Genomic DNA, 72,089 nt, shown 5'->3' with positions numbered 1-72,089 from the left:
CATTGACAGTGATGGATCAGCGTTATAGTTTCAAGTCAGGATGATGCATGACTTGGAGGGGAACTGAAGATAGTGTTGTTCCCACACTTCTGCTGCCCTTGTTCTTCTAGATGGAAGTGTTTGTGGGTTTGGAAGGTACTGTCTGAGGATCCTCGGTGAATTTATGCAGTGAATCTTGTAGATAATAGCAGCAGCAGTGTGTACTGAGCATGTGTTGTGGAGGGAGTTGACTCTTGTGGATGTGGTGCCAATCAAGTGGGCTGCTTTTCCTGGATGGTGCCAAACGTCTTGAGTGTTGATGGGACTGCACCCATCCAGGCAAGTTGGGAGAATTCCATCACACTTTCCACTTGTACATTGTAGATGGTGGACAGGCTGCAGTATTCCTTGCTGCAGTATTCCTAGCTTCTGACTTGCTGTTGTAGCTACTATGTTTGTGGTAAGTGCAGTTGAGTTTCTGGTCAATAATAATGCCCAGGTTGTTGAGCAGCTTTTTGCTGAGCAAGTGCAGCTTTATACCACTGTTAATGACACTTTCCATCACTTTACTGATGATCACGAATAGACTGATGGGGCGTTATTTGGTTGGAATTTGTCCTTTCTTTTATGCACTGGACATCCTGGGCAATTTTCCACATTGTTGGTTTGGTACCAGTATTGTAATTGTACTGCAACATTAATAAGAGACAAAGATGAATTCATTTTAAAAACCTGAGTCTTAATCTATTATTACAAGACAATACATACACCTTTCTTCAACTGTAACCATGCAAGTATTCACTGCAGCATTCTGTTTCTGTCCATTTACTCCTGCCACCAAATCCCTCCATCTTACATAATCCAAGTTGTGACAACACATCAACATATACATTTTCTCATCCTACCACGTGTATCATTTTCACATTGAATGGCTGCAGTAATAAGCTCCATGTAAACCATCTGGAAGTACAGCCTTTACATTTCTCCAAAAGCTTTAATGGGTTATGATCAGTACAGACAATCGACCAAGACCCATTACTGACAATATAAATGTTGAAATGTTGGAACACCAAGCTCAAGGTTCTCCTTCTCAATTGTGGAATATTTCTGATGAATATTCAATTTCCTGAAGAAATACCCAATGGGGCTTTCTATCTTCTCATTGTCATCTTGTAAGAATACAACACCAACACTCATATCACTCACATCAGAAGCCATCTTGGGTAGCTTTATTCAATTCGGCGTCGCTAACACTGGGGCAGTGGCTAACATAGCTTTCAGGTTGGCAAATGCCTTCTGACATTCGACTGTCCACTGAAATTTCCTGGACTTCTTCAATTAGTCAATCAGTGGAGCAACCACACTACTACAGTTTGGTACAAACTTCTGGTAAAACTTTTCACTCCCTGGAATCATAGTCCTGCTGTCAGTGTCAATGGCATGGTCGGGGCCATCTGCCCATGCCTGACAACATCGCCGAGGGACATGACTCGGACTTAGGCGAATTCACACTTAGCCAGGTTTATCACCAGCCTGCCTCCCAAAGTCAATTGAATACTTCCAATAAATGCTGCAAATGTTCCTTCCGTGTGTGACTAAAAGATCACAAGGTTGTCGATGTACACCGTACAATTGGATAACCCAGAAATTACTTTATTAGCTAGCCTTTCAAATGTGGCTGGCGCATTTTCCAAACCAAATTGCATCACTTAAATGATTTGGATGCGAGCATAAGAGGTACAGTTAGTAAGTTTGCAGATGACACCAAAATTTGAGGTGTCGTGGAAAGCGAAGAGGGTTACCTCAGATTACAACAGGATATGGGCCAATGGGCTGAGAAGTGGCAGATGCAGTTTAATTCAGATAAATGTGAGGTCCTGCATTTTGGGAAAGCAAATCTTAGCAGGACTTGTACACTGAATGGCAAGGTCCGAGGAAGTGTTACTGAACAAAGAGACCTTGGAGTGCAGGATCATAGCTCCTTGAAAATGGAGTCGCAGATAGGTAGGATAGTGAAGGTGGTGTTTGGTATGCTTTGCTTTATTGGTCAGAGTATTGAGTACAGAGTTGGGAGATCATGTTGCAGATGTACAGGACAACGCTTAGGCCACAGTTGGAATATTGCGTGCAATTCTGGTCTCCTTCCTATCGGAAAGATACTGTGAACCTTGAAAATGTTCAGAAAAGATTTACAAGGAGGTTGCCAGGGTTGGAGGATTTGAGCTACAGGGAAAGGTTGAATAGGCTGGGGCTGTTTTCCCTGGAACATCGGAGGCTGAGGGGTGACCTTATAGAATTTTACAAAATTGTGAGGGGCATTGATAGGATAAATAGACAAAGTATTTTCCCTGGGGTTGGGGAGTCAAGAACTAGAGGGCACAGGTATAGAGTGAGAGAGGAAATATATTAAAGAAACCTAAGCGGCAACGTTTTCACACAGAGGGTGGTACGTGTATGGAATGAGCTGCCAGAGGAATTGATAGAGGCTGGTACAATTGCAACATTTAAAAGGCATCTGGATTGATATATGATATTCAAGGAGAGAATCAGCTGGTTAAGCCGCCTCACTGTAAACCAAACAGGATTTATTTAAGAGATTACCGAGGGAATATGGGCCGGCGCTGGCAGCTGGGACGAGTTTGGGTAAGGATATCTTGTCGGCATGGACGGATTGGACCGAAGGGTCAGTTTCCATGCTGTACATCTCTATGACTCTATGACATTAAGTTGGTAACGTCCATTCATTGTTACAAAAGTCGAAATTGCCTTCACTCCTTCGGATAAAGGTACCTGCTGATATCCTCTGAGCAAGTCCAAATTACAAATATAGGTTGCTTGTTCTACCTTTTCAATAGAGTTTTCTCAATATCGAATTGGATATGAATCAATTCTGCAAGTGCATTAACTGTACAATAGGCTGCACGCAATCATCTGGCTTTGGCACCATTACTGTGACTGAGCTCCAATTGCTGCAACTCACTTTGATGCTGTTGTTTTGGCACATGCGTTCAAGTTGTCTTTGAACCTATACCAACTTTCTTTGGTGTAAATCTATAAGGATATTGCTTAATTTTCCTATATCTATATCATGCATAATTAAATTAGTACTTCATAGCTTATTCGCACATATCTCACCCATGCAATAGAAATAACTCTTTCAGGTCACTTTGATTTCCGGTGGAAGGTACCTCAATAATTTCTACCAAATTTTGAGAACGTCCTCATTTTCCATTATAATTTGAGCAAAGACCAATTCAGAATCCTGTGAACTCACTTCGTCACGCGTGTTGTATCTAGTAGCACATTATCCTTTTACTTTCCTTCTCGATTTTTATGGACCAGACCAAACCCCTTAAAACATTTCAAGAAGGTAGCCCAGACCCTAACTTTGCGAGTTGTTTTGAGAAGGTGTGCAGTGGATATTCAAGGAGAGAATCAGCTGGTTAAAGCACCTCATTGTAAACCAAACAGGATTTATTTAAAAGATTACCAAATGAAACACAAAGAACAGAAACAGAATACCGAATAACTTATCCTATCCTAAAACCAACAATGTATCTGTTCCAAGGTACTTGCAACATCCCCACAAGCACCCCTTGGCACAAAAGTTCATATCAAACACAAGTTATCACAGGATAGACACCTGAGAGAGATTGCCAGCCTGGACCTGCTTCTTTGGGTCCAGCAGTCTTTCTTCACACGACTGCTAAAAAAAAAACTAAACCAGAGTTAAGCTGAGCTGGGAGAACTGGCCGCTCCCTTCCAATATACAAGTGTTTGTTTTTTAAACTTGAAAGCATTCTGCCTGCAGCAGTATCTGTTAGCTATTGTTAAATTGGCCCTAGAACCCTTCCAAACTCAGACCTTTCCGAACCTGTGTTTTTATGACCTCCAGAAGAAAAAAGAACGAATGACAACCTAACCTTGTTAAAGTAACAGCTTTGTCACAGGATCAAATTATCATTTGAGCAGATTCACATGACACTCTGAGATTGCTTTCTATCTGCAGTCTTTATCAAATAATTCATCTCACTCAATTTTCTTTCACTTTGATAAGTTCCACTAAATCTTGCTTTTATTTTGTTCAAGTGGAAGTAACACTAACACTTTATTCATGTTCAAAAAATTGCAAATTTTCGATATCTTGTCTGCTTCCTGCTTCATCACGTGCTGTGCTACTTTTAAATGCCATCTAGCCAACTCCCCGCTCAATTTAGTCATTCCCTAAAATTTGATATACAGTTCAAATATGTAGCTGAACTCTGACTCACTAATTTCTCCTTATTTAATTTCAGTGGTCCTCTCAGCTCATGCCCCAACACTCATTCAAATGGACTGAATGAGGCAGATTCATTTAGTACATCCCTATTGGCAAGATGTGCAAATGGAATTTCTTTATCCAGTTGATTGGATTATCTTGAATATAAGCCCACAATATGGTCTTCCCTAAATTTGCTAATGGTCTTTGAAGTTTGATGCCACCTTTCTAATACTCCCTGCCATACATTTGATGTAAAATTTGATCGTTGATCTGGTTGTATCTCTGTGGGTAGTCTTTATTGAGTTAAACACTGGGGCAACTCTTCTACAATCCTTCTCGCAGTGGTATTGCACAGATGGAATAGCCTCTGAAAATCGAATGGACTCATCTATTATTGTTAACAAATACTGATTCCCACTTTTTGTTTTATGTAGGGGTCCTACTGAATCAGTTAAGACCCTTGTAAGACCAGAAGATCATAAGCCGTAGGAGCGGAAGTAAAGCCATTCGGCCCATCGAGTCCACTCCGACATTCAATCATCGCTGATGGGCATTTCAACTCCACTTAACCGCATTCTCCCCGTAGCCCTTAATTTCTTGTGACATCAAGAATTTGTCAATTTCTGCCTTGAAGACATTTCGCGTCCCAGCCTCCACTGCACTCTGCAGCAATGAATTCCACAGGCCCACCATTGTCTGGCTGAAGAAATGTCTCCGCATTTCTGTTCTGAATTTATCCCCTCTAATTCTAAGGCTGTGTCCACGGGTTCCAATCTCCTCGCCAAACGGAAACAATTTCTAGCGTCCACCCTCTTCAAGCCATGTATTATCTTGTAAGTTTCTATCAGATCTCCCCTTAATCTTCTAAACTCCAATGAATACAATCCCAGGATCCTCATCCGTTCCTCATATGTTAGACCTACCATTCCAGGTATCATCCGTTTGAATCTCCGCTGGACATGCTCCAGTGCCAGTATGTCCTTCCTGAGGTGTGGGGACCAAAACTGGACACAGTACTCCAAATGGCGTTTAACCAGAGCTTTTTAAAGTCTCAGCAGCACAACAGTGCTTTTATATTCCAACCCTCTTGAGATAATTGACAACATTGCATTTGCTTTCTTAATCACGGACTCAACCTGCATGTTTACCTTTAGAGAATCCTCAACTAGCACTCCCAGATCCCTCTGTACTTTGGCTTTACGAATTTTCTCACCGTTTAGAAAGTAGTCCATGCTTGTATTCTTTTTTCCAAAGTGCAACAATTTGCATTTGTTCACGTTGACTTCTATCAGCCAATTCCTGGACCACTCTTCCAAACTGTCTAGATCCTTCTGCAGCCTCCCCACTTCCTCAGTACTACCTGCCTGTCCACCTAACTTTGTATCATTGACAAACTTCGATGGAATGTCCCCAGTCCCTTCATCCAGATCATTAATATATAATGTGAACAGCTGCGGCCCCAACAATGAACCCTGCGGGACACCGCTTGTCACCGGCTGCCATTCCGAAAAAGAACCTTTAATCCCAACTCTCTGCCTTCTGTCAGACAGCCAATCCTCAATCCATACCAGTAACTCACCTCGAACACCATGGGCCCTCACCTTGCTCTGCAGCCTCTCATGTGGCACCTTACCAAAGGCCTTTTGAAGTTTAGGTCGACAACATTCACTGGGTTTCCCTGGTCTAACCTACAAAGTCTTTTAAAAGGTTCCTCAAATGCAGGGATGGGTATTAAGGTGTTGGGTTTATTCCCGCCTGATGTTTTCCAGTTGCATGACATGTATGACATTTCTATCAACTTTAAACTCCACTTACTTCAGTCTCGGCCAGTAAAGATGTTCTTGTATTTTGGTGAGTTTTATCACTCCCACAATGACCTACAGGTAGCTCAGGTGCTACATGCCACACCTCCTTTCTATCAGCCCCTGGTAATGAATTTCTGCCACTTTCCCATCTGCCTAAATATGTGATCGCCTCCATTTCCTCATCAAGACATCATTTTTAGGTTAGTAACTTTTGGGAATGCTTTCAGATTCTATTTTTGTGTATGCCTTTCAATATATTGCTTCAGTGTTTCATCTTTCCATTGTAGCTCAGTTAATTTCTCTGAACTGAAAATATCCATTTGTTCGTTACCTGTTCTTGTTTTGTCTCAGCCATTCAATCAAATATGGCCCTTGATAATTCTGCTTGAACTTGCTTATCTGTACTCTTTGTTTTCTTCTCCTGTGTCAACTGGTGGCTTTGTGACTTTGTTATCAGTCTGTTAATGTTCTCCAATTTTTTCATGATTCACATAACAATGATGTTCATTGTATTTTATTTAGAGCATGAGATAATCCATCCACAAGAATGTTGTATTATGGAATTCTATGAGAGTGACAACTAACTATTCACTGCCTAATTCTAACAGTAAACCTTGTCCCAACAATAGTATTCACTTATGACCGAAAAGTCAATGTTTCGGACAGGACACTCCATGAAAAGCTTATGCCCCAAACGTTGACTCTTTTCCTTTGATATACTACCTGACCCGCTGTGCTTTTTCAGCGCCACGCTTTTTGACTCTGAGCGGAAGTCCTTTCTTACTCCTTTTCCCTTCGTTGTCTGGTCTGGAACGGATGCCCTTGCAAGGAGTTTTGTGGTCCTGGAACATACAAAGGGAGGAGTGAAAAGGCTGTTGTATGGAGACATGCAGAGTTTGTTCGGTTGAATTGAGATGTGGGTGAGCGTATCCAAGTTAGAATGTTGAGATTTGGAGGTGACATGACAAATTCTTGATTTCTGTGTCCTCTCAAATGGAGAGTCCCTAAATCATCCAACAAGTGTGTCTTGGTCATGTTGACAGAATAGAAACATATGACTTGTGAATTTACTTCCTGCATGGTGAGATTCCTACAACCAAGCAGCTAGTGATGGACCAAATGATGAAGAATGGTATGACAACCCTGAGCATTGACTGCACATGGAGAGAGTCCCTATTGGCTGAGAGAAATGAATGGGAAGATTTCCATTGGTTTGATATGAGCTGTCAGGGTGACCTTAGACGCTAAAACTAAAGTCAATTCGTCATAATGACACTCTGTGATTGTTAGTGAGAAATTGGTGATAGAAGCTGTCTCTTATGAATCGGTCTTTTCATCAAGCAGTAAAATTTCATTGCATGGAGGCACGCAATCTGAAATACATCAGAGCTCCTTCCAGCAACTGGAGCATGCTGGTGGCCTCTGACAAAGAAAGTAGTTTCGAGGAAATATGATGTGCTTCACTTGGCTACAGATACAGAAATGTACATGCACACATACACACGCGCACACCCAGATACAGACACACACAGACATACACCTACATAGAGACACCAACAGACACAGATACGCACACATTCCCACAAAGAGACACTCACAGACACTCACACACACACACATACAACCACACAGAGACAGACACATACATACACAGACACAGGCATACAGACACATGCGCACACAGGCACACACCACCACACAGACACACTCACACAGAATTGCAGACACACACACAATCACAGAACAAAATGACTTCTTGTGTTAAGAATGAGCAAAGCTGCACTTCAAACATCACATCTTGACACTTTGGAGGCGTTGTGTCATTGACATTTGAGAGGTTATGTCTCTATATTAGTTTTCAGGTGGGATGATGAGTGATATTTTGAGTTAAATGGGGAAGCACTAATACTGTCCATGGTTTTCTCAGGGAAATATCGTCTTAAAAATAGAAGATAGGAGCAGGAGGAGGCCATTCAGCCCTTTGAGCCTGCTCTGTCATTATCACGATTATGGCTCATCGTCCAACTCAACAACCTCATCCTGTTTACTCCCGTTTGAACCCATTTGACTTAAATGCTATATTGAGCCGCATCTTCAATACATTCAATGTTTTGGCATCAACTAATTCCTGTGATAATGAATTCCACAGGCTCATCACTCTTTGGGTGTAGAAATGTCTCCCTCATCTCTGTCGTAAATGATCCAGCCCAAATCTTCAGTCTGTGTCCCTGATTCTAGACACACCCACCGTCAGGAGCATCCTCCCTGTATCTACCCTGTGTTGTCCTGTTGGAACGAGATCCCCTCCCATTCGTTGAAATTCCAGTGAATACAATCCTAAGCTGGACAATCTATCCTCGTATGTTATTTCCAAGCAAGAACACGCTTCCTCAGAAAATGAGACCAAAAATACACACAGTGTTTGAGGTTTGGCCTCCCCAAGGCTCTGTATAACTGTAACAACACATCCCTGCTCATGTACTTGAAGCATCTCACAATGAAGGTCAATATAGCACTTGCCTTCTTTACTGCCTGCTGCACTCGCATTCTTATCTTCAGCGACTGGTGCACAAGGACATGTAGGCCCTCCAGCACACTCTCCTCTCGCAATTTACAGCCAGTCAGGTAGTAATCCACCACTTTACTTTTGTCTCCAAAGTGAATAACCTGACATTTATCCAGAATAACTGCATCTGCCATTGATTGGTCCTTTCACCCAATCTGTTCAGACCATGCCATAGGGTCTCTGCATCCTCGTCACAGTTCACTCTCCTACCCAACTTGACATCATCTGCAAGCCTTGAGATATTACATTTTATTCCTTCATCCAAATCATTAAGTTAATTGTTAATAGTTGGGGTCCCTGTGGCACCCTACTAGCTACTGGCTGCCAATTTGAAATGGACCCCTTAAGCCCTACTCGGTTTCCTCTCTACCGATCTGTTTTCTATCTAACTCAGGACACCTATCCCAATACCATGCACTTTAATACTGTACAGTGATGTCGTAAGTGGGACATTGTCAAAAACTTTCTTAAAGCCCAAATATACCATATTGACCAGTGCCCCTTTGTCGACTCTGATAGTGACATCTTCACAGAATTCCAATAGATTTGACAAGCATGATTTCCCCTCCATAAATCCATGCTGAACTCTCTTTGATCTTGCAACAGCTTTCTCAATGCTCTACCATAAAGTACTTGATAAAGGATTTGATATTGTTCCCCACTACTGATCTGATGCTCACTGGTCTATAATTCTCTGGTTTCTCTGTACCTCTCTTTCTGAGTGTTGGAGTGGCAGTAGCTGCCCTCCAATCTGCAGGCACTGTACCAAAATCTAAAGAATCCTGACAACCAAAGCATCCACTATTTCGAGAACCATTTCCTTAAGTACTCTGGGATGTAGATTTATCAGGTCCTGAGGTTTTATCGGGTTCAATCCCCTTAATTTCCCAGCAGCATTTCTCTGTTAATGTTGACCTCCCTCAGTTCTTCCCTCTCACTAAATCTTGCATTCTCCAGGATTTCTAGTACTTGATTTGTATCTTCGAGTCAGAGAGTCCTACAGCACACAGACAGGTCGTTTAGCCCAAACTGGTCCATACTGACCAAAATGTCCACCCATGCTAACCCCATTTCACTGCATTTAGTCCACACCCTTCTAAACCTTTCCTATCTATGTATTTGTCAAAATGCCGTTAAATGTTGTTAACGTACCAACCTCAACCACTTCCGCTGGCAGCTCATTGTATACGTGTGACAGCCTCTGTATAATCAAATTGCCCCTCAGGTTCCCTTTTGTACTTTTCCCCTCTAACCTTAAACTAATGCCATCTAATCCTCGATTCCTCAACCCTGGCAAAAAAGACTGAGTGTATGCCTCTCATAATTTTGTACAGTTCTATAAGATCCCCTGTCAGTCTCCTGGACTGCCAAGAAAAGAAGTTGTAGCTTGTTCAGCCTCTCCTTATAACTCAGACCACTGAGTGTGAGCAACATCCGTATAAATGTCTTCTGCACTCTTTCCAGTTTAATAAATTCCTTCCTTGAGCAAGGTGACCAAGCAGAACATATGCTCCAATTGCAGCCTCACCAACCTCCTGTACATCTGACATTTTTTGTGAAGACAGAACTAAAGTATGTATACAATTGCTCAGCTGTTTTGTTGTCCTTTGTTTTACATTTCCCCAATTTCCATCTGTAGAGACCGACATTTGTCTTCACCAATCTCTTTCTCTTCACATACTGTAGAACCTTGTAGTGTCAGTCTCCATGTTCCCTGTAAGCTTACTTCCTTTTGTACTGTGTTTTCCCCATCTTAATCAGTCCCTTGGTCCTTCTTTTCTGAATTCGATACTGCTCTCAAACATCAGACCTATTATTTTTCTTGGCCAATCTCTATGCTTCTTCCTTCAAACTGATAATATGAAATTTCCTTTATAGGCCATGGATTGGCCCTGTTACCCATTTTGCTTTTGTACCAGACATGAATAAATAGTTGTTGCAGCTCCCCCATGATTTCCTTTAATATTTGCCAATGCATATCTACAGTCACACCTTTAAGCAATTTCCACTAATCTATCAACGCCAACTCATGCCTTATATATCTTCATAGCTTCCTTTATGAAGATTCAGCACCCTAGTCTCCAAATCAGCTGGCTCACTTTCCATCTTGATAAAAAAGTTGTATCATGCCATGGTCACTCATTCCCAAGGAGTCTCACGCAGCTGGATTGGCAATGATTCCCTTCTCATTAAACAGTATAGTCTAAGTTGGCTTGCTCTCTAGTTGGTTCATCCAAATGTTGGTTAAGAGAACCATCCCATATGTAATCCAGGAATTCCCCTTCTTAGACATTGTGGCTAATTTGATTTGTCCAATCTAGATGCAGGTTAAAATCACCCATGATCACTGATGTCGCCATATCACATGCTTAGCTAATTTCCTGTTTAATACAATTCCAGCATGACCACTGCAGTCTGGGTGTCTCTGTATGACACCCACTAATGTTTTTTGTCCCTTGGTATTTCACAGCTCCACCCACACAGATTCCACATTGTCGAAGCTAATGTCCTAAAAAGAGATGAACAAAAATAAGTGACCAGGAATTGAGATATTTTTGCTCAAATATTGATCTTGGTTTGATGCTAATTAGCCTTGTCGACTTTCAATGAGTTGCTTCGTAAAATTTGGGACTACCAGCAGAAGGTGATGAGCTAGAACATTTGTGGAATTGCTTTCTCAGTAAATGAACATAGATACATTTTGTTGAGATTTTCACAGTAGATGCAATGACAGTGCTTCTCCAGCAGTTGGAAGTGAGGGCTGATAGTAGATCCTTCACCCAATACCTTCACTCACAAAAAGTTAAGGCACACAAATATTGACTGAGGCTACTTATTTTAACATCATCTATTGAAAAAAAAAATGATGGAGTCTTTAAAAAAGGATGTTACAGCAGATAACTGACAATGGCTTTACAAAATGGAAATTTTGCCTGATAAAGGTATCAAAATTCTTGGAGAAAATGGAGGAAACCGTGATTGTAACATGTTTTGATTTTTTGGAAGATTTTTGATAGCACCCATGCATAAGATTACTGAATAAGAAAGGAGCCTTGGCTTTGGAAGTACTGTATTAACATGGAGAGAGGATCTTTAAAATCCCAATCAGAAAAGTTTGATTAAGTGTTTTATTTTACAGGATGTCAATCTGTGGAGTACCACATAAACCTGTTCTGGGGACAAAAAAATATTACTAAGTGTTTTGATGACTTAGATGAGGAAAGTGAATATATTGCAGGCAAGTTTGTGAATGACTCAAAAATTCGAGCGGAGACAAATGGTGAATATGACCCAAAAAGAAGTTTGCGGAGGCATACAGATAGGACAAGAGAGTGAACAAGGAGCTATGCATAATAATGTAATGTGGATGAAATAAGTGAGAACAGACATAAACAGGGAAGTTAAGCATTTTAACAGGCAAGATAGAGATTGAATTCAGAAATCTAAAGGGAGTCCACATCTCCGAACCATAAAAAGTTAGCTTTTAATTTCAACTGTCAATAACAATGGTAATTGTCATGTTGGGGTTTGTTTAAAAACTAATGGAATATTGAGATTGGGAACAGTCAGAGAGGGCAGCTAATGTGTAGCTAAGGAGCTGCTGCAGGTGTTAGGACTCCCAAAATTCAATCATTGGGATCTCTTCAGGGATCGAAATGACCTCGATAAGAGGGACCTGAATTGGAAGGGGACCGATATTCTTGTGGGGAAATTTGCTAACAGTATGCTGAAGGTTTTAAACTAGTAAGGGGGATGGTGGGAACCAACAAGATAGTGAGAAAAGAGAAATGTTTCAGGTGTGATGTGGTGAGCAATTCTAGGGGTCAAGGCAGACAACAGTTTGGCAAGAGCGAGGTAAGACTGTTAAACTGCATTTACTTTGATGCAAGAGGCCTGACATGTGAGACAGATGAACATAGGGCATAGATGGGAATGTGGGACAAGGATATCATTCCCATTACAGAAACGTGGCTCAGGGATGAACAGGACTGGCAGCTTAATGTTCCAGGATATAGATGCTATAGAATGTATAGACAGAGAAGCAAGAGAGGAGATGGAGTGGTGTTTTTGGTTGGAAAGAACATTACACTGGATGTAGAGAGGATATTTCTTGGAAACTGCCCAGTGAAGTTATATGGATTAAACCTAAAAATAAGAAAGAGCTGATGACCCTGCTGGGATTGTAAAATGGTCCTCCTAATAGTCAGTGGGAAATTTTACAAGCGATTATGCTATCTGCAAGTAAAAAAGGATAATGGTAGGGAATTTTATCTTTCCAAACAGAGTTTGGGAGAGTATTAAGATCTTGGAATGTGGAGAAATTGGTTAAGTGTGGACAAGAAAACGTTGTTATTCAATAGGTGGATGCACCTATTCTACAGTTCGCAATTCTTGATCTTCTGTTGGGAACCAAAGAAGGGCAAGTGATTGAGGTGTCCATAGGGGCACGCTTCAGGGAAAGCGATCATAATTCTATTGGTTTAATAATAACGATGAGAAAGGATAGAATTGATTTAAAAATGAACGTTTCAAATTAGAGTGTGGCCAGTTTCGATGGTATTAGACTTTGAGAAGTTGGTTGGGGGAGGTTAATCACTGGTAAAGGGATGGCTGACAAGTGGGAGGCCTTTAAGAATGAGACAATAAGAGTTCAGTGATGGTATGTTTCTGTTTGTGTGAAGGGCAAGGCATGGGAAAAGCTCAATGATGAGGGAAGTTGCAACTCCTGTCCAGAAAAAGAAGGGGGCTTTCATCAGATATAGACAGCTGGGATTGAGTGAATCCTGAGTAGGGTATAAGGGCAGACGGAGTATACTTAAACAGGAAATCATGAGGGAAAAAAAGGGGACATAAAATTGCTTTAGCAAATAGAATTAAGGAGAATCCGAAAAGATTCTCAAATTATTTTAAGGTTAAAAGAATAACTAAGGAGAGAATACAGCCCTTAAAGATCAACATGGCTTTCCATGCATGGAACCACAGGAGATGGCAGAGACACTAAGCAAATATTTTACATCAATATTTACAGTAGACAGCAGCATAGAAGCTAAGAAACTTGGGAAATAAATAATGTGATCTTAAAATGAGTTCATTTTGCAAAAAAAGGAGGTGTTGGAGGTCTTAAAGTAGAAGAATGGAAATAAATCCTAGAGACCTGATTAGGTGTTTCCCAGAACATTGTGGGAAGCTAGGGAAGAGATTCCTGGACTCCTTGCTGAGATATTTGTATTGTTGATAATCATAGATGAGATGCCAGAAGACTGGAGAGTGACTAATGTGGCAGCATTATTGAAGAAAGTTGTAAGGTAAAGCCAGGGAACCATAAACTGGTGAGCTTTTCACCCCAGAGATGCTGCCAGACCTTCTGAGCATTTCCAGCAGTTTCTGCTTTTGGTTGTGATACACAGCATCCACAGTTCTTTCAGTTTTTATTTAGTAGTAAGAGAGCATTACTTTTTTGAATTGGAGGCCTTTCGGAACATAACAACATCCGAACATAAGAAATACGACCAGGAGTAGGCCATCTGACTCCATGAGTCACCCCTGCATTTCAATACTATCGTGGATCATCTTTCAATGGACTGCGACTCCACTTACCCACCCCTCACTATAAACCTTCGTTCCTTTACTGTTCACAAATCTACATTCACCTTTAAAACATTCAAACATGTTAGCCTCAGCTGCTTCACTCGGCAGGGGATTCTAGAGATTCACAACCCTTTGGGTGATGACTTTGGCTTGACCAGCTATCCTTAGTAGCCACACACGTAGATGACAAGCAACATGAGTTCGACTGGGACAACACTACTATTATAGGACAAGCCAAACAGAGAACAGCCAGGGAATTCCTAGAGGCATGGCACTCATCCACTGATTCAATCAATAAGCACATTGACCTGGACCCAATATACCAGCCACTGCAGCGGACAGCTCGAACTGACAACCAAAAGCGGCAGATACAAATCACTATAAATGCCGGAGAAAACATGACAGAAGCGCTTCACAGGAGGCCGCCAAGCACTGAGGATGTCAGGTAGACAGGGGACGAAACGTTTACAACACAAATTCCCAGCTTGGCGAACAGAATCACAACAATGAGCACCCAAGCTACAAATCTTCTCACAAACTTTGAGCCTCCCTGCTTCTGTCTTATCTATCCCATTTATAATTTTACATTCCCCTCCCCCATTCTTTTGAATGCCAATGAGTATAATCCTAGTCGGCTCAATCTCTCCTGATAAACCAACCCCCTCATTTCCAGAATCAACGTAGTCAAACTCCTCAGCAAACCCCACCCCAGTGCCATCTCATGTAAGGCGATGAAAAGCGTACAGAGTACTCCAGGCGTGGCCATACCAGTGCCCTATACAGCTGCAGCAGAAAGTCCTAATTTTAAACTCTATCCACTGGCAATGAAGGACATTATTCCATTTGTCTTCCTAATTAGCTCCTGGACTTGCAAACCATACTTTTGTGTTTCATGCACAAGAACACCCAGGTCCCCCGCACAGCTGTATTCTGTAATTTTTCATCATTTTAAAGTAGACCACTTTGTTATTAATCCTACCAAAATGGATGACCTCACATTTACTAACATTGTACTCCATCTGCCAGACCCTTCCCCACTCACTTAGCCTGTCTATATCCTTCTGCACACTTTGCTCTATCACTCATTTAAGTGGCTTCTGTGAACTACAACGCACTACACTTGGTCTCTAACTCGAAGCAATCTATCTGAATTTTAAACAATTGCAGTACCAACAATTGTAACCAATTGCAGTCTTAATACTGATCCCTGAGACACATCACTAGCCACTGATTGTCAACCAGAAAAACACCCATTTATCCCCATTTTTTGCGTTCTCTTAGTTAACTATTCTTTTGTCCATGCTAATGCATTGCCCGTAACACTGTGCATCTTTATCTTATGCAGCAGCCTTTTGTGCAGCACCTTGCTGAATGCCTTTTGGAAATCCAGATACACCACGTTCACCAGATCCCCATTGTCTACCACGCTCGTTATCACCTCAAAGAATTCCAATAAATCAGTTCAAGACGACTTGCCTTTCATGAACCTATTCTTCATTAAATAAATGTAGGTGTTGCATTTTTGTAAGGCAAACCAGGGCAGGACTTACACAATTAATGGCTGGGCCTTGGGGAGTTTTGCTGAGCAAAGAAACCAAAGGGTGCAGATTCATCATTCCTTGAAAGTGGAGTTGCAGGGAGACAGGGTGGGGAAGATGGTGTTTGGCATGCTTTCGTTCATTTGTCATAACATTCAGTGTAGAAGTCGAGATGTCATGTCTCAGCTATACAGAACATTTGTGAGGCCACATTTAGAATTATTACAGACAAATCTGGCTGACCATTTCTATGAAGGATTTTGTGAAATCTGAGAGGGTGTAGAAAAGATTTCCAAGAATGATGCTGGAACTGGAGTGTTTAAAGTATAAGATGAAGCTGAATAGGCTGGGGCTTTTCTTTTCCCTGCAGTGAGAGAAAAGGAGGCTGAGGAGTGGCCTGAACAAGACTTATAAAATCATGCGGGGCATTGATATGGTGAATAGCCAAGGCCTTTTTCCTCGAGTGGGAGAGTCCAAAACTAGAGGACAGCGGTTTAACGTGAGAGGAGAAACATTTGAAAAGAACCTGAGGGGTAACCTTTTCACGTGTATGTATGGAAAAAGTTGCCAGCGGTAGTGGTGGAGGCGGGTTCAATTACTGCAGTTAAAAGTTACCTGGATGGGTGTATGAACAGGTAACATTTAGAGGAAGATTGGCCAAATGTTTGGCAAATGTTACTCAGTCAGATTGGGATATCTGGTCAGTGCAGTTGAACCAAAGGGTCTGTTTCTGTGCTGGTTATCTGTATGACTATAATGTTTGTTGAAATTGAAAAGAAGCTTTATTCTTACCACAGCTGGAATACTGTGACCTGTTCTTGGGACTCATATCACAAAGAAAAGGTACACTGGAATGTGAGACAATCTACACGAGGTTTAGTCGACTGATCCTGAAGATGGAGGGACTGTCTTGAGAGTAGAGATTGAGTCGTTTGGGCCTAAACTCATTGCAACACAGAAGATTCAGTACTGACATTCTTAAACATCTATTATTTTCAGGAAACTTGATGGTGTAAATACAGAAATGTTGTTTCCCCTTGTGGGAGAGTTTCGGACCAGGGAAAATAATCTCTGAATGAGAGGTCACAAATTTCGGGCAGAGGAGAATTTTGTCTCCCAGAATGTTGTGAATCTGTGGAATTCTTCACCACAGAAGACTGTCGAGGTTGGGTCATTCAGTATGTCGAAGGCTGAAATGGACAGATTTTAATTTGGTAATTGAATCAATGCTTACAGTTAAAACACTGGAAAGTGGAGGTGAGGATTATCAGTTCAGCCATGATGTCAGTGTTTGGAAGACCAAATTCCATTGGCTGAACAGGCTGCTTCTGGTTCCCTATCATTGACCTTTGCTCTAAGTTAGTCTTTTCAGAATTATATAGGCCTCATTTAAATTAACCTCCATTTCATTTTTGAAGCCCAGCTGCTTCAATCCCTCCTCATCATGAAAAAAGACAGGGATCGCCTTTCTCCCTGTTTGATGGCATTGCATTCTGCCTCGATTGCAGTGACTGCATTTATAGTCCTCCAGGTCTGTTGAATATTTGTCAAACACAACCACGGCTGTCACAGAAAAGATTAATGACAGAAAAAACCTACATTTAAACTACCATATCAAACTCACTGTCGGCATGTGTTGCATGGAATACACACATCGCACATTAAAGCTCTCTCAGCACTCATCCATTAAACACTGCAAGGGTTGTTCATAAATGATTTACTTATGTATGCCTGTGCCTGGAGATGATAATCTGCTTGTATAACAAAGTTTCGATGCATAGTGTTGTTCACTTTTTATTCTGGTATCAAGCATTTCAAAATCAGAAAGACAGTTGGAAGGAGTCCAAGCCCCTTTACACGGCTACATCAAATGTTTTCTGTGATTGTACAGTTCAGATAATGTGCTGGGTAAATCTCCCTCTGTATTGTTCTGTCCAATGCAATCATATCAAATACATTTTGGTTTAGAAACAGAGTAGAGCTGCATCCAGGGTTCCCTAAAAAAAAACCCTCCCAGAGCAGGTACAACACAGAGTCAACACAGAATAAATCACCCTCTACAATATTAAACATTTCATGAGATATGCAGTAAAAGTTAATTATAGACTAAATTTGCGTTGCTCTGAACCATTCAACATTCCTCAACCAAGAATAATACTGCTGAGTTACAATGAAAACACTATCACAGTAAAGTCTTCCAGCCTCATTCCGATCAAGCATTTCCAGATCACTCAATACTCAGACAGATTTTTGAGAAAATCTTGACTCAAATCTCTCGAATGAAATGGATGAATGTGGCTGAGAGGATATGTTGGTGAGGTGTTGGATCAGGTTATTAAGGAAAACATTGTCCGATTGTGGAGAGGCAAAACACGGCATCAGATATAAAGAAAAATGGCGGGAAGGCAGGAGGGGAAGAGAGAAAAAGAGAGTGAGAAATATTAGCTGTGCCAATGTATCTCTTAATTATAGTTTTTTTTTGACTAAACATGACGATTGATACCTCTGTCATTCAACAATCATACAACGTATGTATTAAAAAAGTCCTAACATCAATTAGTATTGGAATCCATTGAGTTATTTGCATTTTTTTCCACAATTCGTGTGCTGTGCTTGTGGGGAAATATAAATTAGGGTTTTGTTGTTCTGTAATCTATTTTGAGAATTCTATTTCTGTGTTTATTTACATAAATGCTTAATTGGTTTCAAGGAAGTGATGGTGACAACAAAGCCAGATGAAAGAAGTGATTTGTTGATATGATTCAAATCGAAACAAGTTTATTTTAAGAACGTTGACCATTTTCAGAAGTGAATATAAATTTATGAAGACGAATTGCAACTGATTTTATTTATTTATGGATGATCAACACAATTTAAAACTTTTATTTAGGTTAAAAATTCTGTACTGAAAATTCTGCATTTAAACTTCAACGTTGAACTGGATCTACTCTGAATGCCCCACTAATTTATATTGTAGTCTGTTTAGACGGTGCAGCATCACTCAAAGTGCATTTTAGAATATTCACGTGAAATACTTATAATGACACCAGGAACTGCCACAACAATTACATTTAATTGATATAGTTGTTGTGAGGTTATGTAACACGTATTACTTTCTGGTTAGGGTCAGCAATGAGTCCGTAACCCCAATTGCCCATTGAATAACTTGCTAAAGCCACTTCAGAACACAGTCAATTACTTCCCAGTGGGTCTGGAATCTCATGTCGGTCAGACCATGGAAAGGTGACAGATGCCTTGTCATTCGTGAACCAGCTGTTTTTGTATTTTTTCCACTGACTCGGGTTACATGGTCACCATTTGGCTTTCTTTCTGATTCCAGGCTTTCTTTGAAGTCAAATTTCATCCTGGGCAAACGATAGTATTCCAAACCCCGTCCATTCAGCATCAAAGTGGAGTTTGGGAATACTGGTATCATGATATCACCACTGTGATCCTAATATTGGAAATGCACAGAAAGCGGTTATAAACAGAAATGCAATCAATCTGGCACTTTACATCATGAACAAGTATTAGGGTGCAATACTAGCAAGAACTCTCTTGCTGTTCACAGCAACATCACAGGAGACTTTGCATCCAATCATCAATCTTAAGTGTGTACCGGACTCTGTCTGAAGAGCCTGACTCATTTGCATTTTTTGAATTCTTCACTGACTTATGAAAAAGTTAGTCGCATATCCCAAGAAGGTGGTCATCAGCTACCTTTTTGAAGGCCTGCCATCTTGCTTGGCTAATTATGGTTGATCTTTCTTAAGAAGCTTTATTACAACCAAATGGCTTCTCAGTCGAGACTGTAGTGCTGGAAAAATACAACAAGTCAGGCAACGTCCGAGGAGCAGGAGAATCGATGTTTCGGACATGAGGACTTCATTAGGATATCTGATGAAGGGGTTATGCCTGGACCGTTGATTTTCCTGCTCCTCGGATGCTGCTTGACCTGCTGTGCTGTTCCAGCACTACACTCTCAACTCTGATCTCCAGCACCTGCTGTCCTCACTTTCTCCTGATGGGTTTCTTAATCAGGTTCGGCACAGGAAAGGACGATCAACTTATTGTTGAACGGATTGGGCAGGCCAGGTAGGAAGGTCAGACGTCCTTCTCTGAAGGACAATACAGAACCATGTAACATGTTTCAAACATTTGGTAGGTCTGCCATTATTGTTCATTATTCCAGCATTTTCATTTCATACTCTTTTATTAACTGAAGCTACCATGGTAGGGACTGATTCTGTAACTTTACTCCAAACCTTTTGATTGCTTATTACATACTCATAATGTCTCCTCAGCCACTTTATCAAACTGTCATGTTAGCTTCAACGATTTTTTGCAGAGACTCATGGAACATGGTGATTGCTTTTATTTGTCTGTAGGTATCCTTCAGAAGATGGCAGAAAGCTGCCTTACTGAAATAGCATGTTCCGAAATGGCCTTTGGAAGGGAATTCCAGATTTTGACCCAATTACAGTAAAGGATTGTTGAATATTTCCACGTCAGGATGCCAAGTGTTTCAGAGAGGAGCTTACAGTGGTGCTGTTCCCATGTATCTGCTGCTCCTGTCCTTCGAGACGCAAGTGGTAGTGGGAAGTACTGTCTAAGGAAGTGGCTAAGTTACTGCAGTGTCGTATTTTAGATAGTGCATATCGCAGGTTCTAAGAATCAGATTTTGAGGCAATGGACGCTTGTGGATGTGCTACTGATCAAGTGGGATGCTTTGTCCTGGACAATGTCAAGCTTCTTGAGTGCAGTTGAAGCTGCTCCTCTCCAGTCAAGGGGCGAGCTGTGCTATTAGCCTCCTGACCTCTGTCTCTTAGACAGTCAATTGGCTTTGCGGGTCAGGAGGGTGAGTTACTCACTGTCGTATTCCTAGCCTCTGGCCTGCTCGTACAACAATTGTGTTGATGTGGAGTGTCCAGCTCAATTTCTAATGAACAAACCTGGGGTGTTGAAGGTGAGGGATTCAGTGATGGTAACACGATTGAATGTCAAAGGGTTTTGGTTAGATTGTCTCTTATTGTCGATGGTCATTGTCTCGCAGTTTTGTGGTGTGAATGCTATGTGCCACTTGTCAGCTCAAGTCTGGATATTGTCCAGATTTTGTTGCGTTTGAATGTGGACTGAGGAATCATAAAAAAGTGCTAGATTACTGCAGATTTCACTTCTGACATTCTGATGGAGGGAAGGTCATTGCTGAAACAGCTGAACATGATTGGGCCAAGAACACTTTCTTTCGGAAATCCAACAGCGATTTGCTTTGGCTTAGACGACTGACCTCTAACAAGCAGAGCCATCTTACAATGTGTGAGGTATGACTGCAGGCAGCAGGGAGGTTGTCACCTAACACCCATTGAATCCAGTTTTGCTACGTCTCCATAAGATCACACTATGTGGAATGTGACCTTAATGTCAAGGGCTGTCATTCTCCCCTCATTTCTGGAATTCAGTTCTTTGTCCATGTTTAAATCAAATCTGTAATTCAGACATGAGCTGAGTAGGCCTTGCGTAACCCACATTTACGCAGGTTATTGCTGAGCTAGTGCTGCTTGATAGCACCTTTATGCATCTAACTCATGATTGAGCATGGACTGATGGGGCAATTATTCGCCAGGATGGTTTGACCTATTTTCTGTGCACAGGACATGCCTGGCCTATTTTCCGCATAGTCCATGCCAATGTGTTAGTTGTACCTGGAGTGTTTGGCTAGCACAAGTCATCAGTATTATTGCCAGAATTTTGTCAGGCTCCATAGCATTTGCAGTAATCCCTGCCCGCACCCCGCCCAACAGTGTCTTGATTTCACGTGGAGAGAAGCGAATTCCCTGATGACAGGTATCTGTGATATCGGTGATCTATGGAAGATGCCGAGATGGATCAGGCAATTGGCACTTCTGGCTGAAGATTGATGTGAATGCTTCAGCCTTAACTTTTGCGCTGATGTTTTGTGCTCTCCAAAGCAGAACAAGGGAATATCTGTGGAGCTTATTCCTTCAATGAATTGTTTAATTATCAACTTTAATTCACGACTTGATGGTGGAAATACAGGTAAGAACTTTGAACTTTCTTAGTGACTTTTTAAAAATCTTTCTATTCATGTGACTAATTTCTGAATTAAATGAAACTCAGATTCTGTGCTGAGTTTGGTTTGTTTCAGATTGATTTTTGTTCACACTGATTATAGACTTCAGTTAAGGCTCAGCAAATAGTTAAAATGATGATGATGGAGTCAGTTGCGCAGTTTATCTCTTTATTTTGATCAGATGGGCATTCTGTGTGGTTGGGTTACTTGAAACACCTCATGTCTCTTAATCAGTCATCCATAAATAATGTTTAATGTCAGTGATATCCTGACTGTGAGTTTTATTATCAACAACAAACGCAAGAATTCAAAGATGTTCGAGATATTACCAAACATGATTAAAATCTGCTAAAATATCATTATTCATTTCTTAAATATATGTTCTTACCCTGATTATATTTTCTCATTTATTTTGTTAATTAGTTGATGACAAGCAGGTTAGAAACTGTCATAGAATTTTCTTGCGGTGCTATATTGCGTTCTTTTGATTAGATTCTGTGTTTATAGAACATTACAGCACAATAAAGGCCCTTCGGACCTCGATGTTGCGCCGATCAAAGCACACCTACCCTACACTAACCCACTATCCTCCATATACCTATCCAATGCCCGCTTAAATACCCATAAAGAGGGAGAGTCCACTACTGCTACTGACAGGGCATTCCATGAACTTACGACTCGCTGAGTGAAGAACCTACCCCTAACATCAGTCCTATATCTACCCCCCCTTAATTTAAAGCTATGCCCCCTTGTAATAGCTGACTCCATACATGGAAAAAGGTTCTCACTGTCAACCCTATCTAACCCCCTAATCATCTTGTACACCTCTATCAAGTCACCCCTAAACTAACTGAATTTTTTTTTACTTGATTCTGTTGAATTGACTTGATTGGATTTTGATGAGAAAGTGAGGACTGCAGATGCTGGAGATCAGAGCAGAAAATGTGTTGCTGGAAAAGCGCAGCAGGTTTTTGGATTTTGGCTTTGTTTTAGTTGAGTCGGTTGAACTGTGTTGATTAGATTCTGACTTTGTTTTTACTTGGTTTTGTTGAATTGTGTTGATTGGTTTTTGAATTTTTTTTATTTGATTCTGTTGAATTCAATTGGTTGGATTCTGATTATGTTTCATTCAAATCTGTTGTTTTGAGTTGATTGGATTCTTATTTTATTTTCCTTGATTCTGTTGAATTGAGTTGATTGAATTCTTATTCAGTTTGTGAAATTGATCTGCGTTTTCATGCTTTCTGTAATTGGTGTTTTCTTTCTGGTGAGGACATTGTCTCTCTGGATTACTGTTCATTACCAATATTTGTGAAGTTCTTTTGTTTTTCATTAATCATTTCTGCATTTGTTAAACTTATATGACACATTTTTCTCTGCTTGATTGAAAACATTACATCCATTTGTAACGGTCTGAAAACCAACTTCAGGCAGAAACCCAGAAGTGTGAGAAATGAAAAAAATAAGTTTTTAATGTATTGACTTTTTTTTAAAAAAAGATCTCAGTTCGAATTGTAAACTAACTGAATTTTGTTTTGAGTAGCCTCATTCAAAATAAAATTTGGCACTAAAATCTGAAACTGCAGAATTGATAAGATTATGAAATTGTAACTAACTTAAAATTATAATGTGGTAATATTTGTCCATTCAGTAATTTTGTTTTGACCATGAAGTGATTAATCAATATATGCCTTCAACCGCTCTACTGGGTGCTGCACAGGATTGTCATGATCAAGAAGGGTGTGCAGGTTGGAAATAAGTTAAACTGTCGCCAGAAACGTTACAGCTTTAAGTGCTATGTCCCCTCACATACAAGGTTGCTGTTATGACTTGTTATTTCTATTCAATTTAATCAATAGTTTGCTTGATTCTGAGCAGCTTTGTTAGACTTCAATTTGTTTTTTTTGTGAGGTTGCAGCATGTTCTTGGTTCTGTTGAAAATGTTTGCAGACCTAGTTCCGCTGCAAACACACCGTGTTGTGATCTGGTGATGTTGATCTGTTGAGGAGGGACTTTGCTTGGGTAACATTAAATGTGTTCTATTTGGGAAACCGTTTCTGGTTTCTACATAGTTTTTGCAATCTTAACATGGTTGGTGACAGTGAACCGCTCCAGGTTCCTCATTCAATGCAATCAGCATGCGAGTTGAAATTTCATAAAGCCTACTATTAAGTGAAAGGCAAATCGCAAAGGTTTTAGAAATGAAGGGAAAACAGATACCTTCGGGGACCATTTTTACTTAAAATAAATAATTAAGGATTAATCTAATCCATGCTTTACAATCCAAATTCAGAATTTCACTATCTAGTTCTAATCACAACGTCTGTCTTTAAACAGTTTACAAGTCATAGAGAAATATAAATAGAATTTCAAAAGTCTAATGTTCTAATAGTTCTTGCTTTTGAGCAAAAATGCGATGATTGTGTTATAATTGATCAAGAAACACCTCTCAATTCCGCTGTACACTTCATACATATTTTTCTGATTGGAAAAGATCATTGGCAAAGACCATTTGGTAATTCTGCACAATTCTATGAAGAACAGATCAGTTTCACTGATTTGATCAGTTTCACATGTAACTTGAGTTAATTAATTGCTATTTCCCTGATTAAACTGGATTTGCAGGATAAAAATAAAACATTAATTCAATTATTTCATCTGCACAGTGCTTTAGGTGTTCCCAATCTGTGCATTTTTAAAAAATAGATACATTTTACAAAAAAAATATGAACTGAAGAGTCATTCTTTCGGAAACAATTGTTATGCGACTAAGTGAATTATGCGACCAAGGCCAAATTTCGAATTAATTAAAATAATCCACCCATGAACTCGCAGGGCAGCATGGTGGCTCAGTGGTTGGCACGGCTGCCTCACAGCTCCAGGGTCCCAAATTCGATTCCACCCTCGGGTGACTGCCTGTGTAGAGTTTGCACATTCTCCCTGTGTCTGCGTGGGTTTCCTTCGGGCGCTCTGGTTTCCTACCACAATCCAAAAGATGTGCAGGTCAGGTGATTGTGCAATTTAGCACAGCCATAGTGTTCAGGGATGTCTAGGTTAGGGTGCATTAGTCAGGGGTAAATATAAATTAGGGGGAATGGGTCTGGGTGGGCTCCTTACTGTTCAGAGGGTCAGTGTGGAATTGTTAGGCCAAATGTCCTGTTTCCATACTGTAGGAACTCTACTCTTAAAACCATGGGAGTACTTGCTGCAAACGCAGAGAATTCATTTTACGTCTGATGTGTTCAGACACTGTTATTTGTTCAGACACTGAAAATAGAGTAATATTTATTTTAATTAACATACTTGACCGATTTATTGCAATGTAGCGATCGGAAGGAATCTGCTCAGATTAGTGAAGTATGACAATCATATAGATTAGATTTCCCGCAGTATGTATCGGGCCATTTGGCCCAATAAGTCCACACCGACCGTCTGAAGAGTAACCCACCCAGACCCATTCCCCTACCATATATTTACCCCTGACTAATGCACCTAACACTATGGACAATATAGCATGACCAGTTCACCTGACATGCACATCTTTGGATTGTGGGAGGAAACCCACACAGACACAGGGGAGATTGTGTAAACTCCCCATAGGCAGTCACCCGAGGCTGGAACCGAGACATTTACTTAGACATCCGTTAAACCGGGCAACTCCAGACAGAAGCAAGTTTTTAGTTCATACCTTTTTAAGCACTGTCGTTCATTAAAAGCAGTTACCAAGAAAATGAGCTTGCCTTAATGCCTTCAACAGAAATGCTTTCCACACTGGACTGCAGTATTGACTTTATGCAGTGCATGCAAAATCTCCATAGTTCAAAGAAGGTTTTAAGAATATGTAAAAATAATTTACAGAATAATCCATTTCCTCCGGATCTGTGCTTTAATTGGTGATATTTCCCACCTCAATAATTTTGTTAAATACAATGACTTATTAAGTTTATTAACTCAGTGGTTATTTATGTTCATTGTGAACACATTCTTGTTCACATTAATCCACTGGTTAGTTCCTCTGATGAATGGTCAATTACAGTGACGTGAGGAGTTGAGCATGTATCCTCTAGGATTAAGTCTGTTGTACAGTTTGTTTCAGTGCTATCTCTGACTAACTTGTGAACGGTCCTGACCATTTGTAAATTTCCAGTTCGGATACCTGAATCTCAGTCAGTTCAATTTCATCTCGCGCTTCAAAACCGCTTTTATCGGCCAGAAATACAATATTCGATTAGGTGCCTCAGAATTGAGAGCCCTGACCACGTTGTTCCAATCAGAACGAACGTTTCAGGAACAAAAGGCAGATAGCAAGACTTTTAAAATTGGTTGTTGGCAACACGAGATATTTGATTGAGTGAGGCAGTGGGAAGTATGTTGTATATTTTCTTTGTGCCTCAGTTATGCAGGACATGTTTCATGGCACAATGTAGAATCAGAATTTGTTTGCATCTTATTATTTGAAAACCTATTATCAGCTTTTAATGTCACTGACAACGGTCATATTACACTTCAAAACATTTTAATCTTTTTCAAACTGAGTCGACGGTCTGGTGCAGCAACATTCACAAGGGAAAGAGGAAGGGAGTTCGAGGTTGGAATCCAGTGACAGTGAATAGATGGCAATGCAATTCCTCGTTTTATTCCTCTGTAGTTCCCATAGAATTTGAACAATTTGGAGCTGCTATCAAAGTATTCTTGGATAAATATTGAAATGTTACTTTCATTGTACAAACCTTCTGGAACAATCCCTGGTTATTGGAAGGTGTTAATAACTAACATGTTTATGTACTGTCAAATAGATGGGCTGTGTTCTCCGTGATAGTGTCGAAATCATTGTGTTCAGGTCTGTTGTGAAGTTGTAGTAGGGTCCCTGATTCTGTGCCAGGTGGCCTGTGTTCACTTACAACCTGTTAGAGAGGTATGTAACACCATCTCTTATCAGGTTACTTCAGTGCAAGAAAGCAGAATGAAATGTTTGGATGTTTGTTGGAATTCCACTCACAGAGACCAGTGAAATCTATTCAATCGCTGTCCTGACTTGTGTCTCTCTGATATTAAACAGAATTTTGGTTGTTCGAAGCTTTTTCCAGTTCAATATTTATTCACAAGCTTTTGGGCATCACTAGATGGGGTTAATGGAGCAAATGCTCAAAGAAATCCCAGCTTTTGACTTGCTGTTCAAAGAATATCATTTATAACCAATCCAGAATGAATCATTTTCGAAGCATATTTGATGAGATTATGCTTAGGCTGTTTTACTTTATATTAATCCAGTGCTGTGGCTGAATTTGATTGTTCAGTACAGTGGGGGTTCCGCTGAATCCAACACTTGCAGCAGATGGTGATAGCTTTTCAGTTGGTCTTCAATTGCTATCTCAGACCATCCAGTACCTCTGCTAAGAATTCTTTTTTCCAGCAGGAATCAAGTCAACGTAATCACTGTTTATCTCAACAGGTGTGAGCTCTTGTGTCAAAAACATGAAAACAATTTGGTGAAGAGGGGTGTCTCTGGGTGCGAAAGGTTAGCCTTGCCTTCTCTCCACAGGAGCTGCTAGACCTGCTGAGTTTCTTCAGAAATTTCTGTCTTTTATTTTGTTTTTCTAGCATTTAAAGTTTGTTGTTTCATTGAAAAAAGTTCTGTTCGATTAAATACGTTCTTCAGAGAAAAGATGCATTTGAACAAATTGCGAATGTTCAGAGATATTAAATATCAGAGAATCATTGAATTTGAGCGCCCTGATCTCGAGCTGTAGTTTCACAAGAAATTATTATGAAGTGACAACACACTCCAGAGTGCAGTGTCTGCTGTAATTGGGTGGAAGTTATTTTGATCACTCAACTAGAGAATGTCAATGATCCCGTTCCTAATAATCAACAGAAGTTTTTTTTTAAAAGCATGTGTGAAACAATTAACTTGTTGAAAAATTTTAATAAAAAGTGCTCACCGCCAGTGCTAGCTTAATGAATGACATAATGATAGGAAGGTAGGAGCAAGAAGAGGTCACTCAGCCCCTCGAGCTGTTCCACCACTTACTTAGATCATGGAGCATCTGTGAGCTAAATCCGCAGGTCTCCCTTTGGCTAAAACTCTTTAACACCTTTGATTAACAAGCAAAAACTATCCCAGATTTACTGATTCGACTGCCAATAACAAAGGGAGACACCAGTTCTGAAAGACATTCCTGTGAGTACTGTGACCCAATGAGGCTGGAATTAATTGCTCATGAAAGTAAACTTTATGTCTCTGACAATTTCCAATTGAAACATCCCAATCATCATATTTAATTAATTTAACACTATACTTCCCTGGAATAAAGAAATATAATGTGTGATTGCCTTGCTAAAAGTGAGGGAAGCTTCATTCCTATTATATGATTAAGAAATAGCTCTGTTCATTCAGTGAAAACACAGTCACATCACACAAAAGGAAACCATGTCATCTTGTGTAGACACACAAGTGCCTCAAATAATTTTCAATTCTTCCAGTGGTTGTTTGAATCTCTAGACAGGTGTGGAAGTGTCAGACTTTTTATATTGCCTTGAGAAACCAGTTATCACCAGTCTATTTGAATTGCTGATGTTTGTGTGGTATTAGCACATTCACAGCGCTGGTAGGAAGTGATTGAGGAAGAGGAAACGGGCAGGGAAATAGTTGAGAGTCAAGTTGAAGCCTGATTTGGAGGAAAGCTTTCAGGAGAAGCATTTAATTGCATGTGCGCCCTAATCCTCAAGGATCACAGTTTTGGAACATGCTGCCGAAGGGACATGTCAGCATGGAAGCTGAAGAAGGCACCTTGGCCCCTCTAGAAAGCTATTCCATTCATGGGATCATCATTAATCTTGCTGCTCACCAGTCTTCCCAACACACCAATAACATTGAACCTGGTTGTTTACTGTTCAGCAAAAGAATTCTCCACCACAGAAATTGATTGAGGACAAAACATTAAATGATTTCAATAAGGAGATAGATTCCTTCAATCCTAAAAAAAATGCTACGGATATGTGGGACAAAGGGAAACAGGCTACAATATTGATTGAAAGCCAGTGAAAACATTGAATGGGACATGGTTTGGAGGTTTGTAAGTTTGCACATAATGCCAACATTGGTGGTATAATTGGCAGTGAAAGTTATCTAAACGGACAATGAGATCTTGATCAGCTGGGCCAATGGACTGAGGAGTGGCAGATGGAGTTTAATTTAAATGAACACGACGTGTTGCCTTTTGAGAAGATAAATTAGGTCACAACTTACAGAGTTAATGGTAGGGCACTGGGTAGTGATGTCTGGACCCCCTGAGGGTCCAGACTCATAGATTCGTGAAAGCGTTGTCTCAAGTAGCTAGTGTGTTGAAGGTGTTTTGCACATGTACCTTCATTGGTAAGAGCACTGAGTGCAGGAGTTAGGGCTTCATGTTGTAACTGTCCAAAACATTGGAACGAACTGCCAGAGGAAGTGGTAAATGCAGAGATAGGTCCAACATTTAGAAGACATTTGAACAGCTACAGGAACTGGATAAGTCTGGATGGATATGGGCCAAAGGCAGACAAGTGGAATTAGTTTCATTTGGGAACTCTGGTCAGCATGGATGAGCTGGACCAAAGGAACTGTTTCTGTGCTGTCCGACTTTATGACTCAGTGACTTTATGTTGGAATAGGCTCAAAGTTGGAAGGTGGTGAGCAAGTGAGGGGCTAGATTGGGCATGTGGGAGAATTTGGGCTGGTAGGCTGTGAGGTGTTGGCTGGCTGCTGGGTAACCTTGCATGCACTCTGTCTGGCAAGGTGGCATCAAGGTACATGGTAATGGTCACAGGATAATTTGGTCGAATTGTGCTTGGTAGGTGAGGGGTAGATTGAGCTGAAATGCAGGAGGTCTGTCTTTGCCAGGCAGGTTTATGGATAGGTGGGCAGGATGCCACGCTGGTTAGTGTAGAGGTGGGCAGAGTGCTAGGATATTTCGGGGTGGAAGGTCACTGTAATGAAGTGACAGGTGGACGTGTTGTCGAAATGCAAAGCTCGGAGTCTGGCAAAATGGTAGGTTGTAAAGCACAGATGCAAAAGGAGCTAGGATGCAATGTGCACAGGTTGACTTGGGTAAGATGAGAGGTCAGTGATCAAGGGCTGAGGTCATGTCTTGGGTAGTGGACTTTTGTCAGAGGTTGTGAAAATGATGGTGCCAGGTCCAGTCAGGGCCTGATTCACCATGGGCCAGGTGCAGGGCGGCAGGAGTGTAAATGAGTGAAAGGAATTGAGATCATATGTCCATCTGGAATATAGAATACAGAACACTACAGTGCAGTACAGGCCCTTCAGCCCTCAATGTTGCGCTGACCTGTGGAACCAACCTGAATCCTATCTATCCTACACTATTCCATTTTCATCCATATGTTTATCCAATGACCTTTTAAATGCCCTTAAAGTTGGCGAGTGTACTATTGCTGCAGGCAGTGCGTTCCATGGCCCTACTACTCTCTGAGTAAATACAAAACCTCTGACATCTGTCAGCTATGTCCTCTCCTGCTAGCCATCACTATTCAAGGAAATAGACTTTCACTGTCCACCCTCTGTTTATCTTTTATGTCTCAATTAAGTCACGTCTCAACCTTCTTCTCTCAAACCAAAACAGTCTCAAGACCCTCATCCTTTCCTCATTAAACCTTCCCACCATACCAGACAACATCCTGGTAAACCTCCTCTGAACTCTTCCAAAGCTTCCACATTCTTTCCATAATGTGGTGACCAGAACAGTACACAATACTCCCAAGTGCGGCCACACCAGAGTTTTGTACAGCTGCAGCCTCGTGGTTCTGAAACTCAGTCCCTCTGTCGATTAAAGCCAATACAAAGTATGCCTTGTTAACAACTCTATCAAACTGGCTGGCAACTTTTAGGGATCTATGTACACGGACATCGAGATCTCTCTGCTCAGCTACACTACCAATATGGATCGCCTTGGATGTGTTTTGTGTGATAGGGGTTTTGTGTTCTGGACATGAATGGGTGTATAGCAGAGTAGGGTGTGTCAATGTGAGTGGAAATTTAGGTCTAGACAGAGTAAGCGCAGTGGTTAGTCTGAAAGATGAGGTTTGGTGTTGAACTGTGTGTCAGTTTGATAGTTATTCAAGTTAATGATTACTTGTTCATTTCTCAAATCATATTTACGTAAATACTCAGCTGTAACACTCCAACGTCTCTGAATCTTAATGGTTCTCCATTTTTCAGAGGCCTCCAGAATTCAGATAATTGTAAATTAGATGTTTCAACTTCCAGACAATTGGCATGAGTTCAGCTGTGACAGCCATCCTCCTAGTCTCAGAGCTCAGCTCCTGCCTTGTGCTGCTGCTGCAGTGACCTTCCTCCCAGAGAACATTCTGCCTTGCACTGATAAATGAGGAAGACTCACTGGGCCTGATTTCTAAGTAAAGGGACGGCAAACACGAGGGCACACAACTTTAAAATGAGGGGAGATTGATATAAGACAGATGTCAGAGGTAGTTTCTTTACTCATTGAGTAGTAAAGGAATGGAATGCTTTGCCTGCAACGGTAGTAGATTCGCCAAGATTAAGTCATCATTGGACAGGCTTGGATGCAGCCTGAACTGTTGTGTTCTTCCAGCACCACTAATCCAGAATCGGATTTCCAGCATCTGTAGTCATTGTTTTTACCTAGGCATACAGACGTACATGGAATAGTGTAGATGGGATGGGCTTCAGATTAGTATGACAGGGTGGCGCAACATCGAGGGCTGAAGGGCCTGTATTGCACTGTAATGTTCTATGTTCTATGATTCACTCTGATTTCTCTCCAGTGGTACTGTCAGCTGTTGGGTATTTCCAGCAGCACGGTAACAAGTGGGGCAGCACGCTGGTTCCGTGGATAGCGCTGCTGCCTCACAGTGCTAGGGACTCGGGTTCCATTCCAGCCTCGGGTGACTGTCTGTGTGGAGTCGGCACTTTCTTCCCATGTCTGTGGGTGTTTCCTCCCACAGTCCAAAGATGTGCAAGCTGGGGGAATTGCAAATGTTGTGTTCAGTGAGTGGGAGGTTAGGTGCATTAGTCAGGGTTAACTGTAGCATAATAGGGTTGGGGGATGGGTTACTTTTCAGAGGGTGTATGTGGACTTGTTGGGCCAAATGGCCTGTTTGCACACACTATAGAATTTTGATGAATCTGCATTTCCTTGGTTTGTATTTTGTGAAACTTCTCTGCTCTTCACAGCAATCCAGTGAAAGTGTCAGTTGTTGAGATCTTAAAGCAGTTACTGGGGTGGGATCAGGATGTTCTTCTTCCAAAATTATATGGCAATGGTCAAGGTCGAGGGCATGTTTATGAAGAGGGAACCAATGATCATGATCAGCAACTGGTAGGAACCAAAAATAAACTCCAGTTATGCTGTAGACTCAGCGGGAGCATACTGTCAAACGTTTACAGCTAAGGATACATTTGAGCAACTGATAAGGTCAAATTAACAGGAACTAACATGCTCAATTTGTCAATCTATTGTAGAGACACTATCTCCCCCCACGATTTATGGCCTGGTCTCCTCCTGTCAGGAGCAAAACACCGGTTCTGTGATCTTTGGCGATGGACTATTCCGCTGACGTCACCAAGGTAACCTGGAAGAAAGGTGGGGAGCTAATCACGACTGGATTGCAGATTTACCCATCAGTGAGAAACAAGAAGGGAACCTACACCCTGAGCAGTCAGTTAACCCTGCCCGGGTCAGTGGCAGATTGCCCCAGCAAAATCTACTGTGAGGAGCAACACAGCGGGTCACACAAGAGCAAAGAAATGCCATGTCCAGGTATGTGTTGTGGGAACTGAGATAAACAGAGCATTTGGGATTAATATGAACAAGGCATTATTTATAACCGTTTTCGCAGAATCACCTTATACAGCACAGGAAAAAGGCCCTTTGATCCATCCAGTTCACATCTATCAATAACAGCCACCTAACTATTCCAGTCTCATGTGCCAGCACATGATTCATTGCTTTGTGTGACTTGTCCTTGCAAGGATACATCATACTTATTATGAGGGGCTCAGTCTCTACATGACTTATAGGTGCTGAGCTCCAGGCTAACACCACCCTCTGTTTGATTTTGTTTTCCACTGAGATCCACCTTCACGTTGTGCCCCTGAGGCATTGATCTCTCCATCAAGGGGAAAGGTTTCATCCAGTTTACCCTGTCTATGCCTAAAATAATTCTAGACATCATGATAATCTTCTCTCTAATTCTCCCCTGCTCCAAGGAAAACCCCTGTCTATCCAATCAAGTTTCATAACTAAAACCCTCCAACCCAGGCAAGATCCTGGCAAATCTCATCAATACTGCCTTAAGTGTAATCACATTCCTTCGATAATATGCACACAACGCTTCAGTATGGCCTAACAAGTGTTCTATTATGTTCCAGTATCATCTCCCTACTCTTCATTGTCAATGTCTAGGCTAATAAAAGCAAATATCCTCTCACCTTCTTAGCCTCTTTATCCAGACGACACAGTACCAGAGGGGATCGGTGGGTACATGCACCAAAGATCCTCAGGCCTTTCCAGGGTTCCACCATTCAAAACGACACACCTCACAGATTCTTCTGCCGAATTACATCACCTTACATTTATCCAGAATAATTTCCATTTGCAAATTGTCTTCACATACAACCAACCCTTTTATATCCTCTTGCGATCTAAAGCCATTATGCTCATGACATACCAACAAGACAGTTTTAATTTCATCTGTGAATTCACTGGTTAATTCTCCTAAATTTGAGTCTTAATCATTGGTATGTAAGAGAAATAGCAAGGAAATCAACACCAATCCCTACAGAACACCAGGAGACATAGATTTCCAGTCACGCAGACACCCGATGACTATTATCCCCTGCTCCCACCACTCAGCCAGTTCTAGATCCAATCTGTCAAATTAACTCAGATCCCATTGGCTCTGATTATTTCTATCATCTGGACATCGAGTTATCTCTCTGAAAACGACTATCAAATTCTTACACATGACTTCCTCTCAATAAAACCGTGCTGAAAATTGTTGATTTATCTTCCAAATGAAGACTAATTTCACTTCTCCATATTTTCCCTACCACTGAGAGTAGCTTGACAGACCGGTGTTTTCATTATTTATGCCTTCCTTCGTCCTGCATAACAGTGCAACGTTGGCTGATCTACACTCACTTGGCACAACTGCTGTGGCCAGACAGGAATTCTAAATTATTGTCAGCGACCCAACTATTTCATCCTTTGCATCGCTCAACTGCTTGGTATACTTTTCATCTGCCCTGGAAATATACCCATTTTTCATTCAGCAAGACAACACAGAACATCCCGTCATGTGTGCTAATTTCTGAAAACTACATCACAACACCCCTCCATGATTTCTGTCTCCACATTGTCCCTCTTACTAGTGAACACTGACACAACACATTCGTTTTGACCGCAACCTAATCCTCCGGCTCCACTCCAATAATAACACTTAATGGGCATTACTGTTTCCAGAATAATTATTTTATTATGAATGAGCCTGTAACTTTTAAAAATATTTTCCTTTATTTTGACTGCTGTTATTTTCTCATGGTCCCTTTTGCTCTTCTAATTTCTTTGTCTTTCAAACTCCCCCTTGCACGTTCTGTACTCCATACTAATTTCTATTGTTTTGAGATTTCAGTATAGACTGGAAGCCTCCCTTGTTTCTTTTTATCTCACCCTCCATGCCCTTTGGTATCCAGAGCCCGCTGCATTCTTGGTCCCACGCAGTGGCTTCCTGTGAAATGTCCTCCCTGTGATTTTTCTATCTCTTTCTTAAATGTGTCACACTGCTCTGACTCAGATTTACCAATAAGTGTCAGCTTCGAGTCTACTCTGGTCAAGTCATTACCTGATCTTACTAAAATTGTCCTTCCCCTTTTCAGAACTTTGGCCCAATTTCTATTCCTTTGCTGTACAATCTGAAATCCAACTGATTTACGATCACTGTCTGCAAAGTGCTCCACCATTGATGGTTTACCCACTGGGTCGACTTCATTCCCTAAAGTTAAGTCCAGATTCACCCCTCTCTTGCACGGTCTGGATTAAAATTCTCAGTATTAAACACATACTTTGTTAAAATATTCTCCTGGCGGCATTTTCAGAATTCTGCTCCCTCTAAATTTTTGACAAAATGAATATCCAACCCTATGCTGAGGAAGTTAAAAACCTCTTTTCTCATTCCCCTATTTAATTTACATGTCTCTGAAATTTGCCCATGTATTTGTAGTTGGTCTTTTGGACCTATATTAAGGTCTATCGTGCTGTCCCTGAAGTTATGTTTGCTGTATTTTGGTTTTGAAGTACTGTCCATTTGCCTTTGTTCGAGGAGGTATCCATGATTTCATTTCTCTTTACAGCTTAAAATACTCTTGTCAGAATTGCGACAGAAGCAACATTCTGTACCACACACCCCTGCCCCCATTCTTTTCTATCTTTCCTTGTCTCGCCTGAAGGCACTAAATCCTGGAATATTGAATAGCCCACTCCTGCCCGCCTCTCAATATGTCTCCGTGATAGCAATCGCATCATTTCCTCATTTATGCTGGTAATTCATCTGCCTTGTTCATCAGACTCTGTCATTAAAACGAATACCATCCAACGTTGTTATCTCCCTTCTGGTGTTACCGGCCTATAGTTTCTATGCCTCCTTGACTCCCTTGCTGTGTCCTATAATTTTAGCCTTTCATATTGTCCTGCTGATCTTTCTGTGTGGATCCCAGCTTCTCCAGCACTCTGCACAATTATGATTCTTGTATCCATAACCACAAGAAACCTTGATATATGAGAACTGATTGTATTTGTTATGAAATTCGTTGGATAATGTATGCGATGTGCTTCCTAAAGGTCCAGATATTCTCCCACCAAATCTTTTCCTAACTGTGAGCTCCAGTGAAGAAATCGCAAGCAGCAAGTTTGCAACTGTCGTCTGTTCAATCATCGATTTCCATCCGAAGTCAATCTCCGTGAGTTGGTTGAAAAAAGGCCGACCCTTGGATTCTGGCTTCTTCACGTCTCCCGTGTGTGAGGCAAACGGGAACTTCTCGGTGACGAGTCGGCTGATTGTCCCTTATGGTGAATGGTTCAACAGCGCAGTCTATTCCTGCCAGGTCACTCTTGGAGACAACACTCAAAGTAAAAACATCACCGCACTCCAGGGTAAGAGACACATACTGAGAGAGCTACAAATCATTCTGAACTCTGATGTGAATCAAACACACTAATTTTTCAGACATAGTAAACAGCATGGTACAGCTTCTCGTTTCCCAACATGCCACATATCTCATTTCAGTTTGAGTGTTACATTAGCATTGCTCATAATTAAACATTTTGGCAAGTCAGAAAAGCATGTTTCCTCTCTGTTGAAGATAGATATATAGACTGTGAGCTTTGTTAAATAGTTTGTTGCCTGACCATGCTGAGAGAGGCATTCAGAGTGCTGAATCCTTGCCTGGTGGCCGCTTCAAGGATAAGTTTGGGGTGGAGGGGGTATATTGGAGAGATATTTGACTGAAACATAGAAAATACTGAGAGACTGAGGTCGAGTGAATGTGGAATAGATGTTTTGACTGGTAGGTATGACTAGGACCTGAAGAGGGGGGTGATAAACCGCCCCGTGTTTACCGTGGAGCAAGGCCCACATCGGGAGAGCCAGCAGTATCCATTTTAAAGCAAACAGTATTCATTCTAAAACAGCAGCTGCCAGCCCGACCACATGATCGGGAGAAGGGGCCCAAAGACAGATCCGAATACACACCGGACCAGACACGAGTCAGGACTCCAGACAATGGTCATGACTCACAGATCGAAACCTACCTTATAATCTCGTCAAGGTTCCAACTGACACACCCATAACCTGATCATGCAAAACAGTCCTACACCAAAGGCAAACACCAAACGAATAGGATGAATCTAACAGACACTTTGGAAGTAACAAAGGGGGGTGCTCTCCTCTAGCCCTCACGGAGAGACAAGCAGATAGCACCCGGACCCATTCACGTAAAGATAAACAGCACACCTTTTGTGTATGCTGCCGACTCTCTGAGGATGGCAGGAAGCTTGACATTCACACATACTCCAGCCATGATTGCCACCATTCACACTCATTCATACCCAATCTCCTACATCCTGACTCATGAAGTATATAACTTGTAACAGCGCGCGTGGAACGAGAGAGCGATCAAGATTTGGACCTCGGTTGGTCTCCGCCGGCGTTAAACACTTTAATAAATTACCGATTGTCGAACCGCACTCTGGGCTCGGACTGAGATCATTTCATCCGCGCTATCAGACCCAAGAGCACAGTCTCAGGGTCAAAGGGGCACCGTTTAGAACTGAGATGGGGAGGAATTTCTTCAGCCTGATTGTGATGAGGCTGTGGAACTTGTTGCTGCAGAGGGCTGTGGAGGCCAGGCCATTGTGTGTATCAAGCCAGAGATAGATCGGCTCTTGTTTAATATGGGGAGAAGACAGTAGAATGGCTTTAGCCCGAAACATCGATTTTCCTGCTCGTTGGATGCTGCCAGACCTGCTGTGCTTTTCCAGCATCATTCTGATCCAAACTCTGGATTGGCCGTACAGCCTTATTCTGATCCTCTATCTGATGATGTTGTGGTCTCAAAATGACGTGGTTAAAATATGCAGTGACCCTTACTTGAAAATAAATCAAAATGCGTTAAATGCTTCATTCCCTGTTCAGGAATGACCCGTTGACCTTGGATACTGTACGACATTGATTTTTATCTGGTACTGAGCTCTTTAACTTCATTTATGGGATCAGACCACAGACCAAGGGGGTATCATATTTGATGAACTGGTATAAACGTGATCTCAGTGAGCTTCTTTAAGATGCTCTCTGTAATTATTGGATGAGGCAGGAGAATAAATTCTGGTAAGAATGCTACAATAGGGATGAATGAACTAGGAACTCGAGACAGGCTGATTTAGCCTGGTTTGGGGTGGCGATGTTTAAACAGGGAGTAGTGGATGTCTATGAAATTAGTGCACATTTCCATCGCGTTTGTAGATTAATTTAAGACGCTTTTGTTTGTTTTTTTCTCCCCTGCTATATGAAGGAATTAAAAAATGCACCTTAGTAAATAAAGTGAAAGTACAGACCAGTCATGAACTAACTGAATGGAGGGAAAGAATTAAGGAGATTCGTGTCCTTCTCGATATCCAATGTCTTGTTTTCAGATCTACTCCAAACACAGCTCACGAGGAACAATGACATAAATTAGAGAATGACATCACACTAATAACGCAAAGTATTTTTGATCAGTAAATATAATGAACAGAATTTCCATGGCTGTTCACCGTTCCTGTAACACTTTAGAACTCTGCAAAGAGAATAATTATTATTTATTATAATTTGCCTAAAATTTAGGATGTTGATTTGGCAGTCAGCGTGACCAGCAGCACTTGCACCTAAGGGTTATGAACATGGAAATGAACTCATTATATTTGAGATTACTCTTGTCACAAGTATCAATAGATGGTCTTAAGTGAGAGACAAACTCTGAAAGAAAGGTAATTCCATGGGTTACATGATGGTATCTTCGATGATTTTACCTTTTTTCACAGGTTTCACTTGTTACAAAGCCAGTGTTCTTTAGGAATAATTACACAGGATTTGTCCTCGGTAATCACAAATGCTTTCACAGATCAAAATACATCAACAATAGTAAGCATCGTTTCAGCAATAGTTGGAGTTGCCATTTTGAAGGTGGTGCCTTCATCCTGTGAAGAAGTAATCTGAAGATTGGCTGTTTGTATCATAAAGGGGCATTTTTCATTTACTTTGATTTTTGTTTCATAGAAGATACCGAGTGCCACCCTAACACCGTTAATATCCTCCCACCGCCAGTAGAACAAGTCTTACTGGAGGCGAAGGTGACGTTAACCTGCGTTGTGTCCAATCTTCCTTCTGGAGTCAACGTGACCTGGAAACAAGAAAAGAAGCCTCTGAAATCAGAGATTGCTGACCAGCCTGGACAGAATCCCGACAGCGTGATCAGCAAATTAGACATTTCTACTGAAGCCTGGCTGAGTGGTGTTACTTTTGAATGTGTAGTGTACCATCAGAATCGACCGATTCCGCTGAGAGACTCCATCCATAAGGAGAAAGGTGAGCGGTGAGATTAAAGCACAAAGGATCCCATGTGTAATCCAGATCCAGTTACATCAATGTCAGGCTTTGATTGGTAATGAATAAACACCGTTGGGAGCATTAATGATGCATCTGAAGGCAGGATAGCTAGGTAGCTGATTAAAAAAAGATGGACCAAAGGATATTGTATTCTGATTAAGTCAGATAAGGTGGGAAGAAGCCAGGGTTTTGACGTCACCATCACCAATGACAGTTGGACAGAATGCCCTTGTTGTGGGCTGGAAAAATGGAGGCAACTTTCATCTTAAACTTTACTTTTTTTTACTGAACAGAATGTGTACCGTACTTCTCCTTTAGAAAATGGAAGTGAATAAATCCCAAATTAAACATGGTGTACTTTAATATTTAGTGAAATTGTGAAATTGGTTCAGGATTTTTTTGGTTGATTTATATTTGTCTCAAATATTCTGCAGTGATTAATCCGCTGGAGCCGTCAGAATCGGTCCTCCTGCCACCAACAGAAGAAATCTCCGCTCAGAGGTTTCTCTCCCTCACCTGTTTAGTGAGAGGTTTCTCCCCCCAAGAGATCTTCGTCAAGTGGACAAACAATGACAAGCCGGTGAATCCCAGTAACTACAAGAACACCGAGGTGATGGCGGAGAGCGACCACACCTCCTACTTCATGTACAGCCTCTTATCCATTACAGCGGAGGACAGAATGTATTTTCACTTTCACACCAAAGAGAATCGACAGATAGGTTGGCGTGGAGCAGAGGGGAGGGGAACTGCTCCCTGTGCAGAGTTTTCATGGTAGATGTCCTCTGTAATGTAACCCAGTTACTAACAGGAACAGTCAGCTTCTTGCTTACTGTCCAAAGATTTAACATTTCCTTGCAAAATATACCTTTGAAGCATGTTGGACACGCTTGGCTCTGTTAACAAATGATTAACATTGATTCCCATAATCCATAACTGGTTTTTGCATGGTCCCGGTTTGAATTCCATAGTTTTGTGTCAGTTTTCTGGAGCACATGGGATCAATTCTGGTATTCGAATACCTGATATCATTTTGTTTCACATGCAGAACACAAGTAGACATTTTCTAATAAACATATTCAGAAATGTTATCAGTGGGGATTTGAACTCACGCCTTTTCTCTCAGAGACAGAAATTCTATCACTGCAACAGAAGAGTTGCTCATAAAACGCTTATCTCTCCACGATGATGGGAATGTTTCCTACAACACCAAGGTCAAATCTAATTATGGGCAATCCATTAAAATTTGAACAATAAATTAGAATATTAAAAATTGCAGTCTGGTATAAGAACAGATACAGAGAGATGATCGCAAATACACACGTAATGACACATATACGGGTTCTCACTTAAAGACACATATTTATGTGCACACTCAAATGTGCATATAGATAAGATGTCACACACGCATACTCGCACAGAGCCACACATGCAAGTGGCACTTGAACACTCACCTAAGCTCATTCAAAAACTCACATACACCGAAAGAAAATCATTTGCACAAATGAACAGCGATACTCACACAAAACAATGAGAAACATAGACACATGGTAACACACAAATGGGCATGAATACATAAACGTTCATACAGCACAATGCGTACAGACAACACGCATGAACACACAGTTACAAATTTTGAAATATGTCCTCCCACATGTCATCTCACACAGGCACGTAAATGCACAGAGATAAATATTAATATCATTATTTTCCCATTTTCAGAATCACAAACGTACGATGACAGAGGCAGCTTAATTAGTTATTTTTAAACCACATTGATCAGCATATATACTATATCACACGTACACACAAATTCAGAGTCGCACATGCAGACACACAAGTGCATAGATAAACAAATAGAGGGGTGTTTATTAAATAAGGATAATGGGCACAAGCATCAGCAAGCATCCACAAACAATAACACAAACAAGCTTATCAGGAGATGGTTTGGGAAAGATTGCCACACAAGCAAACATCGTCATATAAATATAAACATCCATCAAAACATAACATTGCACGCTAACATTTATTAAGCATAAACATGAAAATAACCTAGTTTAGGTAGGATCTGAAACAGACACATAAGCACACATTTTAGATAGCACTAATGAAAAGTGAACACTCACAAAGACATTACAAGATAAGCATAGGCAGCAACGAAGTGGCATATTAGCCTGATGATGCTTACACAATGTGAAAAGACCAAAATTAACGTACACAAACACATGAGCACACCAGCAGTAAAGGAACAGGAATATGTTTATTCACGCACAGACTCCAACATGGGCAGAGACTCTCATAACCACATACACAAACATTAAAGGAAAACCAAACACAGCAAGCAGTAGATCAAATAAATTAAGGGACACGTACAAAAACTTATTCCTAAATATACAGACCCTACAAACAAAAATATGAAGCAATGTCCTAACTGTGGTGTCACTTATATTCATGATTAGCCAAGCAATTGGTCACCAATACATAAAGCTGAGAATCACATTTGAACTTTTATTCAGTGATGGCCACAATTTTCAACTAAAGTGCGGTCACAGCCTATATTTACAATATAATGATATAATTAAAATAATCATTCGTAATAAGCACTCCTCAAATAATAATATCCTTAAATAATAGATTCAAAGAACAATAATTTAAAACGTTCTGACATGGACAATGAAGAAAGAACATGTGCGGTTAGTTATTTTTAATTTCTTGCTGAGAGTCAATAATGCACTAATAGATACAAATAAGAGTCACACTTGAGAAATACCTGACTGCTTTATAAAGATGTAATGGTCTCTAATTACATGACTTGGATGCAGATAGATCGATCTGGATCAATAAACAATCTAAATGCGTTCTCTCGGTTTTATATTCATAGATTCAATAGATCACACTTGGATTGAAGACTATGAGGATGATAACAGCAACATCTGGACAACTGCTTCCACGTTCATCACCTTGTTCTTCCTGAGTATTTTCTACAGCGCTGCCGTCACTCTGGTGAAGGTGAGAATAATCACATCTTTCTCACGCCAAGCAGCCCAATATGTTTCGTGAAATCTCTAAATGTGCCATTGAATAAACATTAAATCTGAATGCCCCTGATCATAAATATCTGCATTATTGCTTTATTTCTCTTTTCCAGGTTAAGTGATTGAAGTGTGGACCCCCTTGATTTTCCTGATATGCTTAACAAGGTCTCTGAATTTCCAATCTACAATATGTCCTGTTGCTGACTCTAACAACGAGATTACTTCAGTTTATCAGCGTGTAACTGAGACAATTATTGATGGATTTTCGTTTTTACTTTAATATCTTTGAGATGGTTGTGGTTGGAAGAATTTGTAGCTTCCCAGTTGTTTGAAGCCCCATTTGTTTTGTTTTTATTTGTTCTTTACTCAGAATCGTTGCCTACCCTCTCTGATGAGCCTTTGTATTCCCTTTCTTGTGACTTACTGATGTACAGAAAATTCCCAGCTCACAGTGCATGTGTTATCATCTCAATGTGGCATCCAGCCAGAATATTCACTTCTGTTAGCTTTTACATCAACTTTTTGGATAAAAATGCTATCTGAAATGGTTAATAAATCTCGAATGAATATGCAGTAACCTTGAGTTTGCTTAATTCTTTCTTCAAGGCCAGTCAGTAATAATACATTTTCCTACATCCTACTCCTTTCCCAGTCAAATACTTTCACTTGTTCTGTTTGGTTGTGTTTCATTCCAGTCATTTAGTTTAATGCTGCGCTACCATGCAGCCCACTAATGTAACTGCATTTATCACACGATATGCCCGATGGAACACTCCAGAGGCAGAATGATGAGAGAACATTACCTCTTATGCAAAAAGGGTCACAGTCTAGGGTCACCAAATGATACAAATTAGGAGCTTTGCTCCACCAGAAGCCTATAAAAGGCAGGCAAAGGAGTTTGAAAGTTTACTCTACACCGTCTAAACTAAATGTACTCCCAATGTCGGGACAGGCTGGGTTAGTAATGCAGAAATCGCCATCTAGAGCGCCGGACAAAACATTCATCAGCCAAAAATGTCAACGTTCAGTCAGGTATTCAGACACAACACGTGCACAATCCAAGGGCGGATTCTCAGAACTGGAGTTTTTCTCACACATCAATCTCAGCGAGCACAACTCCTGGGATCTATTTGACACACCACACCTGTCAAATCCCAGGGAATGAGACTGAGATCTTTCTGAGACAGGGATATTACAGAATAGCAACCCTCAAAAATAATAAATCAGAGGTCGATGTTGATCAGGCAGAGCTCATGAGTTCTTGAAAGATTCAGCCATTGGGATCTGTATGACGCAAGACGGAATTGAGAACCAATCATAGCAACTGTTCACAGAGTCTGGAAACTATCAGCAGAGGAGAACAGTCCCAATTTCTCAGAGTTGGTGAGGTGTATCATCCTGGGAATAGTGTTGTGAATCTGTCACGCACCCAATCTCATAACTTCGAATTTTTTCAAAAACGTGGCACCTGAAACTAGATGCAATATTCCAAGTGAGACAAGGGACTGTTTTATTTCAGTTTAATATAATTGCTTTGTGTTTGTTCTCTACAGCGTTATTGATGAAGTAGGGATTATTTGCTCTTCTGTCCATGTACCATGTTACATTCCCTGATTTGTGCACATACACACGGGGGATCCTCTGCTCCTTCACCCCTTTGGGTTTACACCCTTACTATTGTATGTTCCCGAGTTCATCACAAAACAAAGAAGCACGTTGCACCTCCCTGAGACTGAGATCTATCTCTCATACCGATATTAATGAATAACAATGCTCAAAAATTATCAATCACAGGTTGATTTCGATCAGGGAAGGCAGAGATTAGAAGTTCTGGAAACCCTCTGCTTTCCATGTCCTGTCCCACAACCCCTCTGTCAAACTTGATGCTCTTAGCCGTTCTTCCAATATCCTAACCTTAACTTGCAATTAATATTTTTCTGTAATTTAGCATTATATACCAAAGCACAGGGTGAAACAACAAGGACCCCAAACACTGAACTCTGAGAACGTACACAATAAGGTAACCTACATTCTGAAACGGCAATCACCCGTTAACAAATGGTTGACAAGTACAAAACAGCGGCTGAGATTAACTTGAACTCATCAAAATAAAAGGAAAGTCCTCTGGAGGTACAGCGGTGTAGGCAAGACCTGGGCAGACAGAATAGAGATCGCTTTTTAAAATTCTTGTTTATATCCAGAATTTTCATTCCACACAATGTAACCTTTTATTTCCCATCATCCAAGTCTCCCATAGTATCTTTATTTTCAGCTACTAACCGTCACCAGTAAATTGAATAATTTATTTTCAAAGCCCCTCCCACCATCAAAGGTACGGCTGATGTCGGAAGAGCTAGAAGGAGATTGGAGTCAATTTTTCTTGTGGTGAAACATTACTGCTGTTCTAACACAAGGTATTTCTGAGGGATGGTCCAGTGAAGCTATGTGGATGGAACTCATAAATAAGAAGGGCATGATTACATTGATGCAATTGTAATAGTCCCCCCAGTAGTCAGAGGGAAATTGAGTAACAAATATGTAGAGAGATCTTATTTATAAGTAAGAATAATAGGATTGTAATAATCGCAAATTTTAACTTCCAAACATAAAGTGGGACAGCCATGGTCTTAAGTGCTTGTATGGTGAGGAATTTGGTAAGTGCTAAAGTCAATTTTCTTCATTAATATGCAGATGTAACTACCACAGAAGGAGCAAACCTGACCTACTCTTGTGATATAAGGCAGGGCAAGTGACTGAATGGTTAGTAGGGGAGCTTTCTGGGGCCGGGGTCATAATTTGATTAGTTGTAAAATATCTATGGAAAGGATTGGCATTATATATAAGTTAAAGTTCTTAATTAGACGAGGGCAAATTTTGACAGTATGAGACAAAAACTTTCAGGGGTTGATTGGGGTAGACTGCAGCTCAAGGGACGGCCTGCAAGAGTGAAGCTTTCACAAGTGGGATAACGAGAGTTCAGAGGTGTGATGTTCCTGTTCGTGTGAAGATAAGGCTGGTAAGAGGAGGGAACACTGGAGGAATAAAGATATTGAGGCTCTGGTTCAGATTAAGAATGAATCATAAATTAGAGATAGATAAATGAGATCAAGTGAATATCGAAGAGTACAAGAGGTGCAGGGCCATTCTAAAAAGGGAAATGAAGAGGGCAAGAAAGGAAAATGAGATAGCCTTGGGAGATAATGTTAAAGATAATCCAAAGAGATTCGACAAGTACATTAAGAGCAAAGGGGTAGATCATAGAGTCATAGAGATGTACAACTTGGAAACAGATCTTTCAGTCTCACTTGCTCATGCTGACCAGATATCCTAAACTAATCCAGTTCCATTTGCCAGTACTTGGCCCATATCCCTCTAAACTCTTCCTATTCGTATACACACTCAGATGCCTTTTAAATGTTGAAATTGCACCAGCCTCCACCGCTTCCTCTGGCAGTTCATTCTATACACACCATCCTCTGCATGAACATGTTACTCCTTAGGTACTTTCAACTTTTTCCCCTCTCACTCTAAACCTACACTCACGAGTATAGGTTTAGGTGAGACTCCACCCACCTCAGGGAAAAGACCTTGTCTATTCACCGTATCCATGCCTCTGATGATTTTATAAACATTTATAAAGTCATGCCTCAGCATGAATATGTATAAGTCTAGAGGGATGGCTTCATAAATCATGTTGCATTTTATATAAATGCTGTTTTTTTGTTAACATTTAGTTTAAAATGGAGGATGGGTGCCTGTTAAATTTCATACCAGTAGCACAGAAAGACCCGGGGAAATAAACTGCAACAAAAATAAAATGGACAAAAAGTTATTGCACTACGGATAATCTCACCATATCATTCGTGTAAAAAATAATTCCCTGTTTTGACCTTGCAGTTAATAGAGTCTATTAAATTGCCCTGTGTTTGTAATAATTTTCATCTATCTGTCATTCTTCATTTAGTTGTTATAGTTAACGTGTGGATTACTGCACCTCTCTAAAAATTAAAAAAAAAGAGTGAATTAAATATTGTATCTTATTATGACAAAAAAATTAACAATTCAATGACACCAAATTGGAAAGGAATGTTGAAATGTAGCCAATTCTGAGGACTACAAGAATTTGCAAGAGATCATTAATTAATTTACAGTATGTTAAAATAATTAGTAAATGAAGATCCACACAGATAAACGTAAGGTGTTACACCTTGGAAGGAATAATGTGCAGGTCACTTATTCAAAAATGCACGTCTACGTGAGGGAAACAAACAAAGGGATTTCAGACAATTACATCAGTCCCTAACAATTTCACCACCGGTTCCAAAGGCCATAAAAATGCAAACAAAGCTCTAAATTTTATCTCTAAAGGGACAGATTTGAAAGTCGGATCAGTAAAAATTTTCAAATGGCAGGTTGCCTGAATGATCAAGGTATTGCCCTGCCAAATGAATCAGAGAATGGCCATCACCAATTTAGTCGAATCACAACAAGCATTGGCAATTAACTGCCAATCTTCACCTGGTCCATTCTCCATGCCTTTACCAATCAGCACTCATTACACAAACAGATTGAATGCTTTCTCTCTTCCCATTGGTATTCTTGAGAGAGTCATGAGAAGTACAATACTAAAGACTTAAATGAAAAAAATCTTTATTTCATCAATGCTCAACTTTCCATGTTGTACCAGCTGGCAGAGGTGAAACTTAACTATAATATATCAGGCCTATAATGAACTGGTAGAGTTCTGCACTGTTCTCAGAGGAAAACCAGCAACAATGTACTTCTGGAGAGAGAATAATGGCATTACTTTGCCTTTGCTCATATACAGCAACAATTTCAAAGCCATTGAGGAACAGAAATAAATAGAAACAAACCACATGCACATACACACAGCACACTATTATTTAAAGTAACAGAGAGAAATTCTGCACGAGCAGAAAAACTAATTGTTATTCTGAATAGTGAATATGGCACCAAAAGCACCCTTGTGATAATGACAGTTGGAATATCTAGCCCATGTTGGTTTACAGCAGTTGAAGAGTTGCTCATTCTATTATTAGCCCTACTCAGTTCCTACACCAGTATGTGACCATAGTTTCAGATTGTTTTTAAAGGCAGATATCAATATGAAGTTGCACAGTGGCAGGAGCATGGCTCTCCTATGGACAGCACTAAAGAGATCTCACACACATTGTCTCTTTAATAAAGAAATGGGACAAACCTCAGAGATAGGGAAATGTAAATAAAGGAATCACTAACAACATTTCATCCAATTCGATAGCAACTGATACCTGATCACCAAATTCAGCTGCCACTTGAAAGGATGCAAGAAGCTCCATAAGGAGATACTCCAAATTTCACTTGATTCTGTGTCACATTATCGCAAGAGAGCTTTGTAGTTGCCTTCTAGCAGAGACGTTATTTTTTTCCACAAACCACAGAAAAGCATTGGCTCTGATCACAGATCAGAACCGAACCCTGCAGAACGACATCATAACTAATCTTGAGAAGCTGTGTCAATGGGTGCTTGGGTTTACAGTGCCTCTGTGTTCTGAGCTTCCGTCCCAATGTTTTGCTGTTCCCTAGTTATTCTGATAAGTCGCGGTTCCAGTCAGTTTTTATTTCATCATTGTCCCAGATTATAGAGGTTTCAGTATCAGTGAGTTCACCAGTATAGCGCGTTGGGTAAATCAGCAGTGGCTCCATTGAAAAGGCTTTTAAATCCTGAGGTACATACAACAGCACATAGTTAACACTGTTTAATGACCTAATAACAATTAACAACATTATGTTTGATCTGCTATATTTTCCATTACTGACTGCAACGAATCTCCCTCATGGGATACAGAAACTCACCAATGTGAGTAAAAACCTCTTAAACTTTGGGTAAAACCCAGGCTATTGTCTTAAGAGAATAAACTCCATACAATAATGCAACAAAGAAAAGCAGGTTGAAGTCAAATGATGCATAGGTTTGATGACGAGCAAAACAAACTCTACCCTCGCAAGAAGACAAGTAGATAAGTTGTGCATCTTAATGCAATCTCAGAGTATCCTAAACATCTATTTCCAGATCTCTGAAACAAGTGCAGAACCCCTGGGGCCACTGTCAACTACATTCTATGAAACCCAGGGAATCATAGACGGAAATATCAACATGTCTCCTTGTAACAGTTTAAAATGTGTGTTTAATACCTCCACTAGAGTAAATAACAAAATTGTTTCAAGGTATGCACAATGAACGAGGATAGGTCATTTGGCCCTTCGATCCTGCTCCACCATTCAATAAGGTCCTGACTGACCCGATTTGAGCAAGTTTATAAAACAATCAGCTGACAATATCCCACTTCAGCTTTTCTCATTCTATCATTTTAGTATATTCCACTGCACATCTATTCTAATCTGAAGAATACTTTTCCTGCTGTTAATCACTGATCGACACTTAATCCTCTCCTCATTCTCGAACTGAAGGAGCCCATAATGCACTGTTCTTTTCCTCAGTCTATTCATAAGACAAGATAAAATAGATTGGAACAGACTCCACAGTTTGCTGGTACTTGACACAATGAGAACAATTGAAATATTTCAATACACTCCTTTGGTGCAACATATAATTTGTTTCAAACCTTTCAAACTGGTTTAATTCGTTTTGTATTTGCATTGAATGGTATTTTAGTTTGATCCAGATGTTAATATAAAGTGAAGTATTACAGCACTGAGCTTTGTCTCATTCTTCTTTGGTGGAAGTTGGAAAGGAGGGCTTTCTTACAACAGAGAGTCAAGAGAGTGAAAAATGAACAGCAAAGTTGAGTAATAATACATTCAGGTTCTGACAAAGTCAATTTCCAATCAGAGATGTTCTATGCAACAACCGATGTACTTTTGATCATGCAGTCACATGTCAGAAATGTGATATTTAATTTGTGTGCCATGAGAAAACCAGGAAGGAGATGATGACTGAATCATCTGCTTATCGGGATTGAGTAATAAATATTGGCCGGGACACCAAGTATAATCTCCTCACGTTAATTCAAAATAATAAGGATCCCTTTCGCGTGCAGAGTGGCTTTGGTTTAATGCCTCATATACGTCTGATGTGTAGGATTATCTCAGGACAGCACTGCAGTGGCAGTATCAATTAGTCGATTCTAACCCCGAGGGTAGATCTTGAACCCTGAACGTTCTGACTCAAAGATCAGCATACTACTGAGTGACACCTGAGCAACACACAACACTCTGACAAGTGGCTTATTACTTACAGCCCCAGGGATTAATGAAGCAATTAAGGGCAATTGCATCGATTTTGTATGAGATGCCAAACAGGCCTCTTCTGGTCGAATGATCGTCTCCCTACCCCGAGATCAGTAGCTTAAGTTCCTAGGTTAGACTGAGTAGGCTTAACTTCCTGTCCCACCTACTCCAGAGGCGTGTCATGCAATGATGGACATTTTAATTTTAAGAAAGGAAAACTTCTTCAATAATGGGCTGTTGTCATTTGGAAAGTGCAACATGTGTAATTAGGAATCAGCACTTTGGGTCACCTTTGCTAATTCCCTGTGTGTTCTACAGGAGTCAGTAATGTCTATCAGTGTCCACCGTTACAGCTACACAAAGTCCTCTAATATCGTTCCTCAATAGGTCATTCTTCCCTTTTGAATATGGGCAGTGAGCACTCAGTCCTATCTCTTTTTTTTTAGCAACAAATGGCTACCTTGCTTCCAACCTGCTATCAGCAAGATGTTATCTTGCACTGTCAAAGTTTGGCAATACTAAGAAAAACCCTCCCCATATTGACCCAGGCTAAGATCACAAGATGCAGCACAAGTCAGTGTTTATGTCCAGAATTAGATAGCCAGGAAGGATGTTCTGCACGGCTGGGGAGTCCAGAACCAGGGTTCACGGTCTAAGGATACTGGCTCGGGCATTTTGGATTGAGATGAGGAAACCTTTCTTCACCCTGACAGTAGTGACTCTTTGGAACTCACTGTCATAGAAATTGATTGAGATCAAAATGTTTTTTTTTCGAGCTAAAGGGATCAAAACTTACAGAAAGAATGATGGAACAGGGTACTGAGTTAGATAATCAGCCATCGTCATTTTGAACAGCAGCGCATACTTAAGGGGCTGAATGGCTTACTGCTCCACCTATTTCTGTGACCATTCTGTGGCTTGAAGAGATGTGTTTTGTTCAAAAGCTATTTTGATAGGGAAACAAAAGAGAATGTGTTACTGGTTACAACACTGAGTGACGAAACAATTTCAGATCATTGTGAATTGGTCTCCTCAAATTAAATTGACCAATGAGGAAGTTCTGGCAAACTGGGATAAACTGCTGAATTACCTTCCAGATGAAAATCGAAATGACCTGAAAGAGTTAGTATAATCACATGGGAGATATGTGGGAATAACCGATGAATTACTAATCTCACTACACATAATATTGATTGAGGAAATGCTGTTCCAATCAAACGACAGCCTACAGACTAAACTTTTGAAGATTGGCACAGGTTCAGAAAGAGACTGAACACATTTGAAAGACAATATAATCAAAATCAGTCATAGTGAATAGAGCTCACCTACATCAGTGGTACCAAAGGCGGATAATATCCAATGATTATTTTTGGACTTACGCAAAATCCATGCAATTACTAAATCTGATACCTGTCCCAAATCAAGTCTGGAAGACCATATTGTGAAGATGGCACTAGCAATTTATATTTCTCAGCATAACTTACTCAAAGGATACCTTCAGTTACTTCTATTCAAAAAGGTGAAGAGAACTTCGGCTTTCATGACACCAAAATGCACTGTACCAGTTTACAGCCATGTCATGTGGTATGAAGAATGTGCCAGCTACATTCCAAAGACTAACCAATGAAGTAATTTCTTCGTTCCCCAAGTGCGTGGTACACATTGATGACCTTGTTTTTAGTCACACATGGAAGGAAAATTTGCAGAATTTCTCAAAATTCTTCACTCGACTTTGAGAGGCAGGCTTGGTGATACACCTGGCTGACGGCGAGCTCAAGAAAACACAAATCACTCCCTGGGACCATGTTATTGAACATGGACAGGTGTCCTCATCGACCAAAAGAGTAGTACGACTACAAAACAATCTTGATTATCCAAATTAGACTGGTGAGGATAACTAATTGTTCGGATAACTGATTATCCTGATAACGCATTGCTCGGATAACTGATCAGATTGCAAACAAAGGAACTTGAGATCTTGTTCGGATAATCTGAAATTTGGATAATTGATGTTCGGATAACGTCAATTTGGTAGTACTACGAGTGGGTTTTATCAGAAAGTTGTACGGAGTCTTAGCAGTGTGGCTGCTTCACTCAGAGAATTGTTGTCGAAATGCAGGAGGTTTCAATGGATGGAGGCATTTGCCAGCCTGAAAGTTGTGTTAACTACTGCCCCAATATTAGCGACAACTAACCCAAAGCTATTCAATGTAGTTATCGATACAAGTGATAAAAGTGCTGGTACTCTTACAGAAAGCAACGAGTAGATAAAAAGACTTATCAATTGTTTCTTAGGAAGCTAAGCATTCATCAACAAGAATATTTGACAGGTCAGGCAACATCCAAGGAGCAGGGGAGTCAACGTTTCGGGTATAAGCCCCTCTCTTGTGATCTTAGCATGGGTCATGTATGGGGAGGATTGTTCTCAGTATTGCCACACTTTGACAGTGCAAGTTAACCTCTTGTTGATAGCAGGCTGGAAGCAAGGTAGCCATTTGCTTCCAAAAAAGAGATAGGGCTGAGTGTTCACTGCCCACTTTCAAAGGGGAAGAATGACCCATTGAGGAGAGATATTAGAGTATTTTTTGTAGCTGTAATGGTGGACACTGATAGAAATTACTGACTATTGCTTATGCCCGAAATGTCGATTCCCCTGTTCTTTGGATGCTGCCTGACCTGCTGTGCTTTTCCAGCAACACATTTTTCAGTTCTGATCTCCAGCCTCTGCAGTCCTCACTTTCCCCTAGGAATATTTGGCAGTTGAGAAAGAGACCTTGAGTTTGGTATTGGCGTTACAACATTTGCCAGTAATGTATCTGAGACAACCATACGTATTGATCATAATCCGCTAAAGTTTTTTGGAGAAATACAAGGACAAACATTGTATACTGGTTTTCGGGCCATGTCTTCATGAAAAAGTCTCTACATTATTTTACAGGACATTGTGAGTGTCCAGCACTTTCTCTCATGTTGTTAGATTCCACATTAAAAATACAATTTAGCCACATGACAAATCAAACTTACTTTTTCGTCACTGCTTCTTTTTTCTGTAGAACTGAGACTATCCATTTTTTGAATGCTCGGTCTGTTAAATTACAATTTGATCAATAACCACAAAATGAAAAGCAAACTAAAATAGTGTCTGGGTCTATAATTTATTGCCAGACATTAAAAACCAGAAGTCTCACAATGCTGCATTTCAAGCCTTGATCAGCGAATTTAATGAAACAAGGTCATACTCCAATCAGTCATGATCGTGATGAATGGCAGAGTAGGCTAGAAAGATCGCATGGCCTCCTCCTGCCCTATTTTCTACGTTTCTAAACTGGCTTAAATACCCAAGAAAAGTGAAGATTCAGAATTATAAGCCCTCCATCAGATGACTTAGGTAAACAGGTTACACATTAGATTTTTTAGTCAGCATATAACGTTAGTCCATATGGTCTCCCAGTATTATTGCTTGAGGCTGAGATTACAGTTCATTAGAAGCTTTCCCACCACTAGGATGAATCTGGTTGCTGGATTTATCCAGACAATTTTGAAAAAAAGTATTTTAATTGTTGTGATTCTCCTGTCTCTGATTCCATGCCTCTATTTGAACAGGATTAGGTTGTTGTGGATATTACCACTGCAGCTTCAATGTTACTTTTCCCTGTATCCTCAGGTGTCTCCAATTCAGTTGTTATCAGTTACCAACACTCAATGACAATCAGCCTTTCTAATTGAAGCAGAAATAGCTGGAGATGCTCAATGGGTCACAGGACTCAAGAAAATTAACTCTGCTTTCCCACCGCAGATGCTGCCAGACCTGCTGAGATTCTCCAGCAGTTTCATTTTTGTTTCAGATTTCCAGCATCTGCAATTTTGTTTTATTTTAGCTTTTCTAAAATGCTGTCAAACTTCATCTCATCCAAGTCTCAACTACATTTTTGTTTCACAATGAACTGGACATGAACCTCCTCTTCATAATACCTCAGCTAGGCCCCTGCCCCGCTGAAGTTTAAACAGGGGATTTATGATAATTGGCCCCACTCATTCTTTTGCTACCCTTTCACTGTTTGTGACTAATGATGACTTTTGGATTCCCTTTTAACGTTAGCTGCCAGTCTCCCTTACTCTTTACTTCCCCTCTGAACTGTCTATATTTAGCACGGTTCTCACTGGGGTTAACAATAATCCATATCCTTTACAACATCATGCAGGGAATTAGAGTATTGTTTTTGCTACCAATTCCTGCTTGTGAAAATGCTAAGCTGTACTGTGCAGCTGAAGCTGAACATTGCCCAGGTTTGTGCTCAAATGTCCTTGCTCAAATGTCCTCTTGCCCCATTGAACTCAGCCCCCCCTCCAACTCAGAATTATTCTGGATTGTTCCTTGTTCATTTTATACACAAGCTAAAATCTTTCGATACAGTGATCAATGCTTCCTTAAATGATCCCAATTTAATATTTAATGCAATTTATATATATTGTGTGTATGCACACAAATTATGAAGTCGGCAGTGCAGATTAAAGATATCGTTAGGATTCTGAACATTATAAATAGGACCATGGCATGCAAAATAAAGAAATTATGACAAATAGTTAGAAACAGTCCTGCTTTTCCCTCATGTCTAGTATTTATGCAGCACGCTTCAGGGAGGGATTTGAGAAGGTGCACAAAAGGTACACAAAAATGGTACCAGAGATGAGCAACTGGAGAACTATGTGGATAGTTTGAAGAAGCTCGGGCTGTTCTTTATGGAGAACAGAAGATGAAGAAGACATTTTACAAGTGTTCCAAATCATGAGGGATTTGGATAGAGTAGAGTAGAAGGGTAGGAGAATGCATCTAGATTGGTTACTCTTTGGAGGGTTGGTGTGGACTTATTGGGCCAAGTGGCCTGTTTCCATCCTGTGTGGATTATATTTTTAAAAGGCTTGAGAAGAAAAGGACACAGATTTAAGATGATCAGCCAAAAAACAACTGTTACAAGGATTACTTTATTTAAAAAACAGCATAGTTCAGAAACTGGAAAGTTCTGCCTAATAGTGTAGTGGTGGAGGCAACTTCAACTGAGGTCTTCAAAAGGAATCTATGATTTTCAAAAGGAGAGATTTTGCAGTATCACATAGTAAAAGGATTTGGGAGTGAACATAGGCAAGTTCCTCTTTGAGAGCTGATCAAATCATTGCCTCCGAGTTGTTACATTGTATAACATTGCACAAACTACCAGCTCACCAGTTATTTCCTAATGGTTTGACATATTCTGATATAATGACTAACTTAGTCATGCCTGAAACTAAACTTGCTTTGCAATTACTTCACTTGATCCAGGAGAACCTGCATTCCCATTTTCCTCACTGTTTGCACTGACAATGTTTCCAGAACTGCAATTCATTAAAGAGCACAAATAAAGTCATTTAACATCAGTAAACTTATTCAGAATTAAGTCCAAAGCAATTTAACAAAAAAATATCGCAGACTTGAGATTCAATATTCCAAGCCTGGTCGAGTAGTCTTCTTAAGTTAGTCAATAACTACAATTTTAAATAGCATTATTTTACCATAGTGATAATAAAAGAACAGAGATATCCATGCAAAGTGAGAATCAGGTGTAACAGACCTTTAGCTGATCGTTGTTCTCATCAGAAATAGTGATTATAGGTAGGAAAGGTCCTTTCAGTGTAAGTCTAATGAGTTGCTGTAGTCCATTCCGTAGAGTGTAAGTGCTAGGTAGCCCCACAACGTAGCTCAGTGATGGTGAATGGAGTGGAAATTAGGTACTTTAGTTCTTTTGCCAGTCAATCAAACTGCTCTCTCTTTGATCATATTGAGATTCTTGACGATTGTTGCAATTACCAGGTGAGCAGTGAAGATTCCAATGCCCCGATTTTCGCCTTGGAATGGTGAAGTTAATGAAGGGGTAATGACAAAGCAGTATACCTTGTATCCCAATCTTGTAATCTTGCTAATGTATCTAGTAATTGCTGCATGCACCACCCATCCCCCTGGAGTATATTGACAATGCTGTCCTATGATCTAAAAAATGTTGCTGGGACTTTATTTGTTTTCAAGATGCATCATGAATCATCTTGGTCGTGATGATATGGGGTTCTTTTGACTTCCACAGGATGTCTCCAGTACACCACAATGAGGGAATGCTGGGGTTGGGGTGTGGACGAGACAGTACAGAGTGAAAAGAAGAAAAAAACATTTCTTTAGTATGTCACCATTGTTTACAGCCATGTCTGGGCTATGCAAACCTTCATACTGAAATACAACAACATTCAACATACCACTGAAAAACTTTGGATGTTTTATGCTGATTCAAGATTGGTCTCTCAAAATAAGCCAAGCATTTCTGAACCAGTCAAGCAGTTGTTTTCTGTGATTGTTCTCATCTTGTGTTGGTGTTCACCATGGGATGCCTTCATGAGGCAATCCTGACATAATCTTACAACAACTGCCAGCACTTCCTTTCACATTATTGGATCCCTAACATAGCAGATTTAAATCTGACATTAGACCAAACTTACTTGCCAATCTGTTTCCTTTAGTTTCTACCTAATTCACAGTGTGAGGTGTCATTACTTTCACAGCTGCAACTAGTCATAAAGTACCAGTTAAATCATTTTAAATATGTGCATGATCACAAAGTTAATATTTGTCACTTCTTATCAACATTGAGAGTTGTGGCTGTGAGGGCAGGAGCTGGTGGATGGGGAGTAAGGGGGTCAAATAAAGACCTGTCTGCACTGGGACAGAGGGAAAACATCCTGAATGCAAGGATTTAATTTAACTTCTTTATTTCGGAAAAAAGACACTCGACCTCTTTATACACTATTGCTAATTTAACCCTTAGAAGCACAATTAGTAACTTAAAGTTTGATTCAGAATATGAACATTGTAATTACTCATTATTCAAATTTACTGAAGGTCCATGTCATATTAGTCAGTATGGGCTGTTTTGTTGAAAAGAGGATTTTATTCCTTTTCCTTTCCTGTTCCTTCATCTATTCGGAGTTTACTGAAAGATCTGACCATCATAAACCCAGGAATAATTACAGGTCTCTGACCCAGAGCAGTGTAATGACCTCAGGATGTAGGCTTCTATTAATTGATGATATCATTGAAACGGTGTGGATGTGATGCTGCCTGTATTGAATTCACCATGAAAGCATTTTATAAGCTTGATTCAAACAAATAACTATTATAGGGAAAGTGCCTGACTCCGTGGATACACATGGCCTCTGGCCAACTTAAATTTTAAACAGTGTAAAGCATTCAATGGCGACATGTATGGGAGATAGACAAGGTGAGGAGACCAGGAGCTGGTCCCAATCTATAGCCATATTTCTTCAAATATGTAGCCATATGTCATCAAATGTCACCAAACTCTGGAGACCATGGCAATGATTTTGGAGGGAGTGTAGAATAAGGGAGGGTTGGGGGAGTGAGGATGAGCAGGAAAGAGAAACAAAGCAAGGTGATGAGGTGGGGTGAAGGAGAGGAACCCATTTCTGCAGTATTTTCACTATGGCTCCAATGTCCAGAAATAGAACCTCAGTATTGATCAGCAAGCAATTTCCTATCTCAGCATTTAGGATGGCGGTACTACTGTTTCAGACAATTCTGTCTCAAATATTAAATTACTCAGGAGGCAGTCTCGCAGCCTCTTTAATGTAGCTGCTGTTGTCTGGACTGGCATCCGTCGCATTGAACAAAACATTTTGAAGGAATCAATGGTTCTCCAACATTCCCTTGTCACATTGTTGTATTCCAAATGAAGCATAATTAAACCACATCAAAATCAGATCACATCAAACTTCCTTCCTCATGGTTGCCCTCACGTCTGGCAAACTTTGATTCCCATCTTTCTGACAATCTGGTCTGTCAAAATGTCCCCAGCCACAAGTCATCATGAAGCACAAATTAAACAAAGGACTTATTGTTAAATAAATGACTTGCAAACACTTGAAAGTAAACCATGAAGATCAAAAGGCTCTACTGAGCTGATACAGCATTTTTTTTTAATGAAGAGGAATCACTGTTATCACCAGGAATAGTGCAAATATTGGGAGGGGCTGTAGTCTGGAATGGTGGTCTTTGCTATAGCACCGAGAGATGTTGTCAAGAGGAAGTTCCTGCAGAAATCTTACAGAAATTCCTGCTCTCCAGAATTTCCTTTTCACATTGCATTCTGTTAAAAAGGCCAGTTTCAAAAGCTATGACTGCAGTATATGTTGGCTCTTTTTTCCACTTTCACAGAGGTTTGCAGGACGTCATGGTCTGGTCTTTTTGAAGAGATGGGGTGAGGGGAGGTAGCCGATGTAGTAGTATTGGGAAGCAGAGAGTTAGGAAGTCAATATGTTTAGCCTCATTGCACAGTCCAGTGCTTTGAAGTGCACAACTGAAGACCTGAACATTGAAGAGTTAGAAATGATTATTGAAAGACTTTGTGTTTAATGCATGCTCAATTATTCACTGGCTTTTAACTGGGAGGTGGAAGGATTCCGAAAGTGGCAGGGAGGGAGTCTGGCACCTTCCCCTTGCTAAGCCATGCTGACATAGACCAGTTCTGTCTGACATCTTAACGCTCCATGAGCACTCAAGCATGCCTCCCTCATTTCCCTGATTGTACCCAGCTTTGCAGGCTCAGTGATGATCAGTATGAATAGTACGGCTCAGAAATGTGCTGATCTGTCCTCCCTCTTACTGGAGTCGCAGCTCTTGAAATTAAGCAGCACCGTCAACTGATGAGTAACCCTCTTCATTTTAGATGAGAGTGGTGCTGGAAAACGACAGCAGGTCAGGCAGTATCTGAGGAGCAGGAAAACCGGCGTTTCGGGCAAAAGACCTTTATCAATGAAGAATCTCTTCATTGGTCTCTGCTGGCAACATACCATCCTTGGCATACGCCAAAACCTCCAGGATTCAGTCGCAGCATGAACTGCAAGCTTCCACATAAAATGTCTTTTTACAAGACTAACGATAGAGCAAAGATTATATGCCAGTCAATAAATTCTTTAATGTAAAAGAAAAACTGTGGAAGTTGACAATCTGAAAGAAATACAAAAATAGCTGGAGAAACTCATAGCATCTGTGGACAGAAAGCAGAGTTCACGTTGAGTCAAGTGACCCTTCTTCAGAGAGGTCTGAAGTTCTGAACAGGAGTCATTCAACTAAAAACATTAACGCTGCTTTCACCCAACAGATGCAGCCAGAGCTGCTAGCTGTTAGTAGACAGTCACACATTGTATTCAGCTTATTTTTCAATGACCTTCTTAGTTTCTGGAGAACCAGAATCACCAGCTCCGTTGCATTTTCAGCAGTTGATGTTTTCAGGGCTGCAAATGGTCATCAAGTGCCATTAAGTCAATTTAAGCAAACATTTAGGTTCAGAACAAAAACACTTTTAGAAACTTGAATAGGAGTGTCAGGATTTCAAGCCAAAGATAGTCAGGCTGGAACATGGAAATGAAGGATGTGACAAACCTATTCCTTCAATACTTTACATGCATTGCATAGTCTAGAAAAGTCTCAAATAAAGAGCGTAGGGCAATTAGAGAAGGGCAACTAACTGTCCAATTTCTCCAGTGAAGAGCGTTGGATACTGGTTCTAATACAGGATTGACTTTTCCACATCAATGGGTGTTGGTTCAGCAACTGCAAACATTAATGGTGGCACAGAAAGGTTTGCCACTCTGCTATCATTCCGATTTCACCATCAGCTCTTTAGATTGGGCCATTTAATTCTTGGGATAGTGACCCAGCAATATCTTCTTGGTCAGGCCATATCAGCAGCATGCTGCCCTTGGTGGTGCCATCTACCACAGCAGCGCTGGCGCCAGCTCTCAGTTCAAGCAGCAGGACTCCACCACATTTCACAACATTATTACTGCAAAAGACTTGTTTAAAAAACCCATCACAATCTAACTTCTCCGAAAAATACACACTTGGGAGGCAGAGCCCAGCAGTTTCCACAATGTGCTAACTGTGGCCTGGAACAGCGTATTTGACATTGTTCTTGCATGTATGCAAAAGGAAATACCTACATAACTTCACAAGAATTGCTAGTTCTCCAGCAATAGCCTTTATTCCAAATACAATATTATTCAGGAGTTAAATTGCACTTTGGATCAAACTGACACTTCAATTTCTTCAGTTGTTCCTGACAACTATAGGTTTCATTTCCATTGCAATTTGGATTATTACACTTACTATGCCTGCAATTGATGATATAAGATAAATGAAGTTATTTAAATGAGCATTTGCCTCCATCCCATAATTTTGTGCCAGCTGTTTGAAAGACTGAAGATTCGGGATTCAGGACTTCAGCTTGCATTCAGCTGTTTGAGTGAAACTGGCCACACTCCAGATGGGTCACTGCAATAAATGTTCATGATTCAGTTACATCACATTGTAAATTTTTGCTATAAATTCTGTGTGTTAGGATTGAGCCCTCCACTATCACCTGATGAAGGAGCGACACTGCGAAAGCTAGCGTGCTTCCAATTAAACCTGTTGGACTATAACTGGTGTTGTGTGATGTTTAGTAATAAATGGTGAATTTGTTCTTCAAAGCCTTTGTTGCTGTTGATAACGATTAGAGACAGAAATGGGATAGCAAGTTCTTGAATGTATTCATATTCAGAGTTTAGAAACTTCAATAACAAAATACAAGCAAACTTACAAAGAAGTGTCTTCGATGTTCTCTCCTGATACAATATTTTTGAAACAAAATTATGAATCCCTAATTCTCATGCAGGTAACAGAGAGACAGTAATTCAAATGCTCTTGCCTGCGCTGCTGTGTGATGTTTCTTGAAAAGTCCAGAGAAAGTGATTTACTTTCTATTTTGTGTACTCTGAATGACGCAAAGCATTAATCACATATTGTTTTCAAACTTACTTTTTTCATGATAGATTTTGGAGTGTACTGTTTTTCATCTACCTTGTACTTTGGACTGGCAGGTGATCTGCAAATAGTCGGAAAAGTGCAATGCAGTCATTTTAAGCGTACATCGACATCCACAACAAAATTATCATTATTAACCTGAAGAATTGAGTAAATATTTCAAGCGATTGACAGCTAGTTTTATAAAACTGGTTCAAGATTTATTAGCTCAAAACCCTCACTGCCTGTTGGCAAGACAAACTAATGTGGCGGGAGTGTGGAAGCAAAGAAAGGGAGATATGATGCAACAGATTAATTTCTTCAAAACTTTATACTTGTTGCAGCGTCTCAGAATATCTCAACTAAAGAGCTCCAGGTCCAAATGGAGACTAGGCAACCAATTTTCCAATATCTCCAATGAAGACCTTTGGTACTGTCTCGACATGCAGGGCTGCATTTTCCATGTCAACTGGCATTTGCCAAGATTCTCATGAGTCAGGCCAAGCGGAGGGGAGTTCAGGAGCAAAGCTCAACTCCCTTCTGCCCCATTATATTATCCTGTCCGTGGGGGGCAAATGAAGTCACCAATTGAGAGCCACTCGTGTCTGTCTGAGTAGTGAATAGGAGAGCTCCTCAACTCCCGCAGTGGGCCGTGGCCTACAAATCTCTTGAGTACAGGCTCAGCAATATCCACCACCACTGGCAGCAAAGGACAGGTCACTGCTCTGTCTTCATTCTGTTGTTGCTGTTAGCTCCTGGGATCATGCCATTTCAATAATGGTTTGTGACCAGACAACATCTTCTGTACTACCTATCAGTACCATGCCACCCTTGGCACTGCCAACCATCACGTTTGATTCCAGCTCTCAATTCAACCAGCAGGGCTTCACCAGAATTCATAAACTGATGACTGCAAAACTCTCCTGTAAGAAAGAACACTATCTTCCACTTCTGGATGTAATACATCTTTTGGGGGTCAAAGCTCAGTGTGGTAACTAGGGCCTGCTACATGGTTCCTGGATACAGAAGGAAATATCTACATAACTTCACAGGAACCGCTTCTTCTCCAGCATTTGCCTTGGAAAATATAGTATCAAATGAAGTACGAATTAAACAAAAGATCAAACATATTTTCCAGTTAGTGCAAACAATCTTGGAGAATTATATTTTGCATATCCCTTGCAGTTTGGATTGTCAACCTTACGATGCCTGTAACTGGTCAAGACAAGATAAATTAAATCCTGAAGTTAGCATTTGCCTCCAGCTATTATTGAGTGCCAGCTGCTTGAATGGCTGAAGACTCTGGATCCAGTAGCGCAGTTTGCGTTCAGCTGCTTCTGTTAAACTTCTTACAATCCAGATGGATACTGCAATCCATACTGATTTTACTCTTCAACCCCTTTTATAGGTTTGATGAACATTTTAGCCGGTAATAAGGGTGAGAGTGTGATGGGATACGTATTTCTTGAATATACTCATTTTAAGAGACTAAAATGATCAGGGATAAGCAACTCAAATTTGCAAGCAATTTTGAATTCAAGCTTCCTTGCTGTCCTCTCCTAAAATTGTCTGTTTTGAAAAAGACTCTCTGACCCGAAGAATAATGTCGATAATGGAGATACAGTATGTGATTGCTATGGTCGGGAATGGTATTCTCTGCATTGCTGTGTGCTGTTTTCATGAGGAGTCTCTACGTTATCTTACTGCAACTGTCAGTCTAACAGCAATTTACTTTCACTTTCTTGTACTCTGAATGAAGCACAATCATGGTCACATATTGCATCAAACATACTTTTTCATGACCGCTTTAGATTTGGAAGGAATGGTTTTCCATCTCCATCGCAGTTTAGGCTGTCACGTTTACCAGGCTAGCAACTGAACAGACAAGTTTAGTCCCTGAAATCAGCATTTTCCTCCATCTACAAGTGTGTGCCTGCTGCTGGAATGGCTGAAAAATCTGGATTCAGTATTGCAGCTCTTATTCAGCTGCTTTTTAAAAACTGTTCACACTGCAGAAGGATGACTGCATGGTTTGGTGATTTTTCTGTCAAATTTACATAACTAGTTTGCAAGAAAGCAGAGCACAGGTAGGGGAAGAGGCAAAGAATGTCGGGAGAAGGGATTTTTCCTTGCAGTATCGACCAGAGAGTTCAATGGGAGGGAGAGCGTTCAGAACCGGGCTGATGAAGGGGAAACATTTCACTGAAGATATTTGGATCTTTTAAAGCAATGGCTTTTCCAGCAACTCTGTTTTTCTTTCTGTTTTACAACATTCACAGTTCTTTCGGGTTTTATTTGGATGAATTCTGTTGTTCTAGTTAAATAAGAGCTTCAATCTGTAGGAACCAAGTACGCATGAAAGATGCAAATTTAGTGCGATTGCTGTGGTCTGATCTGCAAAGGTGTTTGTTGCACTGCTGTCATATGCTTTCAAGAGGCAGCCCCTGAACAATCTAAACAACAGCTCTCCAGCAATATCCTTTCACGTCTTTGAATTCTGAATCAATTATCATTTATACCCAACTGGAGCAAACTTATTTTCTGCAACTGGCCCTGGAGAAATTAGATTTCCCGGTTCTTCACAGTATATGCAGCTGAAATTAGTCATGAAATAAGATGTTTTAAGCTAGGTCTTGTATGGATAATTGGCTGATGGCTGGTATAAAATTGCTGGATGCTCAGGGATTCAGTATTATATTCTTTGATCAACTGTATTTATTAAGTAGATCAAATTCCAGAGGTAGTGGGACAATGGTAAACAGTAGGTTTTTTCTTTAAAACTTTCATGGGGGCTCTGAAAGATACCACAGGCAGAATGAGGGGAGCAGAGGATATAGGAACCCTAATCGTTCAATATATTTATTCTTTCTTCAGAGTTCAGCTATCTGAATGTTCGAAATTGAGATCTGAATATTGAATGGGCAAGCAATTTTCCACTGACCACTTTTGAAGGTTTATTATTCATGCAGCTATTGTTTAAGCAAACAGAATCTCTAATCTCTCAGAAAAATGCAATCATTATAGACATATTAAAGCAACTTTGTTAATGTGACTGACATAAGCTGGTGTTTGTTGCATTGCTGTGGCATGTTCTCAGACAGAAGCCCCACCATATAACTTACGGGAAGTGACACTAATTTTCTTTCACATTGGTGTGTTCTAGATGAATCTTAATTAAATCAGACATTGGACTAAAACTTTCTTTGTGATCACTGTCTTCATTACTGGAATCTCTTCACAGTTTCCATATCGGCAATTAGTGTTACAGCACAAATTAAGTTATTTTAAACAAACACTTGAAAAATTCAACCATTGAAAAAGCTCTGAAGATGGAGGATTTCAGCATTATAAACGTCTTTGTTGGATCTTTACATTGAAACTCCAATTTGTCAGTTTAAACAACCTGCCACGTCCCATACAACCAGGGATGAGTTAGATATTCAACATGAGTATGTCTCATTAATTGTAACGTTAAATCCACATTCCTGCCTACCCTGAAAACCTTTCACTATCCCTCTCTCTACAATAAACTATTTATCTTTGACTTTAAAATATTCCATAAATCTGCTTTAATAACGTGTCAGAGTTTCCACATTTTGAGATAAAACAAATCATCTTGATGTGTTTTAAATGGGCAGCCACTGACATTTAGACAGTAATCCTTCATTCTCGTCTCTTCTGTAAGAGGAAACATCTTGTTTCAATTAATTTGCCTCTTCCTCTCCTAACCACAAACTGACAAAAGCCTAGACTATCTGAAATCCCTTTGTATGACAAGTCATTCTGTAAGTATTATTCTGGTAAGCATTCTCCGAATTTCCTCCAATGTATTTACTTCCTTCCATAAACAGGGTGACCGATAAGAATTAGAGCATTCAAGATACAAGCTCATCAGTGCTACTTTTGTGTTTAAATTCCCCCACAATAAAAGAAAAACATTTATATGCTTTCCTAATTACATACTGCTAGCACTTTGTGATTCAGGTAATGATACACTCTGATCCCACTGCATCTCACAACTATGGAATCTCCCTCTATTTAAAAAAAAATGCTTTTCTTCCAGTTAAAATGGACAACTTCACTTTTATCCACGTAAAACTCTATTTGTCAGGCCTTTGACTACTCACTTAACCTATATTTCTCTATAACACCCCAATGACCTCTGAAGTTAGTTTTTAACCTTTCTTTTGTCATGTCAGCTTTATATTAATTCCTTCGTGAGTCATGGACTGTGAGTCAATACTTGGAAAATTTGAGCAGATACAGATTTGTTTTAAATAGCTGCTCAAGTTACATGATCCTAACCATTCTGAACACCGGTTCATTCTCAGTTCCAAACACCGAAGTAATGAACATTCATGTAAAAAAGGTTGTACCCCTGAATATAATTAGAGTGTACCAAAATAACAATAGGATTCTTGTCAGCACCCCTCTCTCTCTGTCACTCTCACTCTCTGTCACACACACACACACACACCATGGATTTGTGAAAATCATGAAATGGAAGATGTCTGTAAGGCAAATGGATACTATAAAATTCCACTGTACTATGTCAACCTTTTAGCAAAACAACAATGGTTGATTCAGACCCGTGACCTGTGCCTCTTGCTTGATGTGTGAGCTTAGGAACGTGGCTGACGCTCCTGACTCTTACACTTGCAAGAAGTGTGTCCAGCTGCAGCTCTTGTTTGACCGCATAACGACTCCGGAGCTGCGGATTGACTCACTTTGCAGCATCTGTAATGCTGAGGATGCCGTGGATAGCATTAGTGAGCTGGTCACTGAGGGAGACAGTGAATGGGTGACAAAAAGACAGAAAAAGAGTAAGAAGACAGTGCAGGTGTCCCCTGCCGTCATCTCCCTCCAAAACAGGTATACCGTTTTGCATGCTGTTGGGGGAGATTACTTACCAGGGGAGGGCAGCAGTTTCATGGTTCATGGCATCGTGGCAGGCACTGCTGTTCAGAAGGGCTGTAAAACGACTCATAGGACCATTGTCACAGGGAGTTCTCTTGTGAAGGGAGTAGATAGGCGGTTCTGTGGCCGGAATGGGACTTCTGGATGGTATGTTGCCTCACAGGTGCTCAGGTCAGGTATGCCACCGATCAGCTGCAGAGTGTTCTAAAAGGGGAAGGCGAACAGTCTTGGTGCTTATGGACACCAACGATACAAGTAGAAAATGAAATGAGTTCCTCAAAGAAGAATTCAGGGAGCTAGGAGGGAAGTTAAAGAGGAGGACCTCAAAGGTAGTGATCTCGGGATGACTACCAGTGCCACGTACTAGCCACCGTAGAAATTTAAAAAAAAGACAGGTTGAACACATGGCTTGAGAGATGGTATAGAAGGTAGGGGCTCAATTTGTTGGACATTGGGACCGGTTCTGGGGCAGGTGGGACTATTACAAAATAGACGGTGTACATCTGAACCAGAATGGAACCAATGTCCTTAGTGGGTTTTATGAACATAGAACATAGAACAATACAACACAGAACAGGCCCTTCAGCCCACGATGTTGTGCCGAACTTCTAACCTAGATTAAGCACCCATCCATGTACCTATCCAAATGCCGCTTAAAGGTCGCCAATGATTCTGACTCTACCACTCCCAAGGGCAGCGCATTCCATGCCCCCACCACTCTCTGGGTAAAGAACCCACATCTCCCCTATTCCTTCCACCCTTCACCTTAAATTTATGTCCCCTTGTAACACTCTGTTGTACCCGGGGGAAAAGTTTCTGACTGTCAACTCTATCTATTCCTCTGATCATCTTATAAACCTCTATCAAGTCCCCCTTCATCCTTCGCCGTTCCAAAGAGCAAAGGCCGAGAACTCTCAACCTATCCTCGTACGACCTATTCTCCATTCCAGGCAACATCCTGATAAATCTTCTCTGCACCCTCTCCAAAGCTTCTACATCTTTCCTAAAGTGAGGCGACCAGAACTGCACACAGTACTCCAACTGTGGCCTAACCAAAGTCCTGTACAGCTGCAACATCACTTCACGACTCTTGAATTCAATCCCTCTGCTAATGAACGATAATACACCATAGGCCTTCTTACAAACTCTATCCACCTGCGTGGCAACTTTCCATGATCTATGTACATAGACCCCAAGATCCCTCTGTTCCTCCACCTGACTAAGAACCCTACCATTAACCCTGTATTCCGCATTCTTATTTGTTCTTCCAAAATGGACAACCTCACACTTGGCAGGGTTGAACTCCATCTGCCACTCCTCAGCCCAGCTCTGCATCATATCTAAGCCCCTTTGCAAACGACAAATGCCCTCCTCACTGTCCACAACTTCACCTATCTTCGTATCATCTGCAAATTTACTGACCCACCCTTCGACTCCCTCATCTAAGTCATTAATAAAAATTACAAACAGCAGAGGACCCAGAACTGATCCCTGCGGAACTCCACTTGTTACTCGGCTCCAGGCTGAATATTTACCATCTACCACCACTCTCTGACTTCGACCGGTTAGCCAGTTTTCTGTCCAATTGGCCAAATTTCCCTCTATCCCATGCCTCCTGACTTTCCGCATAAGCCTACCATGGGGAACCTTATCAAATGCCTTACTAAAATCCTTGTACACTACAGCCACTGCTCGACCCTCATCCACATGCTTGGTCACCTCCTCGAAGAATTCAATAAGACATGTAAGGCAAGACCTACCCTTCACAAATCTGTGCAGGCTGTCCCTAATCAAGCAGTGTCTTTCCAGATACTCATAAATCCTATCCCTCAGTACCCTTTCCATTACTTTGCCTACCACAGAAGTAAGACTAACTGGCGTGTAATTTCCTGGGTTATCCCTATTCCCTTTTTTGAACAGGGGCACAACATTCGCTACTCTCAAGTCTCCTGGTACCACCCCCGTTGCCAGTGAAGACGAGAAGATCAATGCCAACGGTACTGCAATTTCCTCTCTTGCTTCCCACATAATCCTAGGATATATCCCGTCAGGCCCGGGGGACTTGTCTATCCTCAAGTTGTTCAAAATGTCCAACACATCTTCCTTCCTAACTAGTATCTCTTCTAGCTTAACAGTCCGTTTCACACTCTCCTCTTCAAAAGTACGGTCCCTCTCGTTCGTAAATACTGAAGAGAAGTACTTGTTCAAGACCTCTCCTATCTCTTCCGACTCAATACACAGTCTCCCACTACTGTCCTTGATCGGACCTACCCTCGTTCTCATCATTCTCAGGTTTCTCACATACGCATAAAATGCCTTGGGTTTATCCTTGATCCTATCCGCCAAGGATTTTTCATGCCCTCTCTTAGCTACTGCATTTGGGTATATTTAAACTAATGTGGCAGGAGACTGGGAACCAGAAGAGAAAACAAGTAGGCAGTGATGTGGAGACTGAAAGAATTATGAAGATTGCATTCATAAAGGGAAGAGTAGGCAGAGAATAGACGAGAACAAAAAAAACTGGTAGCCTAAAATGCATCTATTTTAATGCAAGGTGTATAGTGTGAATGGCAGGTGAACTTAGGGCTTGGATTGGTGCCTGGGAGTATCATGTCGTTGCAATCACAGAGGCTTGGTTGAAGGAAGGGCATGAAGATTGGCAATTAAACATCCCTGGATATAGACGCTTCAGACAGGACAGGGGTGAAGTAAAGGGGGGGGGTGGAGTTGCATTGCTGGTCAAGGACGATATCACGGCTGTGGTAAAGGAGCACACTATGGAGGTCTTGGGTAGTGAGGCATTATGGGTGGAGCAGGGAAATTAGAAGGGTGCAGTTACACTGTTGGGGCTGTATTACAGGCCTCCCAACAGTGAGCATGTGGTAGAAGAACAAATAGGTAAACAGATTATGGAAATATGTCGAGGCCATAGGGTAGTGGTGATGGGAGATTTTAATGTTCCCAAAATTGACTTGGATATACTTAGCGTCAGAGGTCTGGATGGGGTAGAATTTGTAAGAAATGTCCAGAAGAGTTTTCTACTGCAGTATGTCAATAGTCCGACGAGGGAAGAGGCCATATTGTGCCTGGTACTGGGGAACAAGGACAGGTGGTAGAAGTTGCGGTGGGGGATTTCTTTGGGAACAGTGACCACAATTCTGTAAGTTTTAGAATACTCATGGATAAAGTAGAGAGTGGTCCTAAGGGAAGAGTACTAAACTGAGCCAAGACCAATTATATCAAACTTCGGCAGAAGCTCAGAAATGTGGAATGGACACAGCTATTTGAAGGGATGTCCACATTTGAGACGTGGGAGGCTTTGAAAGTTAGGTTAAAGATAGTAAAGGATAGGCATGTCCCGTTGAAGGCAAAGGATAGGAAGTGCAACATTCGTGAACCGTGGATGACAGGACAAATTCTACGACTAGCCAAGAAGAAAAGGGAAACATACATAAGGCCTAGGCAGCTAAGAACAGAACGGGCTCTGGAAGAATATCGGAAAAGTAGGACAAGTCTTAAACGAGGAATCAAGAGGGCTTAAATGGGTTGTGAAATATCTTTAGCGAGCAGAATTAAGGAGAATCACTAAGCATTTTATTCGTATACAAGAAGCAAGAGAGTGACTAGAGAAAGGATTGGTCCACTAAAGGATAACGAAGGAAGGCTGTATGTCAAACCTGAGAGAATTGGTGATATTCTGAATGATTACTTTGCATCAGTGTTCACTGAGGAGAAGTGCATGATGAATGTTGAGATTAGAGATAGAAGTTTTATTTGTCTTGAACACGCTGACATAAGTAGCGAAGTTGTGTTGGGTAGGCTCGAGATTATTAAGGTGGACAAATCCCCAGGACCGGATGGGATCTATCCCAAGTTGCTGAGGGAGGCGAGAGGGGAAATAGCTGGGGCCCTGACAGATATCTTTGTCGAATCCTTAAGTACAGGTGAGGTGCCGGAGGATTGGAGGGTAGCTTATGTTGTCCCCCTGTACAAGAAGGGTAGTAGGGATATTCTGGGTAATCAAAAGACGAGTGCGCATGACGCCAGTGGTGGGAAAGTTGCTGGAGAAGGTACTGAGGGATAGGATCTACTTATATTTAGAAAAGAATGGGTTGGAGTGATAAGCAAAATGGTTTTGTGCAGGGGAAATCATGCCTTACCAACTTAATTGAGTTTTTTGAGGAAGTGAGCAATTTGCTAGATGATAGAAGGGCTGTACATCTCATATACATGGACTTTAGTAAGGCGTTTGATAAGATTCCCCATGGTAGACTAATGGAGAAATTGAAGTCATATGGTATCCAGGGTATTCTACCCAAGTGGATAAAGAACTGGTTGTGAAACAGAGACAGAGAGTCGTAGTTGAAGGGAGTTTCTCGAAATGGTGAAATGTGACCAGTGGTGATCCACAGGGGTCAGTGTTGGGGCAACTGTTGTTTGTAATATAAATAAATGATCTGGAAGAGGACACTGTTGGTATGATCAGCAAGTTTGCAGGTGACACGAAGATTGTTGGAGTAGCAGAAAGAATAAGGGACTGTCAGAGAATGCAGGAGAATATAGAGGGACTGGAGATTTGGGCCGAAAGTGGCAGTTGGTTTTCAATCCAGACAAATGTGAGGTAATGCATGTAGGCAAGACTAATTCTAGAGAGAATTATACAATGAACGGAAGAGCCTTGAGAAATGTTGTTGGGCAGAGAGATCTGGGAGTGCAGGTCCATGGTACTCTGAAGGTTGCTGCACAGATGGATAGAGTAGTCAAGAAGGCATATGGTTTTCTTGCCTTCATTGGACGGCGTATTGAGTATACGAGCTGGCAAGTTAAAATTGTACAAGACATTGGTTCAGCCGCACTTAGAATACTGTATACAGTTCTGGTCGCCACATTATCAAAAGGATATAGATGCCTTTTGGAGGGTGCAAAGAAGGTTTACGAGGATGGAAGGTGCAAGCTATGAAGAAAGGTTGAGTAGGTTATGTTTATTTTCATTAATAAAAAGGAGATTGCGGGGGGACCTGATTGAGGTTTACAAAATCGTGAAGGGTTTAGACAGGGTGGATAGAGACAAGCTTTTTCCCAGTGTGAAGGATTCAATAACGAGCGGTCACGCTTTCAAGGTGAGAGGTAGAAAGATTAAGGGGGATACACGCGCCAAGGACTTCACACGGAGGGTGGTGGCCGTTTGGAATGCGTTGCCAGCAGAGGTGGTAGAGGCAGGCACGGTAGATTCATTTAAGATGCATATGGACAGATGCAGTAGATGGAGAGCAGAGAGATACAGATGCTTAGGAATTGACCGACAGGTTTAGACAGTACATTTGGATCGGCTCAGGCTTGGAGGGCCGAAGGGCCTGTTCCTGGGCTGTACATTTCCTTTGTTCTTTCTAGTTAACATATACTTTCCTTTTCATGTTGTATTTATTAGAAGGTGCGAGTTTGGGAAGTGCTTTTGCCAAAAAGGACCGGAATGTCCTTGGTCACGCGTCATGAAGAGAATTCATGCAGGGCATCCATTAATCAGGACAGGAAATGAAATGCCAGCCTTCATTACAAAATGAGTCATATGTAGGAGTGTGGAGTGTTTTTGAGGCAGTATTTGGGCGATTGTGGACAGATTTTCTGACCTTTATAAATCGGTGATCTCCTTGTCACAGAGGCAGTGCAAAGCTGTTTTATCAGAATAATTTCTGGGATGATGGTAACATGAAGAGAGTGTGAAGGAAATTGATGTTTAATTTGCAGCACCGTGAGACAATAAGAGTTGACTGCATTGAACCTTGAAGATTATGGACAAACACACATTACATCCAGAGAAAGACATTGATAGCATGGGAAATTACATTTTGCCCATGACACCGTGCTTCTTCTTAGTTTATGTACCTCTGTGAAGCTCCTGTGTTGGTTGGGAGAGAGCTTCAGGCTCTTAATGAACTCTCATTGCCTCAATGTGCAGTTGGTGTGTGACCCTGCACTGAAAGTCACATTGTTCACAAATCTGTCAGCAGCTGCAATGCCTAAAATATTTATTGTTCCCAACAGCTTCCGACCTCCACTGGGAATACCGGTCTGCCTTCTCAGAGATGTCCACCCTCCTCCCCGTCAACGAACCATATTAATGTATCTATTGTGTACCATTAGTAATGGAGCCAGGAGGAACGACATAGAGAAGTCTATCCATGCAGTCTCTGTTTCATTAATTTGTCTTGTTTGGTCTTAGATAACATCGTCTTATTTCTGTACAATGGGCTTGAGTGGCTGAATGGCCACCTCCTGATGTCATGGGAGACGCTCAAGAACCTGACTGGGCAAACTGTGTTTCCTGTTTAACAGCTCATGCGTTTGACTGGGCTCCTTATCTTCCTGTGTAAAAGTCAGGAGAGAATGAATGGGCTATCCCTATTCTTATCCAATAACAGTGATGGGCGGAATGACCTCCTCACATTCCTGTGAAGTGAGCTTGACGTGCTGAATGAGCACCTCTCTTTACTCTGGTAACGCACAGTATCCAGCAGGACTGTTACATGAATGTTACCGACACTTCAACAGCACAAGCCTGAATGCTGTCCGGGTCTTCCTCCACATGGGCACAGGCTGCTTCAGGAGCTGAGGGGAACACATTATTGTAAACATTACATGATTTTCAGACACCATCTTCACTTCTGAGATTCTGATGGGGGTGGGGGGGGGTGGGGAAGACACCGAGGTGCAAATGAGGATGGTTGTGCTGTGCATCTCCCGCAGAGATATCCCGAGACTCAGGTGGTACATGAACTACAAACATCTTCTTTGTGCTGAATCACTCCAACCTGTGGGGAGGTTACGCTTCATTTCCAATATGTTCGTTTTTCTTCAGGTTACTTGATACCATCCTCAGTGAAACACTGCCTTGTTGTCAGGGCCAGTCACCTGGTTTTTATATATTTTGTTGATGTCAATAGGTCACGGTGTGTTTCCTTCTCACAGAGGGGAGTGACCATCAGGACGTCACTCTACCACAGAG

The 72,089-nt window shown here is 40.9% G+C and overlaps 1 gene segment (V, D, J or C); it reads left to right on the top strand.

The window, feature by feature from the left end:
* The first annotated feature begins 32,408 nt into the window (after window positions 1-32,408).
* On the top strand, window positions 32,409-43,601 carry LOC140486830 (Ig heavy chain C region, membrane-bound form-like). The segment is given in 6 exon segments: window positions 32,409-32,628; window positions 35,707-36,018; window positions 38,678-38,986; window positions 39,442-39,726; window positions 41,886-42,013; window positions 43,593-43,601. Coding segments are annotated over 6 exon segments (1,263 nt in total).
* Window positions 43,602-72,089: the final 28,488 nt, after the last annotated feature.

This window comes from Chiloscyllium punctatum, chromosome 16, assembly GCF_047496795.1.
Source record: "Chiloscyllium punctatum isolate Juve2018m chromosome 16, sChiPun1.3, whole genome shotgun sequence".
NCBI lineage: Eukaryota > Metazoa > Chordata > Chondrichthyes > Orectolobiformes > Hemiscylliidae > Chiloscyllium > Chiloscyllium punctatum.
Note: the sequence above shows the minus strand (reverse complement) of the source record. Positions and strands in the feature narration are given on the sequence as shown.